Raw genomic sequence first — 72,089 nt, forward strand, 5'->3', positions numbered from 1 at the left:
TCATACAAATGGAAATTTAGGGACATTCATGACTTAATGAAGATCACACTTTTACCTTCCGGGATGGAGGTGGACATCATACAGATGGAAATTTAAGGAGACTCAAGAGAAAATGACTTAATTCTCTCTCTCTCTCTCTCACACACACACACACACACACACACACACACACAAACACACACACACACACACACACACACACACACACACAAACACAAACACACACACACACACACACACACACACACACTCTCACTCACACACACACGCACACACTCTCACTCACACACACACACACACTCTCTCTCTCTCTCTCTCTCTCTCTCTCACACACACACACACACACACGCATACGGTGGGAATCAAGCATATGTGCTAGTGTGCTACAGTATACTGAAAGGGACCCTTTTCAACTTATGCTCTTCCCAATATCATCAAATCATCACCATTAGCACTTTCAGCAGAAACAAATAACTTTACACAATTGCAAGCTGTAGAGGAAACAAATACTCACTGAACATCAACCCAAAAAAAAAAAAAAAGAAAAACAAACAAACAAGAAATAGCTTTCTCATTACCAATAGATAATGTTACAACAACACATAACAGAATGCCATCAACCCAACAACATCACTGATATATTTTTGCCATATGAACATATCTCTCATTTTAACCACTAATTACATCAATAGGGAACTTACTTTGAAGGTCACAGCAAGTCACATGAAAGGCAATTTGAATTGGGCTTGGCACTGCATCATTTTTCATCTCACAATCTGTGCATCTACCAACCTACATCCTATTCCATCTCATTATGTCAACCTTCCCTTCTTTGGTTTGCCCCTGGTCATGAAAATTTGTAAGTTATAGCAATATTAAAACAAGTAAATAAAGAGCTCTTGAGATAGATATTGTTCAACGCAAACAGATAAGTTGGCTTTCTAGGCAAATGGGAAACCACACTTACTGTCCATTTGTAGGTAAGCCTCCACCCTTTGATCGTCCAGAACCAATATCTGAAGTTTAAATTGAAAAAATAGAATGTCAACCCATTTGACCAACATCATATAAATTCTCTTTAAAGTATTAAAACTTGGTGGAAGCTCACCATCACGTCCACCTGCGTTCTCTTCAACCTGAACAAAAAGACAAAATGTAAACAAGATGCTTCTTCCGAACAACAAAAATAAACCAAAAAGGAATAAGGTTTGGACTTATTCTATATAAATTAATAAATGAAGAAAACAAATTTAGTTATATCTATGCTGATATGAGTGATATCCAGTTCACTCAATTTTTAAACCACAAACAAGCATATGATGTACTCCGAGCAGAATTTTTCCAGAGGACAAAAGGTAGTGCAAAGGTAGAACATAAGTTAATCCTCCATTTAAAAAGAAAGTTATATGTAAAACAAAAAGGAATGATATAAGATGAAAAGCAGTTATTACATAGATGTGGCAGGACATAATGGCGCGCAATGTCACATACTTCTTAAAGATTCCAATGGAATACCCCCAGTACAAGTGAGTGTGTGTGATTCAGATGGATAAATTTTGTGAAATAGGCAAGAAGCTAAATATGCAAATAAACATGAAAAGGAAAATCACTAAAATTCAAACATAGGCACTTGCAGTTGTAGATAAATTTGAATCATCTACAACCCTTTCATGGAGTCTGATTTTACACCTTACTGGTTCTACTAGCATCAACAGTTCTACTTGGAGCAACCTGCCGCCCATATTATTCCTATCTTAGACAATATTGCTGTTATCCAGAGATGAGGATTTTGGTCGGATATTAGTACACTAAAGCTACTAGTATCTAGTTGACCACTGATACTGATTGGCTTGGATGAGATAATCTTAGATACCACTTTCCATGAACTATATCTTTCTCAGGTATGCCCTCAAGAATAGAATTCCAAATAAGTTCCTGTCATCCTAGAGAGTAGAGTTACATCTTGTCTCTGAGTTCTAAACCCGTTATCCCTCCATTCCAGGAGATAGCTTGCATGTCTTAGAGGTTACCCATGTCTGGAAATATTTGTAAGTCCCTGTAACCTTTAAAGGGACAATCTGAAATTTTTGCTCAAAGTGAACACACACACACACACACACCTTTAACACCTCTGGATGTATAATGTGCTATTCTTGCCAAGGAAGTTAGATACTTTGGTTTCCTTCACCCTTAGACCAGTAATGAGTTCTTCAATGCAAAAATCACCCATTTTTCTCCTCCATGGCTCCATCAACCTCCTCCAATCGAAACCTCCACTTTCTGGATTAATATAATGAATTTTCACCTACAGGATCATTTGCTGGCATCGTAAATTCACAAGTTCTTCTATAAAGTATCCTAGGTAATAAAACTCATCAGCAGATGCTCAATGCTTACATAACAGAAGTTCTAACTACCAATGCAACCATACATTGAATTGAATCCCAAGACTTACATTCAAGCAGACTAAGAACAAGAATCTGAATCTGAATTCTGTATTCGAAGGGCAAGGGGTCGCCACAGAGAAAGAAATAGGAGCCTCCAGTTTGATGGGAGGGTAAGAAACATGAACATTGACTTGACTTACAAAGTATGCACAATAAAGGTATTTTGGAACCGTTGACCCCACCAGTGTTTAATCTGAGTCAGGCACACAAGAAGGAAATTAGACCGACAGGTAGAGCCCCTGTCTTCTGAGATCTTACATTGCTAGCTATTCATAGGTAATCAAGGCCTATACATGACTAAGGATATTATCACCCTCATGTAGGAGAAAAATAGACTACAGAGCAATCACTGACCCCACATAAGTTGTGGCACAAGCTCTCAGAAATTTCGTTGGTGAGAATGAAGACCTAAATGCTAAATAGATCAGCAAACAAAATTGGCAATTCCATAGGATTCACTAATTAGTTAGTAAGTTTGTAAAGTTATAATTACAATTTGATCCGCACATGTCTCAGAACGAAAATGACATGACCCACTTTAGTGACACTTTTCATCCAAATAGCGAAATTCAGTAAGCCCCTACTTGCATGATGACAAAGTGATGTTTACACATAGCTTAATCCCTTATTCGATACTTTAAAGCAGAATTATCAACAAAGATACTTTGGCCAGTAGGGAAATATTAATACTTCACTGTCAAATTGGCAGAATAAAATTTACATACAGCAGGTGAGGTGACTGAAGACAAGGAGAAGATTCTATCTTCGGGTTGAAACTTCCTGGGCCGCTTCAAGCTACAGACAAAATCAAAGAAGTGATTGTCACAAAATCCAGAACCACATTCTGAAGTATATGAACCCCACCCCCCATTTCTTTCTTTTTTTTTTTTTTTTTGTGGGGAAGGGGGGGGGGGGGGGGTTAGTAAAATTGGGCGTAGAACAATAATTCTGCCAGGCCCTGCATGTTAGTTTTTCCCAGAAACATGTTTTCTTCTACAGATTCTAAATTTGGGCATCATTGAATCAACTTACCCTACAAATAATAGGCAAGCTTCATGCATATTGTGTGTGTGTGTGTGTTGATAGTAAGTATGTTATTATCTAAGTGTACTGTTAAAGCAAAAATAATAGCTTTCTAGACAGCCTGCAATTACAATAGCTAAGAAGCCTCTCAAGGTTGGGATGCATCTCACTCTTTCTTCCACTCTCCCTATATGTGAGAGTATATGTGCACGCGCGCCCATGAATACACGAAAAAATCCTTTCAAGGGGTACTCTACGTCTGCACCTTTTAGACATCTAACTCCTATATCTTCTTTCTCCTCAGTCGGCTACCTATTTGTTTGCCTCATTTCATCTCCCATCTACTAAAAAGTTTAATCCACTTATTCCTTTTTTTTTAACCAATTAATTCAGATACAGAATATACTTCCTATAACACTACATGATCCTGCCCTTCTTTAATGCATTTTTTCCCTCAATACTTTGCATGAAAATAAGTGATACAACAATTTATGGTCAAGTGTAATAAAAAACTACGAGTTAATGCCCATACACGGGCACATGGCCTATTATTCTGAAAAAAAAAATTGGAAAATAGTTCATCATACAAGATACATAGCAAGATCTTAGCAAATTTTACTTGTATATGATCAAAGAAGTTAGTAGGCAACCCCCCCAAAGGCCCAAAAAAAATCAAAAAAAAAAAAAAACAGAAACATTAAAACATATTTAAATTCGTACTTCGTTGCAGACTTCGATGAACCTAAGAACCCTTCAAAACCTTTCAAAACATGCCCAAAATGGTTCGAATCTTGCAAATACGTGGTCTCCAACTCAAACACCTACCAACATATACGCAAGCAAAAAAGCTTCAAATTAAATGCACAGTACTGCAATGCACATTATTACAGAATTCAATTAGGAATGAGTACCTGTTTTTCAATATTCCGAAGTTCATCTTGAAGTTTTTCTCTCTTTGTCAAAAGGCTTGCAAGCCTAGCTCCGGGATTCGAAGCTTTTTGCCCTAAAAGAAGTTTCACCAAAACTTATTGTTTATCCATACTCTCATAATTCAAGAAAAACTCGAAGGTGCTTAAAGTTATTACCATTGGCTTCCATGGGCATAGATGCTCGTCACCAAAAACCTCCAAATCAAAGCACAATCGGCCTTTGTTTCACTGACTTTAATTTCCCAAAACAAAAAGTTGGTACTTCTAAAATCACCCATTCAAATAGATAATTAGTTCATTACAATACTACTGCCGCCATTTTATTATTACGGAGTATTATTGTAATTTCATTTAGCTTTTTGCAAAACATTCAATGTACATGTTTGCCTTATAATCTTCAAATACATACTACATAATTTAATATAGTACTCCGTATTTGAAACTAAGCAACATTAACAAGATATCACGTGAATGTTATTTTACTTATACTATGGTCAATGAATAACTTTGTACCAGGCAAAATTAACAAGAGGGGTATTCAGTATATCTATGAAAAACTATGGTCAAATTCCATAAAATTATTATTTATTTTCAAAAAAAAAAAAAAAATATAAAAAAGCGGGTAGTAATTGTTACAGTTATAATCAACAAACTGGCTTACCTAATTAACTTACTAATTCACCTAACATTTTTCCGCTAACTCCTTTAATTTTTTAGAAACAGAAATTAAGAACGAATTGAAACCCTAATTCCCAAACAAGTTCAAAGTTGAAACCCATCTACAACCGAACTCAACAATTGAGCAAATCAATTTAGCAATTAACTACTCGTAACAATCAAAACAATTATCTTATTTAATCTCACCCAATACGAATTCCAAAAAGAAAATTCTCACAAACAGTAATAATGAGCAAAATTCAGAATTCTGAAGCAAAGATTGAAGAAACAAAAAATAATCAATTAATTATAAAAACATCAAAAAAACAAGAAAAAGAGAGAATACTAACCAAAAAAAACTGGAAATTAGGTAGAGTATCGATGCTATAATCGTTGACTATTATACTGAAGTGAGGTTGTGGATATGGTTATGGTTAACGGCTCCCTGTTTAATTGTGGAGGGAGAGTTTCTGGAGAGGACAGAGAAAATCATAATCATTTTTTTTTTTTCACAAGTACGAGTACGTACGAACTACTACTTCGTTGTTTTTTTTTTTTTTTCTAAAAAAAAAAATTTTTAAATCAACTTTAATTTCTTGACCATAAAAAAGAAAGTTAGAAACCTTCTTGACCACTTTCAAGCTTCAATAGACAAGAAAAGGATAAGATGGTGGACTAGTGGGCTAGAGTCTTGAAAAAATCATGCACAATGCACAAAACAACAGATCAAGATTTTTTGGTTGGGTTTGAGTAAAATTATCTACTACGTACTATATATACTCGGATGTGAGGTGAATTCAATAGTATTTTCTGTTTATTAATATGTGGTAAACCCTATTTCCGTATGCATCCAGCCACCCAGATGTGTTCGAGTTTTAAAAATAAAAACACTTTTTAAAGTCAGATCTAATGAATTAATAATCTATCTTGCTACTAAAAAAAATGGGTCTTGGTTGTTTGTATTTTGTTGTACATAGTTTTTCTTTGCCTTATCTGGTAACTCATTTACCTTTGCCAAAAAAACTAGTTTTTGTTACTAGTCTTCGTTGTTAAAACCCACTTCACCTTAAAGAGTAAGCTAAGGGCCTGTTTAGATTGACTGAACTGAGTTGAACTGAAATGAACTGAACTTATTGGAGCTGAACTGAACTTATTAGAGCTGAATTGAATTGAACTTATTGGAGCTGAATATTTTACGAGAGAAAGAAATTAAGATAAGAACTGAACTGAACTGAACTTATTGGAACTGAAATTAACTGAAGAGAACAAACTTTAAATGAGTAACGCTTGATAATTTAATATATGAGATTATCTTTACAAAATAAGGTAGTTGTAATGCAAAAATTCATATCCATCTCAACTACCCATACATATCCTAAATGAGGTATTCGTAATGTAAAAATCCATACACATGAACCTCATTGTTATACTCCGTTTAATTTATAGTGATACTAGAAACTAGAAATCAATTATATGATAAGATCAAACAACTTTAGATTAGTACGTAATTTTAATTCCACATTAATTAATTTCAATTTGATTTCAAAAAATAAAAAAAAACAAACACCCCCTAAAATATACTTTACTCCTTATCAAATCAAATATCAACTATTGTGAAAAAAAAAAAAAAAAAAAGTTTCCCACAATTATATTTTGAAAAATCAAAATTAGAGTCATCCAATGTGTTTAACTCCAAAATTGAGAGTCTGAGACAGAATCAAATCCAAAATGACACTCGTCTGAAAGTAGTCCCCATCTCAAAGAATCATATTCTGCAATTTCAATCAAATTCTAACCGACCCACTTTATTTGTTGGGTGCCTACTTTTTTGCTCTTCTTTTACTTCTCACATTTTCCTCTCTCTTCCTTTTAAATTTTGAAACTTGTACAGTAATTCCCCCTTCTTCTCGCTGCAAAACTAAGCAACTATGGCTTTCAGAGGGGTAACCTTTCTTTTACCCATTTCATGCTTTCAATTATTTTTATTATTTGGGTTTTTATTAATTATTTAAATTACACCTTGCATGTTTGAAATTTATGGTCTTATCAAAGTGTGATCTTGTTATGAATCTGGTTTTAGCTTGTAGGGTTGTTGTTGGATCACTGTGATATTGGATCATACATCATTCAATTTGTTGTTTTGGACTTTTGGTTATCTATTATGCGGTTTTTATATGCGTAACCTTAAGGGCTATGTATAAACATTAAATATTCGGAGTACTAGGTATTAGTTTTAGGATTTTTGTAACAAAATCACATGTCAATTGGTGTTATTATTAATTAATTGTTTAATATACTCTTAATTTCTTATAGGGTTGCGTAATCATTTACTTTCTTTTATAAAGATTGATATTGAAAGTGAGTTTTTTATACAAGTATTATATTGAATCTTGATTTGCAATTTTGCATGACTTATTGTTGAATTGGGTTTTTGATTGTGGTTGAAAGATATAGTTTTTTTTGGGAAATTTTGTTATATAGAATATTATGAATTTAGTCTCTAATATGTAATGGAAAACATGAGATCGGATATTTCTGAAAATCATAATATGTCTGAAGTTGAGGTTGAATGGCCTACTTAAGAGACTATTTGAACTTTAATGTTGCTTTATGTGGATGTTATGCATGAAATGGAATAATGTATCATCTGTTTGGTTAACTAGTAAAATGGAGGAATGTATCACCTTTTAAGCACCCTTGCTGTTCAACAGTGATCGTATCGACTTTGCAGGAATGTTTACAGTCCTGGATAGTTCTTATTTATGTCGTTAAGTCGTTTAGATAATCTTTATAATGTCTAGAATTGTTAACTATTACTTGTATGTAAGATTGTTCAACATGAATAACTATGGAGGTTTTGTATGATGTATTGCCTTGATTTGAGAATATGAACACTGAATTAGTTTTGGCTTGCAGAGGAATGCTCAATCTGGAATAGGAGTTGCTGAGCACACCAAAAACACATTTACAGAACTGCAGAGGAAGAAGATGCACCGTTATGTGGTGTTCAAGATCGATGAGAAAAAGAAGGAAGTAGTTGTGGAAAAGACCGGAGGACCAGAAGAAAGTTATGATGATTTTCTTGCATCGTTGCCTGAGAATGATTGTCGCTATGCAGTTTATGATTATGACTTTGTGAACTCTGAGAACTGTCAAAAGAGCAAAATCTTTTTCGTAGCATGGTTAGTATTTTGTACCACGATGTTCTGATTGATTTTATTAAGCTTCCACCTTCTAATCTATGTTTTCCCTCCGTAATTGGAAGTTGCTGCAATTAGTTAAGTTTAAAGTTGGAGTTATGAATTGTATATCGCATATTGGTGCTGTTCAGATACTAAGATCTGATCTAAAAGCAACAATATATTTTTAATCAGAGTCTTAGCATTAATGTTGATGTTACAACAGGATTTAGCTATGATGTAGTTGCACTAATCTTTGGTAGCTTTGTATGTTATCCGATCAATGCACTCAAATTCGTATGTCTTAATATGCAAGAGATCTTTAGCTGGTTGAGTGTATCAGTGAGTTGTGTAGGTCTTTGCTGTTTCTGTAAGCTAATAGTATTACTGCTGCATTGCAAGGGCACAAATTACTTTGCTTAAAAGTTTCTTACCTTTTGGCTCTTGCAAATTTTCGCATGATTAATTCTAGTCACCTCCAGCTTACAATGAATTTCAAAAGGCTTGACATGAACACTGCACATGCAAATGTAACATTATTATCTTATCGTTCAGGTCCCCATCAGTGTCCCGCATTCGCTCCAAGATGCTCTACGCAACTTCTAAGGACAGCTTGAGGAGGGAACTGGAAGGAATCCACTATGAGATTCAAGCAACTGATCCATCTGAAGTGGATCTCGAGACTCTTCAGGACAGAGCTAAGTGATCAATTTCTCGATATAGCTAATGAAGGGACCTTTCTGTTCCTATAGTAACGCACACTAATTGCGTATGCTGTGAGACAAAGATGCATATACCTTACTAGCTTGGTCAATAAACAACTTGGTAACCCGGGGAGGCTGATTAGGAGTTCTTTCTATTGATGTCCTGACTCAAGGGGCTCTTTTGGTTCCTCAGTACCATGATGCTTCCCTAATCCATCAAAGTTGTAATCCCAACTTACTCCCTACATATCTGTATGTTATCGTTTTTGCATTTTTGTATGGTATCAACTGTATGGCTGTATGTCTGTGTGTATTGGTCTCTTTGATTTGATTTTCTTTGACGTTCTTCGGTGACATGTTGTGGAATGATTCAATTTCTTTATTTCATTGTATATTGATTGGTCATGAGAACTTATAAGGTTTGGAATCAGAAGATGAAAAGTGTTCCTTGAGTTTATTATGGAAACCCTGAAGGTTGCTTTGTAATCTACACTTCAACAAGTTATTTCAATGTTTTATTTTGTAATACTAGTAGTTGAATCAGGCTTGTTGAAAAAAGAGCACAAAATGGGGAATTGAAGCAGTATCATGAATAATAGCATAAGCTCTGTTAATAATTCCATACTAATAGGTTGGCAACAACCAATTATACTTATAGATTGGAACATTACAATTTATAACTAGAGGCGTCAAAACCACACACGATCTGATCCGAAATTGACTCATGTAGACACAATAATTTAGCATGACTTACATTTAAAATAGATCCAGCTTGACCGAACCGAACTAGATTTGGATGCACGAATTGCATAGTTTTCATTTGTACATATTTAAAATAATCCTTTGCTCTGTTTGAAAAGTTATTGAATTACAATAGTTTTTTAATTGCAACGTATTTCTATTTAGAAAGTTGCAAAATACAATTATTGCATCGCTCTGTATCACTCTCATCTCCTTAAATTTCGTGTGTGTATAATAATGCGATACACATGGGTTTTGTGCCCTCTTCATCCATCCGAAATACTTTTAATTTGATACTTCCTTCAGTAATTGTAATTGTAACATGTTCTCTTGATACACATTTTAAGAAACATATAAACATTGGTCTTTCAACCCTTCTCCACCAACCGACGTTCAAGTAAATTTAATTAGACTACTTATCCTAACCTCTTTTTTAATGAGTGCGAATGTGACATGAAACGCATTAGGAAGAGGGAAAAATAGGTAAGCTCCACCTACATGCGCTAGTAAAGAACTCAAATTTAAAAACTCAAAATTACGAACTTGAGACTTTTCTCAAACTTTCTCTTATAGGTTTGCATTTCACTAATAATTGTATTTATTTTTGGTGCTACTAATTAAGAAAAAAATTGTGCCTCACTGGCTCAATGTGACACTGTTGGCAACTTTTATGATGGTTGATGAAAATGCATGACCAGCTTGTTTTATAGACAACCTTTTTCCTGTGTTTTTTCTTTGTTCAATTGTCCCAACTGTTTTTTTCACAAAAAATAATTTTATATCCTCGCCCATTATTTATTTCATTATACGTGCAACAGCTTGTATTCATTATTATTATTATTATTATTATTGTTATTATTGAAAATTATTTGATGTGAACCGTGGTAGGGTTTGCTAAGTCGGCATTGTGAATTTGTGATATTGCTATTGATTGGTCTTGGCATATTTCAAGTTCAATTTACTGTACCAATTTTGATAAGATTATGTAGAATTGATTGCGGGCATATTGGACAAGTCTATACTATGTTTTCTTATTCCCCAAAAGAATATGTAGAATGACACTATATTAATCATATGTTTGGACCAATATCAGAATATGGCACAATAAGACAATACTCAATACCACATAACTGTATTTATATTTGACAAAAAAAAAAAAAAAAAAGTTAGGTAATTGAATTAATTGACAATAACTATTACTTTAAATTTTCGATATGCATGTGTGTAGTAACAAATTTTGTTTATACTACTATATAGAGAGACTATAATAATTTGGTAAGTTACTCCATGACTTTATCTATTATCAAATGATTTTATAATAAACGTTACTAAGCTTGTGTATGATCATGTGTTCATCATCGAGTAGCTCATTTTGAATGTTATCATACTTTCAGACTTTCTCCATTTTTTATTATGCACATTTGTCATTAATATCTACTTCGTATAAGAATAAGTATCGAAATATTTAGTCACTTTCTAAAGTCATAGTGATATTATTTACCCTTAAAATTCGTTAGATAGATCCGTACAAAGTGCAAGGATTCTGGAAAGATCTTTGATACTACGAGCACATCCAAATCTTGATGGGAGAACGTTCATGATATGAAATCATGGACAAATAAAGAACAAAAAAAATAGAGGTGGATTGGATAAGATAATTATTATTATTATTAAAATAGCTTAATAGTAAATAAATTGATTCACATGCATGAATATACGGACCACCCATGCTACCCATCATTATTGTATTAATATTATATTTATAACAATTTTAATATAATAACAAAAAATTGTCAATTTTCTTAATTGGGTATTACTTTTGTCATTACTTACTTCACAAAGATCCTGTACTCAGATCTCCAGTTTCTTCTTTTAGCTGCTCTCTATCTCTATTCTCTCTCCTACTCAAAGGTTTGCATTTAGTTAAGCTTCTAATTGGTTGTTTTTATGTCTGAATTTCATGGGTTTTGAGAGATTTTGATTAAGAATTAGTGGGTTTGTGTAAATTGATTGATTAGTTAACTAAGTTGATGGGTTTTTTGGGTTGATGTTTGATTCATGATTTTTGATGGGTTTGCTAAAGATTGGAAATTGAATTGATTTCAATCAAGGGTTTTTGGTATAATATTGAAATTTAGTCAGTTATAAGTCTTGTATGAGATAGTCTGACTTGATCAAGCTTTAATTTGATTATGGAAGCAATTATTTATTACAATAGTGTATAATTATTTAAGTCAAAGATGAATAGTTTTTAGCTTGTTTATTGTTATGCTAGCTTGTTGTATTCATCTTTAATTATTGTTCTGAATTGGACACATATGGGGTTGTTTGAGCTAACATTCTATTAATTGGGGTGTATAATTGGAGATTTGCTGGAATAATTTAATAATAGTGATGATAATTGTAGGAAATTATAAACTATAAAGCATTGTCTGAACTAGTTAGTACGTTGTATTAGATATGGGGAGCAGCTCTAAGACTATAGTTTGGTTTAGAAGGGATTTAAGGATTGAAGACAATCCTGCCTTGGCTGCAGCAGCCAGGGATGGTAGTGTATTGCCTGTGTACATATGGTGTCCAAAGGAAGAAGGGCAATTCTACCCTGGCCGAGTTTCGAGGTGGTGGTTGAAGGAATCCTTGATCCATTTGGATCAGTCATTGAGGTCACTTGGTGTTGAACTTGTGTTGATTAAGGCAGAGAGTACCCTTGATGCCATGTTGGAATGCATCAATGCCACTGGCGCGAATAAAGTGGTGTTTAATCGCCTTTATGGTGAGTTTCGATTCCTAATTCATGCTTGGTTATGCTTATTTTGCTAGTTTTTTGTGCTATACTTATTTTTGCTACTGTTATGTGCATTTGGGTTTATAGGATCAAGAAGTCTATTTTACTACGATTTTGTTTGTAGATCAAGAGCTATATTCTGAGTTGATGGCAATTATAGGAACAACCGAACAATAGTTTACGTTACCACTATGAGAAACTGACAGTGAGGCTTTGTGGTGTTCACTGTTCAGGCTGTGATTTTATCTATAATTGATAAAAAAAAAAAAAAAAAAAAAAGAGAATAAAAAAGAGGTTGATATGGTTTAAGAAATCTTCTTGCACAATGATTTGGCTATTAGGCGACCTTATTGTAGCTAAGTTTAGGCCAGTGAAGTCTTTCTTGTGTAAGAACAGCTAGTATATCTTGATGGTCTTTATTGAGCTCTTCTCTTTAAGAGTAGAAAAGCAGAAAGATCAATGTCTTATGGTAGGGAAATAGAGACAAGATGCAGGATTCCTCCCCATTGCATTGTATTTCAAAATTGGAGATATTTGTATTGGTGCCTTAACTGAAGATAATAATAGACTTAATATTTGTGTTGTGCCTTAATCAAAGGTAGTCATTTATATCCTTGATTTGTATGTGCAGCTCTTTTGTCTCATAAATTGACCCTGCTATTACACAATACTCTGTCCTTTGTAGCCGTGGCTTATACTTTATTCTTGAAATTGAATTGCAAATTCTTGCAGATCCTGTTTCACTTGTTCGTGATCATAACATCAAGCAAAAACTTGGAGAGTTGAACATTGCTGTACATAGCTACAATGGAGATTTGTTGTACGAGCCATGGGAAGTGTATGATGAAAAAGGACATGCTTTTACAAGATTCGCTCCTTTCTGGGACAAATGCCTGAACATGCATATGGATCCCGCTTCATTTCCTACTCCATGGCGTCTTGTGCCAGCTACAGGTGCATATTTCCATCATGAATTCCATTCATTCCATATCAATCTGACTTCATAAGTACCATTTTTACATAATAACATCTGACATTAGATTAAATAATGCATTGTTATCTGTCAATTTATGGCACCAGTGTGACATTACTTGTCAGCTTTTAATGCATATGCTACTACCTTCATAACCTTATAGTTCACTTATAAAAGAATGGAAGAACTATAAATTTCTACAGTAACTTATAGTGAGGAAATTTTATATTAATCAGTGACTGTTGTCTGACAGGATCATTTAAGAAGTGTTCAATTAGGGATTTGGGTCTTGAGAATGATTCAGAAAAATCGAGCAACGATCTGCTAAAAAGAGCTTGGTCCCCAGGTTGGACCAATGCTAATAAGGCACTCACGGAATTTGTTGAGCAGCATCTGCTTGAATACTCAAAATGCAGGGTTAAGGTTGGAGGGAATTCAACATCACTGTTGTCCCCTTATCTGCATTTTGGGGAGTTGAGTGTAAGAAAAGTTTTCCATAGTGTGCAAATGAAGTTGATGGTGTGGGCTAATGAAAGGAACAGTTGTGGTTTGGAAAGTGCAAATATGTTTCTAAGGGCTATTGGATTCAGAGAATATTCTCGATACCTTTGTTTTAACTTCCCTTTCACCCATGAAAGACCCTTGCTGAGCAACCTGAAGTATTTCCCTTGGAATTCAGATCAGACACTTTTCAAGGCTTGGAGACAAGGCCGAACAGGATATCCACTGGTTGATGCGGGAATGAGAGAGCTTTGGGCAACTGGGTGGACTCACAACAGGATGAGAGTGATAGTTGCAAGTTTCTGTGTGAAATTTCTTTTGCTTCCTTGGAGGTGGGGAATGAAATACTTTTGGGATACACTTCTGGATGCCGATTTAGAATGTGATATACTAGGTTGGCAGTATATCTCTGGGAGCTTACCAGATGGTCACGATCTACACCGTCTGGATGACCCAGAGGTACGTACATTAGCTGCTTCAGTTAATCCCTTGACCCTTCTGTTACATTACAGAACCTCCTTTTATCAGGAATTCAGCGTCAGTTACTATGATTAAAAGATGCATCCTTTGTTATTTATATCTTAATAGAATTAATAAATGATGCTGCTAATAGCTCTTTATTGAACTTATTTTAACTTGCCGGCCCTTATTTGCTTGTGACTGCAATTTTAGTTCGGAACTGAACTTGGGTAATGGGTATCACCAACCTTATCTTTCTGAACTTATTTTACCTGAAGCTAATACTATTTTAAAAAAAAAAAAATATTTAAAAGGCCTAACAAATCTCTAACATGACGCTTTTGACGTGCATACTAGCAAACTCATAGTTCTTTTATGCCCTATAGGCAGTGGTTTGATGACAAATCCTGTATCAACTATGCTTTCTTTTGTTTCTCTATCTCACAATTTTATCTTTCTATCCTTAATGTTTATGCCAGCTTCAAGGTTCTAAATATGATCCAGAAGGGGAATATATCCGGCAATGGCTACCAGAACTAGCAAGAATGCCGTCAGAGTGGATTCATCATCCATGGGATGCACCTGCTACAGTCCTAAAAGCTGCAGGAGTGGAGTTGGGATTCAATTATCCAAAACCAGTCATTGAGATGGACACAGCCAGAGAAAATCTGACCGAGGCTATATGTTTGATGCAAGGAAAGGCAGGAGCTGAAGAAACAAATGGCACAAATGAAGTTGTAGTCGACAGCTCTGAGAAGGGTGGAAACACAGGAGATATAAGGTTTGATAACTCTGAAAATTTCAGGAAATCATCTATCCCAGAGGTTGTCTTGAATGGAAAACCAAGTTGCATTACTGGCTCATCCCGTGATCAACGGGTTCCCTCTATGCAAAATATGACTAATAATCTCTTGCCAAATGGGAAGCGACCGAGAATTAATGTAGAAGATCGAGCACCTGAACCTAATGTGAATGCTTGCTATGGAAATGCTGAAGCACTAAGTGTCCAGGAAGAAGACTTGTGCTCTACAGCCGAATCTTCATCTGCTAAGAAACAGGCGACCAGCAGTTTTTCCTTCTGTGTCCCACATGGTTGTTCTGTATCATCAAAAGGAAAGGAATTATTAGATTGCGAATCTTCTGATGTGAAGCCACCCTGGAAAGAACATGTAGATGAAGAGTAGAGTTCAAGTTGGGAAGGTTTATACTGTAGTTTCTCTCAGAATAATCCCTTTCTTAAGAAGAATAGAGAGCACTAAGACAATCTTAGCAGCTGCATGAACATACAAGCCTTATTCGGATATGAAGTAGCCATACAAAAAGCAAAAGGACAGAGTTCCAAGTCAAGACGGTCAGTAATGTTGTTTCCTTTATATACTTGATGTGTTATGGTTTACACATTCTGATGTACGATAACTTTATTAAAAATATGTCCAACTTGTTGTTTCATTCAACTTATGTCAACTAGCACCATGACATGTTTATAAGGAATACAATTTCTGTTGTTTTCTTGACTTCTAATTTAACTTCTTATTGCAAGTTTTATGTATAAAGTTCAATTTTTCTCATAGGTTTGATGCTCAATATAATTTGATTTGCTAAAAACCAAACTAGGGTTCTTATTGATGACAGTCAGAGCTGTCAGACCGACCAATGTTCCTGCTGTCAGAGGATAGAAAGGAAATCAGTGTTCCCGGTGTCAGGGGATAGAAAGGATTTTAAGGATATCTTTGGTATTTCATTTTACGGAGTATATGCGAGTCCTTGTTAATCTTTTGCCACAGGATCATACAAGATAAGTATCATAGAAGTGGCAGGATCACTAGATGTGTAAGATTTTAGAAGTCAATGATCAAGGTTTTTGGTTGTTTTTAAGACCCTCTTTACACACAGCTCTCATATAGGAATTATTTCATGAGTTCAGTGAGTGGCTACAACTTAAGTGTTATTGGTAGTAACTATACATCAGAAGAGTAATAAGACTGTAAGAGATGTACAGATCGCCGAGACTATCCGAAAACGAACTGCATGACTCATCACTTGAGTATGATTAGAATTGAACTTGATGTGAATGACTTGCCACATCAATAATCACAAAAGTTATCAAATTCCTTCTTTGTAATATAGTGGGGTAAGTTAGGTGTTGTACTCTTATGAGTTTAGTTTTGGAAAATACTGGTCATTTGATGTTTGACATTCATTCTGGCAGAATCTATTTGATTATATAAGCCAGTATTAGAGAGGAAAGAAACATTTTTGAAAAAAATTTGAAACCTTGTTGCAGTTTCTTTTAATTGGTGCCAATTCTCCTTAAGTTTTCTGATAATGTTAGTTCGGTGTGGTTATATACTGGTTGTGCAGCATGTACTGCAGAACCATGGTTTACGGCTTTGTTTGGTGGTCTATAATCTATATGACTATACTTATATGTGACTGTTAATTACAGACGAAGGGTGTATATAGTTATTATATGATGTACTAGCAAGTACAACCGGAAAACTTTTTGATGGCAGGTAATTAGGTAGTTAAGACATCAGTTGGTCCTTTGCTGTACTCCAAGAGCTACATAAACGTACGTAAACAATTTGTCTTGGACATTAATGGATTCCATCAATGAATAGCATTTTTCTTCTTTTGTTAAATGCTCTCCTTTTGGATTTGTCTCTTTGTCTAAATATCTCGTGACAAAAGCTTGGGTGTGATCTACTGAGGTTACCGCCCTTCAAAGAGCACCAATCAAGAGTTAGTCTTCATAAAACCTTTCTGAAATCGTTGTCGTTTTCCATGTTTAACAGTTGAACACAAATTATATGTATGTTGAACTACTGAGCAGTGGTTTGCAGGATTATTCTATTTAGCTAGCTAGTTTTAGTGCAGAATCCATTTAAACTTACAAGAGTATTAATTTGAGAGTAATTGTACTGCTGAAATATATACAGGTATAAGACTTTAAAGTGTGTCTGAAGACAACATTCTCCTAACAGTACAGTCTGATTAACTATTGTAATGCAGGTGGGATTGGGTAGATTACCGAACATTTTGTCTCATTGATTTAGCCAGACATACTCCGTATTATGTTCGTTGTCATCGTATAACATAAACATTTACCTACAACATAGATAATTCTTCTGATATCATAATCTGAAATATTGGCATTAGGTATGCAGAAGGCAGAAGACAGTTTCCGCGAAACTCTGATGCATCTTTCTCAAAAACAAATTGTGTACTGATTTCTGAAACCGAAAAACATAGTCTGATAGTCAATGCAACCAAGTATGGAAACTTCGGTTAATAGAAAGTGGTTGATGTTGATCTGTTAATCAATTTCAGCCTCATTATGAATTAGGAACCTTCTGTTCTTGTTTTATCATAACAGGAAATAAATAATCATGTTCATTTCTATTTTTGCTGCTTCAAACTCTGATCTGCAATTGCATAAGTAGCAACTTTTATGTACGGACCACATATGATTTTTAGTGAATGAGACCTTTGGAGATAATATCTGTCAATGTCCGGTCGTTTACGTGTTGCTTCTTCCCGTGACAACTTCATGCAGTCACAAATAACCCCACGCGGTGTTCTACAAGGTCCTCCTTTTGCCACTCTGTGTCACCTTTTAACGTTTTCAGTGGTGACATTTTCTGAAGTTTCCATCAGTATTGATGCTTGAGGCTCATATGCATCAAGATTTGGAGTGGACATTAGGAATGTTGGAGTGAAAATATACATGTTGACTGTTGTGTAAATTTATCACTCAATTATACAAAAATGAAAGGTAATAAAGGTGTAAGGTAGCGCCAACTCCAAAAATTGGACGATGTATCACTTGTAGCATCATTGACGATCCACATAAATTCATTTAAGTGAATATATCAAGTTGAAAAGAACAAAGCCGTATATGTACTTTTAGCACGTATGATACTCTCATAATATTTAGCTAATTGGCTATATAAGATTATCATAGATGCCTAAGTTGGAGAATAGTGTTAATAGTCTACCATAATGCGATATTATTGTGGCTAAATTGGTCTCTTGACTTTCTCGAAAAGTCAGTGGAAGTTGATATTTCTAATTCTTAGGGGACAAACCCAAATCTTATATTGGCCCTTTTCTCTCATAACCTCACTTGGATCACATAGTTTAATAAAGCAAATCAAGTAGTACTCCATTTTTGTCATATTAAAAAGTCAATAATTGCAATAGCAATTTTTCATATGAGTCATTTAATTTAAAATACATTGGAGAATTCTAGTGTGAGACGGTCTCATGTTGTAAGCTGAAAATTAATACCTTATTTTTTTTAATCATGGAAGTCATCCTTATCCGAATAGGTGGGAAGGAAGGAGTTTCATGAGTATAATGATATTTGTATGAGGAAATAATTATTTTTAACCATATTTATATAAGATCATTATGCTAAAGGAATGATGATGAGTATATACCTAAGGATAAACTATGCATCTTTATAAGTAGGTTCCACATCAAAAGAATCCATGCACAAAAGAGGGGTTTACATCTAGTCTATACATTTTGCAAGATATAAAAACAGTAGATTAATTGTGTGTTTATTATTTGGAAAAGATTCTACTCCAAATTGTGTGGTGCTTTACTAGTAATCTAGTGTTACTTTTGAATTTTCTATAAGAATCTTCCCAAATATAATAGAAAAGCAAGGAATTTGAGAAGTGGATGAGAATCTGAATTTTTAATTATTTTATATTTCAAAATAGTTTCCCTAGGTTATTCATCTAAAATTAAGGAACATTGTTAGGTCTTACTTGTATAATATAGGCTTAGATTCGGCAACTATAATAAGCTAGCACAAAATGATCACCGGAATTGGAACTACACAATAACACAAACTACATGCACTACCTAGAAGATTATCCATTAAATTCAATAGTATCATAATTTATAATAAAACACACTTTCTTAATGAGAAAATGAAATATTTCTTAGTTATGATTCAGTATATCAATGAAGAAATTTTTTAAAATATGATTTATCCACCTTGTAATCTTGTATTGAAATAAAATTTGACGATAAAATGTGTTCATAAGAAGAAAAAAAAAAAAAAAAATCCATAACTAACCGGATTTTTTTTAAAGTTAGAGGGGATACTTATAGATATATTTTTAGCTCATAAAATCTCTTAAATATACTTAATTTGAATATATGCATTAGATTATTGTACCTATACAAACCTTAAGTTCACCCAAGATAATATTTAAAAATATATTTAAATGAGCAATATATTACCTTATGTGTACCGACTTCTATGTATATATACTCTTATGCATAATATATTTATACTTAATTTTAAGCAAATTTAATCACTTTAAGTTCAGGTGAATAACGAGTCAAGTGAATAACATTGGGTCAATTAGTTTTTTTTTTTTTTTTTTGACGGGTGGGTGAATTAGTATTGACTACAAAAGAAGACTATAGTACAGATTCTCCTATATTCTATTGGCATACAGGTCTAGTATACGGAATTACGGAATTTTAGTCCTACTAGACCACAACTACCACCAAAAATAAAAATAAAAAAATATCCCAAAAATTTCGTATAAACTCCAAATTACAGTTACAATACCTTATCCACCGTTGGATCACACCCCTCACCTGCTTTCTCTTATTATACTGATTATATTTATAATTTTATTTTTTCACGGTAAATCCATCAATATTCAATACATTAATTTTTTTAAATAAATATTGTAAAGCTTATACTGCATTTGGAATGTACGAAATTTCCTTAAACTTATACTCCATGTGAAATTTGAAGTACTCTTAACTTATATCCGTCTTACCATAATTCCGAACTCATATATAATAATAATTTCCCTATGAAATTTTGTTAAACTCACACTTAGAGCTGGGCATGGGCCGGGTCAGCACGCGGGCGGCCCGGGCACGGCCCGAGGATGGCCCGGCACGGCACGGCCCGCTGAGTGGCCCGGCCCGGCACGACGGCACGCCCCTCGTGCCTCGTGCGGGCTGCGTTTAAAAAAAAGCAAAAAATGGCACGGCCCGGCACGAGCCCGTGAAATGGCCCGCCGGCACGGCCCGCAGGCACGGCCCACGGTGGAGGCAATATGTTATATTGTTATTTAATTTTTGTCTAATACTTATATAGTTATATGAATAATATGATATATAGTAAATTATGAATGAACAATAAATATTAATATAATTTAAACAATATTTAATATAACTTAACTCCATAAAAAATTTAATAATTATTAAATTCAAATATTAAATTGTATAATTATTCAATTCAATTTTTTCTTTCATAAAAAAAATTCAAGTTTTTTTTAATTTTTTTTTTTAAAAAAAAAAAAGAAAAAAGGGTAAGCCGTGGGCCGGCACGGTGGCCGGCACGACGGGCGGCCCGGCACGGCACGACCGGCACGGTGGGCCGTGCCGTGCCGTGGACAGGGGAAGCTTGAAGGCCGGCACGGCACGGCACGGCCCGCCTCCACCGTGGGCCAGCACGGCCCGGCACGACACTGTTCATGGCCCGCCTAGGCACGGCCCACGGCAGGCCCGGCACGGCCCATGCCCACCACTACTCACACTCCATGTCAAATTTAAAATAGTCGTAAATTATATCCGTCTTACCGTAAATCCGAACTCACATAATACATGAGCACTTCCCCTTATTTAATGCCCCAGAATATTCCCTCCCCAACTTAAACTCTCACTCCCTCTCACTCTTACTCTCAACCAATACTCTTCACTTTTTCTCTCTCCATCATTAACAAACAATACAATGTTCAGCAGAGACTACGAAATCATCGAACAAATCGGCAGCGGTCGATTCGGCGTCGTTTCAAAGTGCAAATCCCGATTAACCGGAGAATTCTTCGCCGTCAAATCCATCGACAAATCCTCTGTTTCCGGCGACACCATTGATTCTCAATCCCTCATCAACGAACCCAAAGCTCTCCTCCTCCTTTCTCTCTCCTCCACGTCATCATCATCTTCCTCGTACATCACTCGTCTTCACTCCACTTACGACACTCCCTCTCACCTCCACCTCATCCTCGACTTCTTCCCTTTCCCCTCCCTTTACGACGTCGTTTCACTCCACCACCGAATCCCCGAACCCGAATCTCGCTCCATTACTTTCTCTCTCCTCCACGCCATCCTACATTGCCACCAAAACGGCGTCGTTCACCGCGATATCAAGCCCGACAACATCTTATTCGACCCGGTTACAAAACGGGTCAAACTCTGCGATTTCGGGTCGTCTGGGTTTGTCAACGAAGGTGGGAGGATGAATGAGGTGGTTGGGACGCCGTATTACGTGGCACCGGAGATTCTAGAAGGAAATGGGTATGATGAGAAGGTGGATGTGTGGAGTGTTGGTGTCGTTTTGTATGTAATTCTTGCTGGAATTCCGCCGTTTTATGGAGAGAGAGTAGAAGAGGTTTTTGAAAAAGTTTTGAGGGGTAATTTGAGGTTTCCTTCAAGGGTATTTGGGAATTTCTCACCTTCTGTTAAAGATCTTTTGAGGAAGATGATTTGTAAAGATGTTTCCAGAAGATTCTCTGCTCAAGAAGCTCTTCGTAAGTTCTCTCCTATTTTTCATTTATTTTTTGGGTAGTTTTAATTTTAATTAATTGCATGGCGTATTTTTTGACCTATTTTTGTTTAATTGTGGTTACTCTGTTTTATTGCATACGTTTAATTTTTGATGACCTACTTTAATTTTATTTTTAATGATGTTTTTTTTTTTTTTTTTGGTTTTCTCGTTAGAATTTCTATATTGGATTTGAATACATGTTCAATTGTTTAATTAGCTATTTTTGTGAAATTTTACATGATTTATGAAAAAAATAGAATGTGAAAATTGTTGAGGTAGTATGTGAGGTTAAATGAAGAGTATGTAATTCATCTAATTTTATTATTTATGTAGATTATTTAATAGTATAGTTTTGAAATTTTTAGGAGATATTGGTTGATATTAAATCCCAGATTGCATGCAATAGATTTGTTTGGGTATCATTTTGGATCAATTTTTTGGCTTTTTATTTTTATTTTTTATTATTTTTTTTTTCGATAAACATTTTGGATCAATTTTGATATAATGTTACCTTTTTTGGTGGATTATGTTATGATATTTTTTTCATGGTAATTTGGTGGATCAAAGTGTAATTTTTTTTTTTTTTTTTTTTTTTGCCCTTATTTTTAGATGGTAGTGTAAAATTATTTATATTTATAATTAGGAAAAATAAGTGCAATTTGAAAAATTATTATTCCCCTGTGTTTCTTAATGAGTACTAATATTGTTTGATCCAACAAAAAAGAAAATTACAAAATAAAGTTATATAGAGTGAAAATTATTGAAGGTGATACTCATAAAATTATTGAATATTCTTTTGTTTGACTGATAGTACATGCATTAGTACTATTGTTTTCTAGACTACTTTATATGCATAAATAATGTATTGTTATTGTTATGTGAAAGCTAAAGTTATATCTAGAGTCCTTTAGATACCGTTAATAGTTCTATTTCAATAATATTTTGAAGAAGATGATTGCTTACTATGATCTTTTTTAATTTGTAATCAACCATATCCATAGCGTTGCTTTATAATATTTTACTTAATCAATCAACCTCAATATACGAATGACAAAGATTAGGTGTACGTACCATGTACGTACACAATCTTATGCGTCAAAAGTTATGTAATCTATTCGCCTCAAATACCCGTATTAGATCATCGATAAATTGACAAGACAAGAGTGTAGAATTTTGTTATGTCGTTGTTCCAAACCAAGGATGTCGAATTTTTTGATGCGTCCGTACATAATATCGAGTTTATAAGTCCCAAGAGTAGGTCATGAATATGGTATGCATGTCAAGTAGGTCCTCTTTGCATCAAATAGTGCATTCTTAGTATGAATTTGGTATAAAAGAACTAATATGAATACGTTTGAATGATATGTAGGACACCCTTGGTTCATGGCAAATGGAGGGCAACCTACGACAGTGACCTGAATCAATATAAATTTAATACAAGAAGACAACATAAGAGTATATAATATGAATATGATGGTAACAAAGCTAAGTATGATTTCGTTTTTAGCTTTGTGAGGAAGTAATGTAAATGAAGTAAAAGTGTTTGGTAGTAGTTGTTGTAGTTTTCAAGCTATAAAAAGCCCGGTTTTCCTTCAACATAGTGGCTTATGCTTGGGTTTGTTTTTTAGTAGTATTTGCGGAAGGGTTACAAGTATGAGCAGCAGTATGGTGTAGGCAGCTCTAATTTGGAATATATTGTACAAAAATTAGTAATGGGATTTTTTTTTGCTTTCTATACTTGTGTATCTTGTTCTTGTCTCATTCTTTGATTTTGATGTCTCTATCACTCAGTACAAATGTGTACTTGTACGATACTTGTTTGTAAAAAAAATAAGTTATGAGGGTCTTTCCTCTCCGACCTCACGCAAATGATTTGATGCGTGTTGCGCTTGAAGTTGGCGCATATAGGACACAACCCAACCCTTAAACATTCTCGTGTTTTTTTCTGTATGAAATTTACCTAGAGTATGTATGATGGTTAATCAAGTGTAAGTTTCAATTTATCATAAATTAATTGATTTTATTTTGGTAATAAATTAATAATTAATAAAGTCAATAAGACCAATGAAAGAATAGTGACTAGTCAAGATACTAAGTTATTAACAGTATTAGTATTTGACCCGCAAACATTGAGTAGACTTAAAAAAAAAGGGTAACTAAACATGTGTTTAGTTAGTTCCTCAATTCTTATTTTCATTCGTCCCACAATATTTGACACGTTACTAAATATTAAATATAAAAATATTTTCCCACATTTTCTCTTTCCTCTTCTATTCCATTCCCACCCCATTTATTGTTTTCTTGCAATATAATACAAAAGATAATCTTTATACAAATATTTTAAATAGATCTACTTGTAATTTTTTAAACTACGTGTTCACCTCAACGTCCCACCATAGAGAGAGTATTTCAATTGACTCCCTCATGGTAAGCCTGTAACTTGGGGCTTTTAAAAATCATCAACGGATATCCATAACTGAATTTGGTTAATTTGGGCTAAAGTTTAGGCTTTTGTTTTAATTGGGCCAAATTTTAGGCTAGATTCATATGTTTACATGGGCATCTACGTAGGCCCAAATTGATTTGTATCTTGATAGATAGGCCAGTTGACATGGACCAGGATTCTCTGCTTCACAAATCACAATAATGAAATAGCCCACTAGGATGTGTAGCAAATTGGATTCAAATTTTAACCATGAGTTTTACGGTTGACTTCTAGTTTCCCAATTAGTCTAAGGTGCACCCACCTTAGATAGGTGCAACAACGTAAAAAAAAAATCAACACTACACTTTAGAAAATGAACATTTAGTAAACAAATATGATCATTTAGTAAAAAAAATATGAACATGACAAAAATATGAACATTTAATAATAAAAAATAAACACGTTTGAAAAATGAACATTTAATACTTATATGGATATGTTTCATAATCATATTATTTTTTTATTTCTTTAAATTTTTATGTTCATAATTAAATGCATTATATTCATAATAATATTTTATATGTTCATATATAATTTCAAATATTCATAATGTAAATATGTAGTGTTGTTCATAAAATATTAATTAAATATGTTTATGCATATGTTATCTTTCTTAAATGTTTATGTTCATATTTATTTTACGTATATGTTCACCTTTTGAATGTTTATATTCACTTTAAGAAAACCAATGCTTACGTTCATATTTTGAAATGTTAAGTTCACTTTTTGAAATGCATAAGTTCATATTTTTTATGCCTATGTTCACTTTATGAAAAGCTAATGTTCACATTTAAGGGAACCTATGCATATGTTCATATTTTGCATGATTATATTCATTGATTAAAAAAAATGCACAGATAAAATTCAATTCGTTAGAATTAAGAAAATCATATACTACCTCCGTTAACATTTAGTTACAACTTTGTAATATTTTATGTCTCTCAAATAATACCCTAAAGTTGCAACTAAATGTTAACGAAGGTAGTATAACCTAATCAATCGAAGTTAATCACAAAGTCACCACATAAGAAATCGAAAATCATACATTTTTATGCCTAAGTTCACTTTTTGAAAAGCTAATGTTCATATTTTTTATACCTATGTTCACTTTTCGAAAAGTTAATATTCATATTGTACTGTTGTTACACCTAGGTGCATGAGTGTGTACCTAAGAATATGCGCTCGTTTCCAAACTTAGGGCCTGTTTCCTTCAGATTATTTTCAGTTCAGCTTAGTTAAGTTCAGCTCTAATAAGTTAAGTTCAGCTCAGTTCAGTTCAGCTTAATTCAGTCAATCAGAACAGACTCTTATGGTTGTTATAGACTTGATAAGATATCCATTTGCAATTTATGTTATTGTTCTACGTTACCATAATTCAATGGTTATTTTATATTTCCTCCGTTTTTCTTTTATTGCACCATAAGGACTTTTACACTATTCACTTAATTTTCTTTGACCATCTTATGTTATTTATCCATTAGGAAAAACATAGTTATGTGAGATCTAGTTAGATTCGTCTTGAAATCTACTTTTCAAATATCAATTTTATACAATTTTTACAAAAGTATAATTAAAGATATTAATAGCCAAAGTAATGCATTAACAAGCGTGAAACCCCTTATGGTGCAATAAAAAAAAGAAAGGAGGAAGTATTATAGACTATCGAGCATTTTTTTTTTTTTTTTTTTTTTTTTTTTTTTTTTTTTTTTTTTTGCAAGAGCATGATGTGCATTATGATCCTAGTTAAAGTTCTTTTTATTATACTTGTGTCAATGTTTGTTTTGTAATTCCATGTTATTGTTATGAAAATGACATGTATACTTTACGAATTTATTGGTGTACACGTTCAATAAAGTCATGTGATAAAATGATTGGTTAATAATAAAGATAAGGCCACAAGGGAGAACTAGAGTTGAGTGAGAGTGACTGAGTGAATAATATAGTGAAGATAATGAGGGTGTTTGTAAAAGTCAAGGTGGCATGTATCAAGCCGAAAGAGCACAGTAAGAATTTAGGGCGAGCGTGGAGTAGAGTGCTTGTTTTGTTAGAATTATTTTTTTTTTTATAATTGTCAATGTATCACTACTAATAACTAGATTGTTCCAAAGTCAGTATTGTGCACATTGATCATTCATAAAAGTCCAACTTCGTGTGCCCTTTTATTACCTACGGAGTAGCATTTACATTTGAGTTTGGGGCTGTTCATATTTACAGAACTGAACTGAACTGATTGGAGCTGAACTGAACGAACTGAATTGAACTGAGCTCAAATGAATATTTTATGAGAGAGGGAAATTAAGAGCTAAACTGAACTGAACTGATTGGAGCTGAAGTGAACTGAAATTAAGTAATGTGAACAGGCCCTTCATAGCTTGTTTTTTAATCATCTCTACTTTAGGTAGTTAATTATAAGTTGAACATATGCATATGAAAGTAATTTAGCTTGTTACTTGATATAAGAATTTTCGAGCTCGTAAATTGTAAGTTCCTTAGTTTAATGCTCACATAATAATAAGGTAAAAACTTATGAACGCTCCGAAAGCGTTGGATAAGGGTTATCTAACGCCACTTGGGCGTTCATTAGCAAGATCCTTATGATAATAAGCAAATGGGAATCCGAAGATGAGAATAGGGTTTTAGTTTCAATATATCAAGTTTTCTAAATACATTGGAGTGCGCAATTGATTTAATTACTTTCAACTAATTGGAATATCTATTGATATGTCATAACATAAATTTTCAACATAATCAATGGGATAATTTGTTATTTTTCAATGAAAAGAAGTTTAATTTGAAATAAAGGCTTGAGGTACAATATAGTGATTTAATTTAGACCAAAACTCATTTCTAATTTACATCTATCATATCATTACTTACGTTTCTGAATAATGTATGTAGAGTTGTAGACTAGCTTACAGGCAACGGAATTGAATTTGGCTATATTTGCAGTGTTTGTTTCATATTTCCAAGAGCTAGAGTTTGCTTGCCTAATCAAAGAGCTTATTTTCTTCTCAAAGTTATTTTTGTTTGAGTTGCAATGTGTTTATGGTACGCTTGAACGAACTGTGGCTTGTACATACATGCACCTTGGAAACCACTTAGTGTCTCACCGTACCCTAAAGGAACACCTAATTGTATGATGATAGAATTTGCTGAATTATTGTATGTGATATCCGGCTAGCTTTATCTAATTGATGACAAAAACACACGGAGTACTTATTATCATAGTTTATTTTTGACACATAGGGGGTGTTTGGAAACCAGCTTTTCAGCTGGCTTTTGGCTTCTTCAAGTTGGTCAAACAGCCAAAAAACATGTTTGGTTAGTGGTTTTTTTAACTAGCTGAAAAACTGGCTTTTAAGCCAAAAGCCAAAAGCTAGTTGGAGCAGCTTTTGGCTTATGGCTTTTGGCTTGTTGACATAATTAATTTTTGATAATTAATAATTTATAATTAATAATTAATAATTAGTAATTAATAATTAATAATTAATAATTAATAATTAATAATTACTAATTAATAATTAATAATTAATAATTAATAATTAATAATTAATAATTAATAATTAATAATTAATAATTAATAATTAGTAATTAATAATTAATAATTAATAATTAATAATTAGTAATTAATAATTAATAATTAATAATTAATAATTAATAATTAATAATTAATAATTAGTAATTAGTAATTAATAATTAATAATTAATAATTAATAATTAATAATTAATAATTAGTAATTAATAATTAGTAATTAATAATTAATAACTAGTAATTAATAATTAATAATTAATATTTTTTTGAAACATAAATTATTAGTAATTATAATTAGTTTAATAATTACTATTTAATAATTAATTATTATCATTGAATAATTAGTCTTTAATAATTAGTATTAAAATGGAGTAATATACAATTATTAGTAATTTCTAACCAATAATTAATTAATTTAAATTATAATTAATTATTATTCAATTATGTAACCTTATTGTAAATAATTAATAATTAATTTACAATTATAATTACCAATAATTTATTATTTTAATTAATATTAAAGTACTATATTAGTTCATTAGTGTTAATATAGTTTAACAACAGCTAGCACCCAACAGCCAATTTACCAAACACTACAACTCTAGTCAAAAAGCCAACTCAAAAGCCAATCTAATATTCTAAACAGCCAGTCAAACCAGCCAACTAAAACAATCGACAGCCGACAGCCAACAGCCAATTGCCAAACAGGGCCATAATGTTTTGAAAGATTTGATTATAAAATAGACCCCATATTCATTGGTTATTTTAGATTTTAGGTGAAGGTTAGAGGTAAAGATATCATCCCAAATGATATTATCCTTTAGATTAGCATTTTTTGAAAGTTGTACATCTTGCTCTCGAAAGAACATATAAATCTTAAATTTAATGAATTTATGGTTTAAAATAATGAACAGAAAGAAAAGAGCGTGTCCAAAATCGTGTTAAAGGAACATGTAACATACATATGAGCAATTGAGCATGAACATAAGTATGAGATATGTTCTTTTGGTTTTTGTTTTTTAATCGTTTAGTTTGAATTATAAGTAGAGTTTGCATCATGCATATGCACGTAGGATATAATTTGAGCACATAAAAGCTAATAGAGATATCATCTTAAATCTTAATAAAGGGGCTTGCCAATAGCATATAAACAAGAACATGAGCACAAATCAGAAGCTAGTGGTTGTCATATTCTGTTGGTACCAAATAAGAGTTTTATTCATCGAAAAATCAAAGTTTTACAAGTCAATGTAGTCGTCGCCAAAAAAAGTTGTGAAGGACGTAAAGGTACAGAGTTACAAACTTGCAATCCACAAGGTTATGTGACTATCCATATTTGTTGTCACGCTTATTAAATCTTTTCGTATTTTCGTTTCCTTCCACTTTTTTCTTCGCATACGTCATCATAAGATTTATTTTAAAATAAAAATCATTTGGGCCAATGTTTAAAAATCATTTTTTGGCCAAAGAAAAAAAAAACAAGGTATTAGTGTTCAAAAGGCGTAAATGGTGCAAGCCTTAAACAGAGTGAGTCTCGAACCCATGTCTCTAACAAGGATTTCTTTCCATTTTGCATCAAAATTTTCCTCATAGAAAGAATACAAGTCCAATAATACAAGAACCAATATGACCCCATTGATGGACCGGACCAACTTTCAAAAATTTTTGAGTTAAGAAAAGTCAACATTTCTTCACTAGTTCTAACCTATCTTTAGACATAAAGACACTAAAAATAAATCAACAATGGTAGTCATATTCTTAAGGTCCCAAATTAGTTGATTCTTTGAATATTCAGTTCTACAAGTCAAGGTCGTCGCATACATAACTCCTCAATTATTCAGAAACTGCAGAATTGCAATCAATTCAATACATAGGGTATGTATATGTATGGCCTTACCCTCTTAGACATATTATCCCTTTCAATTCTCTTATCTTCCCCCCTTTCTTAATTTTCAAGATAGAGACTATGTGCGACGTCTTCTAGATAACCATTTAGGTGGTTACTAACAAATACGATACATATATATGGACACACACACACACACAGAACACACAATTAAATACCATGATCACGAAAGCCATACCACGAAAGTCGAAAGAGAGCTAGGTAATTAAATAAAGAAGCTTTACCACTTAGCCCAAACCAATTCAGAAAATTGAACTGCACAATAGTAGAATTAGCATTACATTGGTTAAATTACTCAAAGGAGTAATCTAAAATCTCTTCAATTAATTGCAAAATACAAAATTTTTAAACTTAGCAATCGCGGTAGCCAATTGCTAGCACCAGCAACAACACGTAAAAGTGCTTATTTTTGATGCAAATGCACCTCAGTGTGCAGCCATTTTCCTAGCATTAGAACCTCAAAAAGAAGAACAAAGACATGTATATTATACCAAGTAATTAAAACCAAAAATAAAAATAAAAAAATCTTAAACAGGTACAGTTCTGTTATCAATGCTAGCAGGCTGATACTCATCTTCAGACTGATCTTCATTTTCACCAGACATTTCTTCTAATGATTTTCCATTAGCTTCAGGAACAAGGAATGTAAAGAAGAACCCTAGTGCACAAATTCCACCTAATATCATCAGTGAGTTCTTAACTCCAATGCCTGGTGGATACCCTGCATCAGTCTTGGTTTTATCCGGGGACTGAGCTAAGTATAAGAACCCGAATGCTCCTATGATTGCCCCGGCTTTCCCTGCTGCAGCTGAAATCCCATGGCATGTAGACCTTAACCGTGCAGGGAAGATCTCGGCTGGTACAACAAAAGTGGTGGCATTAGGCCCAAAGTTGGCGAAAAAGAAGGTAAAAGCATACATGACCACAAACCCAATGTGGTTCCCATGTTTAGTCCAATGTTCGTAAGGGATGGCTAGGCCAAACATAAAGCCGGTCATGAAGAGGAATCCCATCAATTGAATGAAGAACCGGCCTAAGATGTCAATGAAGGCTACTGTGAACCAGTACCCTGGGACGGTTCCACATAAGGACACTAAGGTTTGAGCTCTAGCCACCATGTAGACCTCTTGTAGAGCACTCATTGTTTGTGCTTTTGGTAGCCAGCCAACCGCGGTAAAGATGTCCTTTTGGAAGAGATTGTTGCTGTAAAAGGCGATGTCTAGTAAGAACCAGCAGGAGGCTGTTCCTAGCAAGTGAAGACCGTGTCGTTTCATGAATTGCTTGGAGAATAAACCAAATTGTGTCTTCCTCTTTTCTACTAGTTCTGCTGCCTTTTCTTGATCTTCTTGGATTTCCACTTGTAACACCTTTTACACAAAAACAAAACCAATACAAAAAAGTGTTAGGACTCTAGGAAGCAAATACAATAAACTTGTTTTGTTGTTCATATAAAACTCTATTATGTTTATAACATAAGAATGAATAAGCTATGTCTTGTATTACATACCTTAGACATGTCAGTGGCAGCCTGTTTAGCATTGTTGGCAACAAGGGCGGTGTAACGAGCAGTTTCAGGCATCTTCATACGCCAGTAGTAAGTCATAAGAGCAGGAATAGCACCAAACATGAGGATAATCCTCCACACATAATCAGCTTGTGGGACTAATGAGGCGGTTGCATCAGTCGCATAGGAAGGTGCAGGGAATGCTTTTTTAAAGGCAGCCGCAACAATAAGAGCAAAAATTCCACCAGTCAAGTTTCCAAACCCTTGCATAGCAAAAACAGCAGCAATAAAAGCTCCACGAGTCTTCTTATTCGAGTACTCAGACATGATTGTGGCTGAAAGAGGGTAGTCTCCTCCAATCCCAAACCCGAGCCAAAACCGAAAGAAGCAAAGGGTTGCCATGACTCCCTTAGGATCACTACTAAAGGAGAGTCCTGAAGCTAATGAACATAAAACCATCATCATAAGTGTCATACCATAGACCTTTTTCCGTCCCATTTTATCTCCGAGCCACCCGAAGAAGAGCTGTCCTGAGAGTGTCCCACAGAAGGCGACACCATTGACAGCAGCCGAGACATTAGGAGGTAAGGAGCCTGGTTTAGCTGCACCAGGTATGGTGTAGTAAATACGACCGAGAAGTTTTGTGACTAAGGAAATGCTAAAGAGATCATATGCATCAGTGAAAAATCCCATGCCAGCAATCACAATTGCAGTGAAGTGATACCATTGCGTCTTCGCAACATCAAGTGCATTCAGCACTTTTAGCTGATCTTGTGCCATTTTTTTTACCTGAAACAGAGGAAAAAACAGGGGAGACCCTTATCAATAACATGTACAATTTAGATATAGATTATGATTCCGTATATATGGGTACTATGGTCATTTCACATGGGTTCGAGCGCCTTATTATTCAAATGATAACCTTAATTCTACATCTTACATTAATTATTAATCTGAAAAAACCAACCAAGTACTATGATGCAACATGCTGCTTTGAATTTTTTGTTGTTATTAAAGTAATTGTTGATAAAAAGAGAGGCAAAATTAATCAAGGCTAAATTATTCAACAAGTCGACTTCTAGAAAGATATTCAAACAAGTTGAAACCTAGGGTCATGGGTTGAAAATTCAAAGATGGTGAACTTTTTTTGTTGTTAATGAATGAGTAGTGACAATATCATGTGAACTGCTTTTTTATATTTCATGAAACATGTACATGTACTGATGTACATGCTCGGTTACGATTTAATAGTTACAGTACATACAAACATATGTCCGGATTAAATTGTCACATTTTAGCATAATAATGGTAAGTGGTTATTACTCTTTCTCAAATGTCAAATGGACTAATATGCAAACAAAAGTGTCATTATTTTAACATGTCATATCCGTAACCCTGATAAATAGAGAAATAAAATGACGGTATTAATACTTCCTCCGTTTCTCTTTACTTGCAACACAGCCTTGTGGCACGTGTTTTGAGGTTGAGTTTATGTAATGTAAACGGATAAACTATTCATTATAATTTTTACAAATGGTACTTAACCCTATTCTAATCTTCGTGTAAAAATTATATTGATAAAATCGCTCGTTTATCCTCACTAATCATCTCCTAAAACTGCGTGCCTTAAAGGTGTGTTGCAAGTAAAAGAAAACGGAGGAAGTAGCTTGTTTCAAGCAAAGATAATATATAGTATCATCAAATAATAGAAAATTAGCAAATTTATGCTCTGCATATGTTTAGCAAAGAGTAGCAGGGTGCTTTAATGATATGGTCAGAAACAAAGCCACTAGTGAAACATTATTCTCATATAGTATCAATTTTTTTCACTAAAGAGCAAGTTCATCATACATTTATGCCAAAACATGGGTTTATTATCAATGCATGAGTTACTATACTACTTACAGTATTATTTCAGCCATCACAAAATATTAAATAACTTCAATAAAATTACATTATTCACTCGAACTTTCCTAATTTGTTTTCTTAAATGCATAAAACGCTCCAAACATAATGATGCAAATGAAATTCGGTCTCATCCCCACAAATAGTCAAATACCACCCATCACTCAAGAAATTCTTGAGACATTAGCAATTGAAATTATACTTGTATAGTTGTGCAAATACATATGAAATATAACTTTACAAATTAAAAATACGAGTAAAAGACAAAATTAAAAAGAGAATCTTGGAAAAAAGGTAATCATACCCCACTTACTAACTTCCACAAATAATGGAATGGAAGTCCGAGGAAACCTCACAAAATAAATTTAACGCTTTCTAATCCCATGTAATTAATCACTCACTCAAAACAACCAGATTTTGTTTTTTTCTTTTTCTTATTTTCATTGCTCATAAATTAATTTACCTGAAATTTGCTAAACCACTTAAAACAGCAAAATTAAAAATAGGGTTTTTACGTCATTTATCTGGGATTCTGAGCACCCAATAATTATCCGATAATTTTTTTTTGAGTTAGGTTAACTACTTCGTATAAATTTCACACATTCCCATCTCATAAAATAATTATAAAAAGTAAAAAAACAAAATTTAATAAAAAAGATTATTTAAGATCAGATTATATAATTATATAACAGAAAAATTCAACGAAGCATGTGATGAATGATGCAAATCCTAATTAACAACAATAATACAATGAATTTCCAACGACACTTTGGACTTCCAAGACTGAATCCACAATTATAAATCCAAAATTCAAAATTAATATCACATACATAAAAAACAACCAAATTGCATTTATAAAATCATAAACATAAATCTTGATTCTTGATCATATTATATAACATATCTGTTGACGAGAATGACGACTACCCAATCTATGGTTAATGCACCCGACTCGATAATACAATACGATTAAGGCTTTGACATTGTTGTTGTATAAGAACGTACCTTTACACAATCGTTACAACCTCGCACTTGTTAAACCTCCACTAATTAAGAAATTCAACAGATAATATTTCTAAAAAAGAGATTCTAATTTTTTTTTTTATTTTCTAATTTTTATGTAATTCAGGGGAATGTAGGAGAGAGAAAGAAGAAGAAGGAAGAAGGAAAGAGTGAGGAAGAGAAGAGAACAGAGGTGCCGTATTTAACTGCAAACCTAAAGGAAGAGATGAAAATGAACTGTGTGTATGAGTGGGCCCCTTTTTATGTGGGTCCCGTTATTTTTATTTTTTATTTTTTATAATCTTTGACTTCACACGTTTACACTAATAATATAGCTGATTAATTAGCTAATTATTTAGCTAATTACTGCTGTTAAAATTTCCTAATTTTGAAAAAATAATTAATATAAAGAGTAGTTTGGTTGAAAGGGAGAAGGTATCTTTTACTAGATATAAGTATATGCTTAATATTGTTCTTTTTGTTTTGTTTCTATCTTGATTTGCTATCTTTTTTTTCTGTTAAATGTATCTTTTTTCTTGTTTCCACCTCATTTTTTTAATATTATGTGTAGTCAACGCCTTCTTCAATGATTTTATTTTTTTAAAATATTTTTTTTAGAGATTTTATAAGAGGTATTATTGCCTTAATGGAGTAATAATAATAGAGGTGACAATTAGCTAGTTAAGCGTAGACATCTAACTTTTTTTTTTACTTGTATGAGTTTTTATCCCTCAATTAAAGAGATGGGTAATCAATTGATTCAGCGTTTATATAGAATTCTTTTTTTAAAAAAAAAAAAACACGTTTATATAGAATAGATTATAAGATGAGTCGATTTAAATCGTCTCATATATATATATATATAGGCCATGTTTAGTAAATAGTGGTTAGTTGATTGTATTAGCTGGTTGCATTAGCTGTTTTTCACTAGCTAGCTGATTAGTAAGAGCTTATTATATAAAGTTGTTTGGTAAAATTAGCTTTATTAGTTTTAGCTGTCCATTAGTTGAACATATGAAATGACAATTTAGAACACTGGCAATTTATTTTTACTTGACTAGGGTAAGAAATTGGGAAGGCAAGAATGTGATTTAGAGTAACTTTTAGGATAAAATTGTCGTCATTTAATATCCATTACTCAATAAGCTAAGGGGTCGTTTGGTTGGGGGTAATCAGGAAAGGGAATGAGAATCAACTGACTCGATTCCCTTTGTTGATGTTTGTTTTACATTTTTAATCATTCCCTTTACCCTCCTCGTTACCCCAAATCCTTCCAACTCCATTCCCCACCCCCCTAGACTTTCCCATTTTCCTTTCCCTACCCACCTTCACACCACCACATCACCACCTTCACACTACCAACACCACCGGAAAACCAGCCCAGACCACCGTCGCCCCTACCCTGACTACTGCCGAGCCTCCCCCGACCATCGCTGCACCCCCCTCCCCGCAAAAACCACCCCTAGCCCCGCAAAAACAAGCCCTAACCCCGCAAAACCCTAGCCCCGATCTCCCTCTCCCCCGAAACCGTCATCTCACATTCCACTTCCTCGATCTTCATCACCGTTTTCTAGGGTTTCAATTTCAATTTCCGACGCCATTGAAGACCACAACCTAAAGCTTCAATTCGAATTCAATTTCAATTTAAATTTCAAATTCATCCGCATCTCATCGATTCTGAAGCTGTAATTTGCCGACATTGTTCTCGTTTTCCGTTGATAAATTGACGTCCGATGAATCGGCGGCGATGAGGTGGAAGAGGAGAGAGAAATGGAGGTTAGACCGGACGGTTTACAGGCGGTGAGGTATGATAAGGTTCCGGCGAGGGGAGGGGGAGGTGTAGGGAAGGGCGGCGAGTGGTGGAGGAGGTGCGGCGGTGGCTGGAAATGGTGGGAAGTGAAAAATTGATGAAATTTGTGGTGGTTGTGGTGGTGGTGGTTGTGGTGGGGGAATGATTCTCTTTGTTTTAAAAACAAACAACAAAGCAAAAATAGGGTATTTTCATTCCATTCTTCTTCTTTCCCTTTGTTCATTCCATTCCAATTCCCTTGTGCGAACCAAATGGCCCCTAATTTTAAACGCTCTATAATTTGCCTCAATCAACTCATTTAATAAGTTTTTTTACCAAACAATCAAATAAGATGATTTATGTACTCAAACCTCTAACTTGGTCAAATATGGGTTTTTTTTATGATGATGAATATATTTTGCTAAGAAGCCTATAAGCTAAGATAATTAGCAATGTGATGAATTATATTACAGAGTAATTTTCATAATTTCAGATTAATTGATTATTTGAATAATTATGTCAATTTGATTCTGGTCATGTGTATTTTAGTGAAATTTTACAGGTCGAGGTGTATATTTCAGGTTGGTTTGACTAGTTTGATAGCATTTTTGATTTTCTTAGGTTACTTTGATTATTTTAGTATAAAAAAAATTGTTGGCTAATAATTGTTTAACTGGGATGTTGTGAGAGATCCCAACATGATAACAACTTAATTATTTAATTACTTTAGATCTATATATTGTTAAATGGTTGATAGCGCATCTCAACCTTTATTAAGGGGTCAAACCACTAAAACCTAACTATGTTAATTAATGTATTATTATTAAACTAGAAGGAAGAACTAACAAGTAAGAACATTGTTGTGTTCTTATGTAAGCATCATAAGAATTATTATTGGTGACTCTTACGTTAAAATTAATCGACCTTTTTCACTTTTTGGATTTCACAAAGTATTAGTATATTTTCCTTTTTTTTTTTTTTTTTTTTGACAAGGTATTAGTATATTTTCCTAGAATAGTAGTTTGTGTCAAAAAAAAATATATATATATATTTTCCTAGTTAAGCTCATTTAACATGGCTGCCAAATGAGCTATTTTCAGTATTATTTTAATCTGGCCTAATATTATTGGAAGAATTAATGATATGAATATGGTAGCTTGATAAAAGAAAGAAAAAATAAACAAACAAACAAACAAAACAAAAAAATAATCCAAATTATGTGATAGAGAATATCCATAGAATATTCTCATCTTAGGTTTAGGATATATTTTGTATAAGATTATCTTTGATATCTGTACATATCTTATAGTTACCTAATATGATTAGGTTTCTCATTGTAACCCTATAAATATTGATCAATGGTAATCACTCTGATTGAGGAGTTTATATTTTTTTTTTTTAAAAAAATTATACAAAATATATCCTAAACACCTAGGATGAGAATATTTTAGGGATATTCTCTATCACACCCCCGCAGTTGGAGCGGGAGAAAAATCGAATGCTCAAACTGGATCTGAATCTTGCATCGAACAGTAAAGGATATTATGGTAACCCACGATCAAAAGAGAAGCAGCCAAATAGTGTCGATGATGACGAGGAGAAGCAATAGCCACAATCTACGCATAAGAGAAAAGAATGTTGCTGGGCCAAGTAGAGATTGAAGGGCCGCGCACCGGCGCACGGGTTGCAAGTTTAGGCCATATTGCAGATCCAGAGAAAAGGAGAAGATCGTACCACCGTCGAAAGAGAGAGCACTAATGCTGCGGGAAATCACAATTGAATAAAAGCAAATAAAATTGCTCGGGAATATACTAAATTCCCACCACTAAACCACTTGGAAACATCTACCTCTTAAAAAAAATGACCACACGAAGAGATAAATCCCACCAAAACTAATACAAAGTAGTGGGTGCATTTAGAGAATGACAAAGCCCACAGTATATATGCATTAGTAAGAAAATTAAAATTAATTGAAAAGGTCAAAATTTATTGGCAATTTGAGCAAAATTAATCTAACAACTCCCCTCTCTTTATATTGTACGTGAACATGACTCCAAACAGGAAAGATAGCCAGTGTTTAAATACCTCCGCTTGGAAGGGTGGCTTGGAGTGTGACGACAATAAATTAGGAAGTGGAGGAAGATTATGCCTTTGCAGCTAGCGCTGCCAATAACGTCAAGATGGAAAAAAAAAATTTAAAAAATGAAGGGTGGTTCATCTTGTGGGTCTAGTTCATCTCACACTAGTGATACCTATGCAAGATTGCAAGTCACTCACAGAATAGGTTAAAGAAGGAGGACTATGAGTGAGGTAGGTGGTGTATTAAGTGGAGAGCCAAGAGATAGAGGTGGTGCACAAAGCTCCCGTGTGGTGGGAAGTTGGAGCACAAGAAGGGTTTCCCGTGATGGTAAACCATCGTACCCCATACTTAAATTGCGGAAGTGAAAAAAAATGTGTTTTGTGTAATTGTTTGTGAATCCCGCCGGTGGGTTTAATTTTCTAACCCACCGGCAGGGGAAGAGAAAATTTTAGATCTAAACAATCCCAAGATCTAACCTAAGCTGTGATACCATGTCAGATAATATAAACTCCTTGATTCGAGTGATTTCCATTGATCAATATTTATAGGGTTACAATGAGAAACCTAATCATATTAGGTAACTATAAGATATGTACAGATATCAAAGATAATCTAATACAAAATATATCCTAAACCTAAGATGAGAATATTCTATGGATATTCTCTATCATTATGGATTTTACATAGTGATAATTACATAATAGTATTATTGGTCTACTTCATCACTTTAAAGTTTTCGGTGATCAAATTAAGGTTTTCAAAGTAAATTGTCAATACAGAAACTCCCATATTTATGCCTTCCTCGGCCCTTTCAATAATTAATAATTTCATTGATCATGGCAATCACCGGTCCACAACAAACCCTAGAGCCTCCCCATTCTAGCTTTTCTCTTGAAATCTCCATACATGATCATTGCAAACTGTTGTAAGATTTTCAATCAATTCCAAGCATTCAAATCACAATCAATAATGTCATTGGAGAATGGACGTATAATGAAATCATCTTAACACGTACGATTAATTGGGAAAGACGAAATCAGATAGATTAATTAAGATAAGAAAAATATAACAACATTAACAGTGGCATGAAGCAGATCATTGTGTTTGGAACAAGAACTTGTAAACACGACAAGTGAAAACAATGGTAAAAAACCTATATGCTTCTGTATATAATAATAGAGGGAATACATGCATTATTGTCTTATTATTGGCATGCTCTAACTTTTATTAAATATACTTATATATATTGTAGTATATTACTTGAAGACGGAGTCATTGAAGCAATTAATATAATTTAAGTATGATTTAAGTTCTTAATTATATTATTCTTATTATATTATTCTAAGTTAAAAAATAAAATGTAATCCGATAATTTTAATTTAAAATTTTCTAAAGGATTCTAGGATGCCCGCAAATGCAAAATTATTTTTTTTTTTTTAAACTTCCTTTCTCTTCGTAAGTTCTTTCTATGTATCATCACGAAAAAAATCATCAAATTTTAAATCTTGATATGTTTTTAAAAAAATCATCAAATTTTATATTTTCACTAATTTGTCTCGATATGTTTGAAGAACTTAGTCAATACGTCAATGATAACTTGCATTGATACTACTTCCTTAAAAAATCTTTTGGAACCCATCATCCACATGTAAACTAAATAAAATCATGCCCAAATTTATGGTGTTATCAACTCAAACAAGATAGAAAAATTAACAAAAAAGTCTTAAATAATAAAGAATAACATTTTACAATAATTATAAAGTCTTTCGTACAATAAAGTATATTAATCGCAATGTTTTGTCGTATGATGGACAAGTGTTCCAATGGCAAAATTTGTTGACTGCAAATACGGCGCCAGTTCTTTTTAAAATACATGGCGTGCATGGACGCATGTAGCTTAGGTTACTCATAAGCTTAAAATTTGACTACTATTTTTTAAAGGTAAGCAAAATGATTGCAAAAACTGTTAAATACACTCCGTATCCAGTAATTTTACTATACATTGTTCATTTATTGGATTATATCATTTCATAAGTTTGAGACAAGGTTATTTTTTTGGTGGTCTAATAACTACTTGTATAACCTATTATGATTCTCTAAAAATTTTATTGCTTCAAAAAAAAGGAAAAAAAATCCAAAAGTTTTATAATTCATTTTATATGCATACTAAAGTCATTTTTTTTTTAATTATTAAGTTAGTAAAAGGTAGGAAGTATAGGATGTTTCAAAAAAAAAAAGGTAGGAATGAAAACTAAAAACATAAAACAGTAACAAATGAGCCCTTAGTAAGTAAGCCCATAAGAAATACCAAGATGTGGAAAATGGGACAAAACCCAACACATTTGGCACAAATTTGGTTCCTTTACTATTTGTAAAGTTGTTAAAGTTAAATGATCTAGTGTTTAATGGCCCATATAAAGACCATTGAGCTAATATAAGTCTTTAAAAGTTAGTAGATCTAGTGTTTCTAATGGCCCACCTTAAAGTCCAGTTACCTAAAACTCAGAGATGAAGGTTAGATTTGGCAACAACGACATATAAAAATATTTATTTTGAAAACAAGGGGAAATTGATAAGTTAATTGATTTTTTTTTTTTTTTTTGAATAGAAGTTAATTGATTATTTGAAATTAATAAGATAGTATTTGAATAAATGAAAATGATAAGGTGCTGAATTAAAAAGATTATTGATCTTATATTCTTATATGATGTTTAGTAATTCCGTGATAGATTATTTAGATAAATAACTATGATAGTTTCAACATTTTATTTTATGGTGATACTCACATTAACCTATCAACTTAATTGATCCCTTTTTATATTCAAAGTGTGTGTTAAACCATGCTAATTAATTAGGATGCTTTGAATTATTAGAATCTTATCATTTAAGGTGTCTAAAATAAATTGTCAAACACATATAGCCAAAATATTATAATTCCTCTTCCAATACTTCCTAGTCGATTAGCGCGGATAAGTTTGCTACACTTGAAACAAATATATCAAAGTTTCAATTTAATAGAGCTGTGTTCCTTTGCAAACAAAAAATTTAAAAAGATTAAAAAAAAAAAAAGAATAATTATTAAGTAAAATATAATCAATTTCTGAATTTTACATAGAAGGATATAAATGTTGTTATCCATACAAAGATATAATAACACGGGACATTACCCAAGATCAAAACTAATTTATACAATATAATAAAGCAAAAAACATGTCACATAAATTTGTGCTTATAAACAATCCAAAAGTTAAAGACACAATAAAAACTTCAAGTTAATGGCAAATCAAAAACCATAATTAACATTGAGCTTATGATTTAAGCTCAATTAAGAGCTTTTAATTTAAGCTCAATGAAATCATACTGAAGAAACATTAGCACGACTGTTCCCCTCAACCGTTTCCTCATCTTCTTGGTTCTCATTAGCTGCCTCTTCTAATGACAAACCCTTAGCTTCTGGCACCAAGAAAGTAAACAACATACCAATAAAGTTAATCACACCAAGAACAATCAATGAGTTCTTCTTTCCGATACCGGCCGGGTAACCGGCATCCCTCCTAGCCGGGTCCTTCTCTTGGGAAGCATACACGAATCCGAATGCTCCTACTATAGCCCCGGCTTTACCAGCCGCGGCTGATATACCATGACAAGTAGACCTCAACCTAGCCGGGAAGACCTCGGCGGGTACCACAAACGTAGTAGCATTAGGCCCAAAGTTGGCAAAGAAGAAAGTAAGCCCGTACATAATAATGAACCCAATACGATGCTCCTTTTCCCTCCAATAATTGTAAGGGAAGGCAATGGCAAACATGAAAATCGTCATCATTAGGAATCCCATAAGTTGGATGATCCATCGCCCTATGACATCGATTAGGGCGACAGTGAACCAGTATCCAGGGACGGTTCCACAAAGAGCGATCAAGGTTTGGGCTCGCGCCACCTTGTAGACCTCCCTAATAGCACTCATTTTGGTTGCATCAGGGATCCAACCAATGGAGGTGAAGATATCCTTTTGGAAGAGATTTTGGCTGTAAAATGCAATGTCGAGTAAGAACCAAGTAGTAGTTGTTCCAATCAAACGTAGACCGTAAATTCTTGCAAATTCCTTTGAGAATAAACCGAATTGTTGCTTCTTGTCTGTCACTATGTCTTGTAACCTATCTTCATCGGCACCAATTTCTGTCTGTAGAACTTTAGACATGTCTGCTGCAGCTAGCTTAGCATTTTGTGCGACCAAGGCCGTGTACCTTTAGGACAAAAAAATAGATATTGTTAGATTCGTCTCAATATAAAATTATTAATTTTAAATTTTTATAGTTTTTGTTTATTGATGAATTAAAAAATAATAATTTTTATAGTTATACATTGACAATTATATATTTAAAATACACGTTAAAAACAAATACTACCTCCGTTACAGGTTATGTGCAACGATTTGACATAAATCAGGGAGGGAGAATGTCTAATCGTTGCACATAACCTGTAACGGAGGTAATATATGTAACGAATATGTTACCTAGCGGTCTCAGGCATCTGCATACGGTAATAGTATGTGGCACCAGCCGGGAAAGCACCAAACATCAAGATGACTCTCCAAATGTAATCGGCTTCTGGTGTAAGTGAACCAGCAGGATCTTCTTCAAAGGTAGGTGGCTTAAACCGGGCTTCAAAACCCGAAGACACAATAAGGGAAACAACACCACTTACAAGAATCCCAACACCTTGCATAGCAAAGACAGCCGCGATGAAGGCACCTCTAGTCTTTTTGTTAGCGTACTCAGACATGATGGTGGCGGACAAAGGGTAGTCCCCTCCAATACCAAACCCAAGCCAAAATCGGAAGAAGCAAAGAGTAGTCATGACACTCTTAGCAGTGTGCCCAAAGGAGAGACCGGAGGCCAAAGAAGCGAAAACCATCATAACCAAAGTAAGACCGTAGACTTTTTTCCTTCCTAATTTGTCACCTAACCAACCAAAGAAGAGTTGGCCGGCTAAGGTACCACACAAGGCCACACCATTAACCGCGGCAGAGACATTGATAGGGAGGGTACCGGGGTGTGTAGGGTTCGGGTGAGTGTAATAGAGACGGCCTAACAATTTGGTGACCAGTGAAATCGAGAAAAGATCATAGGCATCCGTGAAGAAGCCCATACCGGCGATGATGATGGCCGTGAAATGGTACCATTGTGTCTTTGCTACATCAAGTGCATTTAGCACTTCCAATTGTTTTGCCTTCACCATAACTTCTTATTTTTGTATTTTATCTGCAAGTAAAAAAAAATAAATCATGTCAACCAATAATACGTAGTAATATTTAAAATTCTTAGCACTCCTAACATAATTAATAATAGGCTAGATATTTGAGAACAAATTGATATATATACAAAGTATACTATAAGGTATTTTTCATATATAAATTATATATACATTATGATATAGAGTACTTTGTAAATATAATGACAAGCTTAAAATACTAATTAAGAATTTAAAAATTAAGACCAACCTGATTATTAGTGAAAAGATGGAAAATTGGAGCTAGAGAAGCTCCTAATTAATTAAAGTTGGAGAAAGCTAAGAAAGATGATTGAATTGTGGGAAATAACGGTGGAAGATGCTGTGTATATATATGCATGATATATGCCAGCACAAGTTCATATTATGGAATTAATTAATTATTAGTTGTAGTATTTATTTTTCAATTTGTTATAGCTTAATTAATTAATGTGATAATAATATGCTGTCGTTTCTGAAAAGTCTTTTGCATGTCCTTTTCTTATAATGCGGGCAAAGCTTCTTTAGGCCGATCCACATTTTTATATGGAGTATTATTACTATTATCATTATTTTTGTGTGATATGTGGAAGTCAACAATAGTTATTTATTGTGTTTTGAGGAATTATTGATTTAATCAATATACTCCAATTAACTTCATATTTCTTTTTAGGGAAAAAAAAGTTTGAATTAGTAACTATTATTAAAATTAGGCTAAGGGTATGCATGAAATGACCATTTAAAAACTTGGTTAGCTGTGTTCTTCAAAAAAAAAAAAAAAAAAAAAAAAATACTTGGTTAGCTGTGTAAAATAAATATCGAAATGAGCACAAAATAAGGGATGAAGAGAGTATATAAAATCGCAACTCTCAAATTGGGAGCTAGCTTACCTAGGTACATCTCATAACTTTTTGTTGGTTCTCTTATCAACTAAGGACTACAAGGTTTTATTAATTAAATTTCAAAGTGGTTAACTTCTACAAGTATTTTACAATAGGAAAATTTGAATGCCAATTGCTTATCGTACTCTAAAAGTTCCTTTTTCTTTTTAAGGTCTTTTTCGTACCCTTTTAATTAATAAATGCTCCATATTCATAATTTCTGTATTCAACAATATAAACTATACTCTGTATATAAATAAGAATGGTAGATTTGAATGTGTAACCTATCATACACAAACATGCTTATTATGACTTATATTTTGTGTAGGCTAAAAATCAAGGATCAGTTTAATTGATATGATTTTGGCATACGATGAGTTTTGTCAATCCTTAATCTTATTTTATTCTTTGTAGATAGTAGATAGTTAAGTACAATACTTGTACTTATCACCTCCCTTAAATTTTGTCGATCATAATTGGGGTTTCGTTCTCGACGTTGACTTTTTTTGGCGAGTTGGGTGGGTATCTGTATAGAAATTAAAGTCAAAAGGGCTACGTATCAAACTATCAATACCAAATTGTCTAAAAGCGGATGATGTAACCAAAAATAGAAACTTAATCATCATATTAATCACCAAAGGACAAATTAATTAATATAATAATTATATATATATAATGAGTATTCTCTTATTCGTTGATAAGTAATTGTTAATAGAAGTTTAGTAAGACTACTTATTAGTTCCGAGTAGTAGGTATTTAAATTAAATTATCAATATTTAGCTTGTTCATTATGTCACCAATTAACTCAACGATCCGAATTGATATTTTGCAATCAACTCATATAGTCTTTCTTAACCGCAATTTTAATACAAGTGTAACATTTTTTTGTTAATTCATAAGGGGAAAATAACCATTTTGATTTGAAATTTAAGAACAAAAAGAAAGGATATACAAGTGCAAATAGGGGTGTCCGTTCGGTTTTCGGTTTGGATTAAGGCCATATCCAATCCGATCCGAAATATAATTCGGTTTTTCATTTTTCAATCCGATCCGATCCAAATTACTTTTTCAATCCAATCCGATTCAATCCGAATTAAAATTCGGTTATTTGGATCCGATCCGAAAATCCGAATTAAAATACGTTAATTATCTTCTTTAATAAATATACTAATACGGAAATATAAATGCAATTATAAAAATAATATTTTGTCCAATACAATTCTAAAAATAATCTGATTAACATAAATTGTAGTACAACTAAAAGGAAACATCATTTCCATTACAATAATTACTAAGCTACATGCACTAAATATCAATAACGTTAGCATATAAGCAGCAACTTTCAGCTATATAAGGCTTAAGGCAGTAGTAGCAACTATCAGCAAATTTAGAGAAGCCATTGGGCTAAATGTTTAAAGCCTAATTGTAAAACACAACAGTCCGTAAAATATTTGCTTAATTCAAAATTTCGGTGTTCGGTTTAGTTTGGATTCGATTAGGGTCAATCCGATCCAATCCGAAAATCCAAATTTTCAAAAAATCTCAATCCGATCCGATCCGATTTAAAGTTCGGATCCGATCCGAATTGATAATTCGGTTTGGATTGGATTGGATTTCGGTTTTAATCCGAATTATGGACACCCCTAAGTGCAAAGCACAACATATGTAGGAAAATCGACATATAAATACTCCCTCCGTCCCTAAATTACATTCCTACTTATCTCTATTATGTGATAATTAAATACTAGAAATAGAAATGTAATTAAGGGATGGAGGGAGTACAAATTATGATCGATGTTCAAATTAAAATACTTCGTAATCCGATCCGTATAAGTTACAGAGTACTCCATAAGTCTCTGAATTGCATGGCTGTAATATTAATTATGCCATGATGAACTTAATTGACGTGATTTGCCTCCAAAGTCAATACTTATTACACTTTAATATCGCCGATATTTTTAGTAGTCTAACGCAACATGTAAGCCAAGTAGGCAGATAGAATATGATCAAATTTTCTACATTTCATAATTTTTCATGTCATTTATTTTAATGCAACCAATTAATTGCAAGCTTAATTATATGTTGTTGTAGCATGTTGTATGTAGATGTTAGCATATATGCACGTTAACTAAACAATTGGGACAGCATCTGAGCATACATAGTATGCTACTATTCTTATTATAATTTTCGGATAGTTTTACTATAACGTACAATACTTATTCTGTAGCTACGACTATAATCTTTGATCCGAAATTTCATATTTAGTACTCCCTCCGTCCCAAAAAGAACGACCCATTTGGATTGATTACATGGGTATTAAGGAAGTTAAGTAAAAAGAAGTAAAAATATATTGGAAAAATAAATTTACATGGTGTTTGTAAAAAAATAGAGAGAGAAAGTAATAAAATAACATGGAAAATCAAATTTTTATATGGGGAAGCTAATTTTGCACAAATATTGTAGCAAATTGGTGGGTGTTTTAATGCAAATGGGTCATTCTTTTTGGGACAAAGTTTTGACCAAATGGGTCGTTCTTTTTGGGACGGAGGGAGTACTAAACTACTAATGTACCCAAGATTATTTTTTTTTCTCAAATTTCCTTATGCTCGATGTGCTCGATCATTGATGAAATCATTTCTTAGTAAAAATCACTCATCACGAAATCACTCTCTAATTTATGTGGGAAAGGATAGTTATTACGAAGCATATTACTCCGTGTATATATATAAATTGAATAATAGTATTATAACTCATATTTTGAAATCTTCTTAGCTTGGACTAGATGAGGGAGTTGTAGAGAGTAGTACGTAGCTAGTAATAATTAAGCTAATACTATTGTAGAATAAATTCACAAAAATTTTACTTGTTCTGCAATAAGATCATTTTAATTATAATTAGTCGCCCCATTATTTCATACATATGGAGTACAAAATAACTTTGTAAAGGAGGTACTCTTTGACTTGAAGGGGGACTAATCCTTATATAATTGTACTGATATTATAATATACACTTCCAAATCCAACATAGAAGTCAAATTTGCTGCAATGAATACAATTGTTACGTCTGAAACCCTGATACATGAACTCAAGCAACATGCCTATATTAAAGTAATTTATTCCCTTGTTTCTCAAAAAAAAAAAAAAAAAAAAAAGTAATTTATTTCCTTCAAAAGAATTTAGAATTTTTATTTCTAAATTATATATTAAACTAATCCCAAGGTGATCTTATGTATGCATGATGTGCGATCACGTTGCTGATGAAATAGATAAACTTGATTTATAATATTTTTTTATAAAATTAATTTTCTTTAGGAGCATCTAAAAACAATGCGCGTACTTGCTAAGAAAAATCTTTAAAAATTCATATAAAGATGTAGTATATTGTTATAAAGATTGTTATTAGCATGAGTGCATGACATCAAACTATATCCAAGTACAAAGTATATAGAAATATAATAGACCAATTTCCCAACGCTTAATACTCTACCACGATTACAATTATGTTGTAGTTGGCTTGATGCTACAATGATCGATACAAGAATCTATTGAAAAAACTCAATCTCACTTGAAAAAAAAAAACATAATGTAAAATTAAGCCATCTGATCCCTTATCTCCAATTTGCAATAAGATTTTTTTTTTTTTTTTTTTCAATTATTCGGGTTACTAACAAAGTAACAAGGTAAATTATTTTCAAATTCAGGTCTAGCCAAACTTGTCATGGGGGATACTCATCGATGTAATTTAAAAGACCATGCTTCAACAAAATGACACTTGATTAATTTCTTATTAGGATACATTCATGTTTATGTCAGCTTAGCGCATTTGCAATAATAATGCATTATAGTGTTATTTTGTTTAGGACAAGATGATGCTGATTGATTGTGTAGTGGATTATCGGAAAATGAGCTCTTGGACAATTCAGAGGGATTTTCACACTCTCGTCACATGTGAGTTTCCAAGAACACACGACAAAAATAGCACACAATTATAATCTTGATTAGGAATGAACAACATCCAAGATAAACCCCTTAACGAACTAATGACTTAATTGATATAAATACCTAATTATGAATTGAATGGCACAACAAATCTAATAGGCACTGATGCCAATGGGCTTGGACAAGCTAATTCAAGAAAGTTGAGAAGATTTTCAACCATTTATAAGCTCATATAGTTTGTTCTATGTCAAAATTTATTTAATTGATGATATGCAGATTGCAGAAAAACGACTGTTATGGTTTTAAAGTGGCTTAGAACAACTCACGTGTGGATAGCAATTGGTTTCAACAATTTTCTCCTGAAATCTAGTTATTTTGGCATGATTAGTTTTGTCTCTCACCATTAATGTTACATTTTATAATTTTATTTGTATATTTTGTAGAAATGCACCTGTATGTTTTGCTATGAGGCCATGTTTATCGAGATGAATCCATGCTCTATGATCTTATTAACTGCATCCAGCCCATGTCATATCTTAGTATGACATTTCAACATGAGCGATACAAGCATTATAATGGTGCCTCTAAGTAACCGGCCGTAGCATCCCAATGGCATTGCGCACACACATACATAGCCAAGCTAAGCATTCGCGGTCATTATTACGTACTGTCACGGCTAACACTAATTTCTTCAACCTAAAAAAAAAATAACGTAGCGTCATATATTAACGTTCAACATATTTCACTACACTTACCATAAGCTTAATAAGCTTTTGCTTTATAATTGTTAAATTTCGAAACAATATGAAATGGGTCTGAGCAACCCGAACAAGGAGGAGGAGAGTTTGGCCACAAACAAGGCTTTGGAGCTTTCATACTAAAACCAATTGGCAATAGTAGGAGGTACTCCTCTACCTTATAAAGTGAAACCTTCTCTCCTCTTTCTCCAATGTGGGACACTCATAAGTGGGCTACAATGAGATTCAACAATAATAGAATATAAAATCATCATTCCATATAACCTTTTGGTTAGAGTCACAGAAGTTAATGATTTTATAAAATCTATCATAAACAACTAAATAACTTTACTTTGAAACATTATTTTAAAAATCGCGGTTTCTAATTAAATAATAGATAAAAGTACAGGTTACTAAAAAAGGAAATAAAATACCCTAACATAAGGAGAGACAGAAAAAAAAGTTGCTTACCTGTCTAAACTCTAAAGCTTAGAGTTGCACTCTAAATTAGAGGTAGTCTAAAACTGGTGAAGGTTTTAAAGGACAGCAATGAAACACAAGTACGTATTAATTAGACATTCTGCCGGAATTTTCGCCGGCATCTAATTAGCATATGCTCTTATAATTTATGCATGAATCTTTTCCGGCATCTTTGTAGCATATACTTCAGTCTAACAGTCAACTACAATTGTTTTATGAGTTTACTTTACATTGCTTGATTATCATTTACGACATTTACTAGTTAATAATGTTTTATAATGAATGTTTCCACGATTTGGAACTGTCACTTACATGAGTACATGTAACTTACTTGTAAACTTAACTGTCAATAAATTATTTGTTTGAACTAATCAAGTACTCTTATGGGATAATCTTTTTTTTTTTAAGAAAATAAAGTGTACCAAGTTTGTACATAGTAGTTGACTTTGTAAGACATGATTTAAACTACATGTCTAGCTGTTTGATTGAGAATATGTATGAGGAGAATAGACATGGAGGGAGAGTTGGTGTGGGATTAATTAGGCGGAAAACTTTACCTAGTTTGGTCTCATGATTTGATCTAGTATAATCAGAATATAAGTACGAAGGAATAAGTTTTTGAAATTACTAAGCATGCATGTTTGGTTGAGGTGGTGGAGAACTTACCGTTTGAGAACCATCACCTACCTTTGCTTGGGAGTTGATGATTCCCTTACTGTCTTAACCTTAGCCTCCCTACTCTCAAGCGTTGGCTTACGTAGCTGAATACTCATAAACTTAACAAGCAAAATAAATTTTTTACACCAAAAGTCACCCCATTCTAACCAAAAAAAAAAAAAAAGGTTACATTTCCTAAATTGAATTCCACTAATTTGCATGCCTTGGGTGAATTTATTCATGAGATTCCATACTCTCAATTCTCAAATGCTCCACACAAAAAAAGAAAAAAAAAAAAAAGAAAAAAAAAAAAAGAAGAAAGAAAGAGGGTTTACAATTAAGTATCTTTGGGTCAAGATACTTCAATCAATAAAAGCGTTTGCATTTATTTCAACGATCCTGGCCCATCTCAATTCGTTTGGCTTGGGCCTTTAACGGTACAAATTTCGTGGATGCTCAAAGTTTATATATAAACTATAAATTAAGAAAGAACAAGATAGTAAATACAAGTACACAAACTTTTAATTAAAACGGATGTTCAGTAATTACTGAACATCCGTTATAAAGTTACAATAAAATGTGCAAAAGTTACACTAACTCAAAAGTTACCCTCACATATATAAGAGTTATTTATGCTTTATTGATAAATTTGACAAAAGTGACACTAAATTTGACAACAGTGACACTAAATCTGACAAAAGTGTACCCGATGTACACTAAATTACTGAAAACCGGGTGTATACAAAAGTTTTCCAAACAAGTAATAGGAAATTCCTTGGAGTTTTGATGTTGAACAGGCCCACTAAAGTAGGATATAAATTTTTTTTTGGGTGCTCTAGTAGAATATAAATTAAATGGCTGATTAAGCTTATTTTCAATATATATTATATAATGACCCGGGACATCACCCGGGTCAAAAACAGTTTATAACTAATTTTTCCATAGCAAATAAACCTAATAATCTAGGCTCTAGCTCTCCCTACCAAAAAAATGAAACATAGTTGTAGACATGGAAAATTTACTATGTGTCGTTGCATATTGTTTGGGTCAAAGTTTTGCAGACTCAAAGTTTGTGGTTACAATAACAATTTGAAAAAAAAGGCCGATAAGGAATAACCCTTACAAAAATATAGAAGTATATTGCTGGATAAAATGATTACTCGTATTGTTACTTATTATAAATGATTTTTTCCTCATACATAAAGTAATTGACTTTGATAATTATACAATATATAGCAAATTTCACTGATTATAGTTGATTTTAGCTTATTAGAATAGATTTCCATTAATCAAAACTTATCCATATTGCGGTTTTGTAAAATTATCTGAATATGGCCGATTTTTCATTAAACATTCTCTAGTGATATGAATTGCCAAATTCTTTTTTATTAAAAGTTGAGTTAAGATATTAGTTGAAACTTGAAACTCCTCAAGAAATTATAAGAAAAGTAGATCAGAGGAATGAAGTACATACGATATTAAAGAGTAGCTGATCACTTGATATAACAATTTACTAAAAATTTTGTGGTCTTCCAAAAAAAAATTTGTGAAAATATACAGGTTACAAAGAAATAAAAGGCGTTTTGATTTTCCCAAACACCTTATTTATCAAATTGAGCCTAATACACAACGCAAACAACAAAACCAAGCTAAGATGTACAACAAATTGAATCAATTTTTAGAGAGAAAAAGGCTCCAAAATGAAGCAAATGAATTTTGAGCTGTATAATTTGTATGTTAAGAAATTACAAAACAGTAGCTTAGTTGATCATTCAGTTTTACTAGTTTTCAAACTATCACTTTGTAGTAATTTTCAGCATTGTCAACATCAACTTCTCCAGCCAATTCTTCAAGAGATTTACCCATTGGTTCAGGAATCAAGAAAGTGCATAGCATACCCATGAAGTTGATCACACCAAGAATGATAAGGGACTTCTTCTTGCCTATACCAGACGGATAGTTATGACTTCTCTTACTCGGGTCCTCCTCTTGGGAGGCGTATAGGAACCCGAAGGCTCCAATTATAGCCCCGGCCTTCCCTGCTGCAGCTGATATACCGTGGCACGTGGACCTGAGCCTAGCAGGGAATATCTCAGCTGGTACAACGAAGGTGGTGGCATTCGGACCAAAGTTGGCAAAGAAGAAGGTTAGACCGTATAAAATGAGGAAGTCAATACGGTGGTCCTTTGAGTTCCAATGGTCATAGGGAAAGGCAATGGCGAACATGAAAATTGTCATGAAAAAGAATCCTATCATCTGAATCCACCATCGTCCAATTACATCTATGAAAGCGACAGTGAACCAGTATCCAGGGACGGTTCCACAAAGAGCGATCAAGGTTGAAAATCTCGCTATTAGGTAAACCTCCCTTATAGCACTCATCTCATCCGTTGGTGGGATCCAACCCACGGAGAAGTAAAGATCCTTTTGAAAAAGGTTTTGACTATAAAATGCAATGTCGAGTAAGAACCAAGTACTGGTGGTTCCTAGGAGGCGAATACCATACCGGCTAGCAAATTCACGTGAGAATAGCCCGAACTTATGCCTCTCACTTCGTACTAGCCTCTCAACCCTCTCTTCCTCCGCGTCTAGATGAACATTGAGGACTTTCGACATATCCTCAGCAGCTTGTCTAGGGTTCTTTGCTACAAGAGCGGTGTACCTAGCAGTCTCAGGCATTTGCATACGCCAATAGTATGTAAGGGCAGCAGGAAAGGCTCCGAACATCAAGACAATCCGCCAAATATAGTCTGTGTTAGATTATGTAAATAATCTTATGTATATATTAGCTTGTAATTTACTAATATGTCCTTAGTTGTTAACCCTAGACTAGGCTTGTATATATATTGATGTTTGATCAATGAGAAGCCTACGGCAAATATTCACTATCTCTTATATGGTATCACGAGCTTAGGTTAATTTTCTCCCTAAAATTCTCCTACTGCCTCTCTTCCGCAACCTCTGTTTCTTTTCTTCTTCTTCCATGGCTGATTCAAGCAAGCTTCATCCAGCCACCATGGTCCCCAACATCAAGGCGTGCATCCCTGTTACTCTTGACTACAAAGGAACTCTGTACAACAGCTGGTCGACCCTATTTCAATTGCATTGCCGTGCTAATTTGGTCATCGACCATATCCTTCCTCCAGCCGTTGATTCCTCTAACAAGTCACCCGAGCCTACGGATGCCGAGAAAGCTTTTTGGCAACGATTAGAGTGGAAATCGTGGGAATAATTCCCGGAATCAAGGCCGGAAAAATAGCAAGACAAAGGGCACCGGAAAAGGAAAGGGCTCCGGCGGGTCAGGTGGTGGTTCTGGCGGTAATGCCGGCGGCAGGAGCAACCACCAGCACCCACAACAGCAGCAACGTGCTCCTGCGCCACACCAGCAGCAGCAGATGCAACAGCAGCAGGCAGGGTGGATGCTTCCTCCTCCGTGGGCCTATTGGGGTCAAAACCCATGGCCCACTCCACCCTGCCCGTACCCCTCCCAGGCTCCGGGTCCAGCTCAGTTCAATTGGGCGCCTCCTCGTTCCGGGCAGCAGCAGGGGGTCCTAGGCCCTCGTCCCTCACAGGCCTACTTTGTGACCAACTCTCCTTCCAATTCGGGGTATGTTCCGACCAACATCGAGCAAGCTATGCACACTATGTCCCTTGCCGATCCGAACTACTACATGGATACAGGAGCAACATCACATATGTCACACTCACAAGGTAATTTGGCTTCATATATTCCTTTGAGCAAAAATGATAATAATTCTATTATTGTTGGTGATGGTAGCAAAGTTCCAATTCATGGTTATGGTCACAAATCTCTAATCCCAAACACACTTCACCTAAACAATGTCCTACACGTGCCCAAACTTGTCAAAAATCTTATTTCCGTTAGAAAGTTCACTTCTGATAATAATGTGTCAATTGAATTTGATCCGTTTGGGTTTTCTGTGAAGGATTTGCAGACGGGGAGCAAAATAGTGAGATGTAATAGCCGTGGCGATCTATATCCCTTCTTCAATGATCGTCACCTCATTTCCTGTTCAAATCCGTCAGCTTATGCAGTTTTGTCTCCTAGTGTGTGGCATTCCCGTTTAGGTCATCCGGGCAATGTAATTCTTAGCTCTTTGCGTAGTAGTAATCTCATAATTTGTAATAAGGCTCCAAAACATATTTGTCATTCTTGTCCGTTGGGAAAATTAATGAAATTGCCTTTTTATGATTCTATGTCTCATACTACTATGCCATTTGATATCGTTCACAGTGATTTATGGACATCTCCCGTCCTTAGCTCTCTCGGTCATAGATATTATGTTCTTTTTCTTGACAATTACACGAATTTCTTATGGACTTTTCCTATCTCATCAAAGTCTCAAGTTTATAACTTATTTCTTCGTGTACGAACATATATTAAGACTCAATTTGAACGGGAAGTAAAAGCCTTCCAATGTGACAATGGAACGGAATTTACTAACACTCCTTTTCAAAAATTTTGTGACCAACATGGCATGACCTTTCGCTTCTCTTGTCCATATTCCTCACCTCAAAATGGCAAAGCTGAGAGAAAAATTAAAACGATCAACAATGTTGTTCGTACTCTTCTTAGTCATGCTTCTATGCCTCCCACCTTTTGGCATCATGCTTTGGAAATGGCAACATACCTTCATAACATCCTACCTACAAAAATTCTAGGCTACAAATCTCCGACTCAAATTCTATATCAAAAGCATCCCGATTATTCTCACCTTAGAGTATTTGGTTGTCTATGTTACCCTCTTTTCCCATCCTCTAAAATTCACAAACTTCAATCTCGTTCCTCTCCTTGTGTTTTTATTGGTTATCCGTCTAATCATAGGGGTTACAAGTGTTTTGATATATCGAGTCGCAAAATTATAATAGCTAGACATGTTTGGTTCGATGAGTCGGTTTTTCCATTTTCCAAGATTCATACTCCGACTAAACACACCTATGATTTTTTAGGTGATGTTTCGGATGCTATGCATCACCCTATAGTGCAGCAACTTCCTATTTCTTCTACTGAGCACGAGCATCACCGTGCGGCCTCGCCCACACGGGATCCAGCAGGGGCTGGAGTGGGAAGGGTAGCACCTGATGCTCCGTCGTCTGTCCAGCCCGATGGATACCCAGCAGGCGCTGGGTCGGGCAGTCCTGGACAGCACGATATGCTCCAGTCTGCTCAGCACCTGGCAGCTCACTCCCCTCCCTCTCCTCCCACAGCAGCTCCTTCCCCTCCCCACTCTCCTATAGCACCGAGTCCTACCTCCCCTGCCTCATCTCAGCCTTCTCTTTCCCCTAACACCGCACCTCAACCACACCATCACATGGCTACTCGTAGCCAACATGGAATCTACAAACCCAATCCAAAATACCAAGATCATGCTCTACATATTTCTACCTCCATCTCACCTATTCCAAAGAACCCGGTTCATGCCCTTCGTGACCATAATTGGAAAATTGCTATGCAGGAAGAATATGATGCTCTTATTGCTAATGGTACTTGGGATTTGGTTCCAAGACCGTCTAATGTCAATGTTATTCGCTCTTTGTGGATATTTCGACATAAGACAAATTCTGATGGTTCATTTGAAAGACATAAGGCTCGTCTTGTTGGTGACGGTAAAACTCAACGGGAAGGTATTGATTGTGGTGAAACTTTCAGTCCGGTTGTCAAACCGGCTTCTATTCGAGTGGTTCTTAGCATTGCATTGTCTCGCTCTTGGCCAATTCATCAATTGGATGTTAAAAATGCATTTTTACATGGTAATTTGAATGAAACAGTTTATATGTATCAACCATTGGGTTTCAAGGATCCTGATCGTCCTGATCATGTCTGTTTAGTCCGGAAGTCCATATATGGTCTCAAACAGGCACCTAGAGCTTGGTATCAACGATTTGCTGATTTTGTGAGTACTATTGGTTTTACTAACAGCAAATGTGACACTTCTTTGTTCATTTATCACCATGGTCGTGACATTGCATATTTATTATTATATGTTGATGACATTGTGCTCACCGCTTCCTCCTACTCTCTTCGTCGTCATATCATTTCTCGGCTCAGCTCCGAATTTGCTATGAAGGATTTAGGCAATCTGAGTTATTTCTTAGGTATTGCCGTGACTCTTACCAAGAATGGATTATTTTTGTCTCAGAAAAAGTATGCAAGTGAAATTCTTGAAAAGGCAGGCATGGCTAATTGTAATCCTTCTCCGACTCCGGTTGATTCTAAAGGGAAAATGAGCACAGACTCAGGTGATCTATTTTCGGATCCTACATTGTATCGTCGCTTATGTGGAGCTCTGCAGTACCTCACTTTCACTCGACCTGAAATTGCCTATGCAGTTCAACAGGTCTGCTTATTTATGCATTCTCCCAGAGTTGCTCATATGGATGCTCTGAAACGCATTCTACGTTACATAAAAGGTACGACTGATTTCGGCTTGCAATTGTACAAATCATCTATCACCTCTATCTTGTCTTACACCGATGCAGACTGGGCCGGTTGTCCTGATACTCGTCGCTCTACATCCGGCTACTGTGTTTTTCTTGGTGATAATTTGATTTCTTGGTCTTCGAAACGACAACCTACATTGTCGAAGTCTAGCTCTGAAGCGGAGTACAGGGGGGTTGCTAATGTTGTTTCTGAGTCCTGTTGGATTCGGAATTTATTACTCGAGCTACATGGTTGCTCAAGCTACATTGGTTTATTGTGACAATGTAAGTGCTATATATCTTTCCGGCAACCCTGTTCAGCATCAACGAACGAAGCACATTGAACTTGATATTCATTTTGTTCGTGAGAAAGTACAACGGGGTGAGGTCCGTGTACTACATGTTCTGTCCCGGTACCAGATTGCAGACATTTTCACCAAAGGTCTGCCGCGGGTTTTATTTGATGATTTTAGGGACAGTCTCAGCGTCCGCAGATCTCCCGTTTCGACTGCGGGGGTGTGTTAGATTATGTAAATAATCTTATGTATATATTAGCTTGTAATTTACTAATATGTCCTTAGTTGTTAACCCTAGACTAGGCTTGTATATATATTGATGTTTGATCAATGAGAAGCCTACGGCAAATATTCACTATCTCTTATAGTCTGCCTCCCGAGGGATAGACGCCACAGGGTCTACATTAAAAGGGGGAGGTTTAAACTTCCTTTCAAAGGCCGCTGAAACAATTAAGGCCACAATCCCACCGGCTAAGATACCCATGCCTTGCATAGCAAAAACCGCGGCAATAAATGTCCCACGAGTCTTCTTGTTAGCATACTCAGACATGATAGTAGCCGAAAGAGGGTATTCCCCTCCAACACCAAACCCAAGCCAAAATCGAAAAAAACAAAGACCAGCCATTACACCCTTGGCAGTTTTCCCAAAGGAAAGCCCCGAAGCAAAAGACGAAAAAATCATCAAAATCAATGTTACACCATAAACCTTTTTTCTTCCCATATGATCTCCAAGCCAACCAAAGAAAAGCTGCCCAAATAATGTACCAAAAAGCGCGGCCCCATTTACAGCAACTGCAACATTAATAGGCAAGTTCCCTGGGTGCTCCGCGCCAGGGACAGTGTAGTACAAACGTCCAAGCAGCCTCGCTACCATGGAGATACAGAACAAGTCATATGCATCCGTAAAGAATCCCATACCAGCAATCGCAATAGCCTTGAAATGGTACCATTGTGTTCGGGCCACATCAAGCGCGTTAAGCACTTGCAACTGCCCTTCTAACATGACTCAATTTACTACTAATTAATAAATTTTTGTTTTCAGTAGCCTCCTAATATAATTTTGATCTTTACATAACACTTGCCCTGCAATATAATCTTGCAAAAGAATTTTACATTCCTAGACAAAGTAGATAATGAAATGTGAGAAATTAAAATACAAACTTAGCTAGAATTGAGGCTTCAATTTTTTTTTGTTTTGACCTTCAAGCATATAATTTCTGTAATGTGGGAAAATCGGCGAAAGAAGAGAAAGATCTAACCTGATTGATGTAGCAGGATTGTAATTACTTGCCACACTCGCTACGAAAAAATAGAAGAAGAAGAAGCTATGATTCAGGTCAATACATGGTACAACAATGGTTGCTCTGCTTTGTTTCAGGTCAATGCTACATAGAACAAGGCCAATAGTTAAATGAAACAAGAATTATTTAATAAATAAATTATTAAAATATATATTTTATTATTGTTATTTTTTTGTATGTGTAGAATTATAAAGACAACAATGTAATTAGAATTTTATTTTATCTCAACTTTATTATTATTATTATTATTATTATTATTATTATTATTATTATTATTATTATTATTATTATTATTATTATTATTATTATTATTATTTTTTGGTTAAAAGTTAGTTTTGCCGCCCTCAAAAATTAGTATTTGTTTAGCTAAGTTAATTTTAACAAAGCTATGATTCGATTTGTACGGTTAGATTATTTTTCACATTTTTGTAAAATTAAATAAAGGATTTTGTAATAAACTACTTACTATATTTAGTATTTGTTTAGCTAAACTAATTTGTAGCCTTGACTCAAATCTAAAGTCATGCTAACACGTTCTTACGAATCCTTTAACAACTCAATCAAATGTTGTTGGAGTTAAATTCTTCGTAGTTGCCAGCACGTTTGTAACGTATAATTGCATTCCTGTGCTTCATTCAAATTAAATGGCCTTCTATTTTGGGCCTATTGACTGGCCCAGTGGGGCATACTAAGGATTAAAAGTCCAATGGCAGCACAATTGGTATTACATGCACCATGGTGCACCTAGAAATAGGTGCACCAGGCCCAAATTGTTGCCCAGCCCTAATATATTTGCTCCCAACAGAAGCCAGTGCCCAATAGAAAGAAGCCCAACCATTTTGTTTTCATAATTGAATTTTGATATTCTCTTTATTATTTGAAAATCTAAATTAAAACTTTAAACAACCTTTTCGATTTAAATCTCTCCTTTTTTTTGGATATTATTTTTTGTTTCCCTCATTAACAATTTTGATTCTCTCTCTCTCTCTTTTTTTTTTTTTTTTTTTTTTTTTTTTTTTTTTTTTTTTTACTGGAAGCTCCATTCAAAAAAAAATGGGAAAAACTTTACTTTCTATGAATTATCCTGGATTTTGTTAAAAAAAAAAAAAATGGAAATTTGCTTCTTTTTTCTCTTTTGAGCTTTTTGACCAATTTTGGTGGATTGTGCAATAAAATTAGCAAATCTGATGTTACTTGTTCCATATCCCTCATATTTTTGTTCATATATTTCCTGTTTGATGTTCATATAAGTTGTCTTTTATGTCCATATATATGTGATGTATGAAGCAATAATTTGTGTATTAATTTTATAAAGTATTTTGGTATGAATAATAATTTATTTGGATGTTGTGTATTTCCTCTTTTGTTGTTTAATATTTATTTATAGACGAACTACTGAACACCTTAAAGAAACTTTTGAATATCCCCCAAAAGCCCCCATAAATTTATGATAAGCTTCCAAAATTTTTTGATAAGCCACTAGAAAACACTGAACCAACCTAAAAAAACCTCTTAATTCCCTAGAAAAATTTCTGAACACCCTTCAAAAACATTTAACCACCTTAAAAAACCTCTGAACTCCCACCACAAACCACTGAACACCTTACCAAAACCTATGAACCCCCTACAAAAACTTTTGAACCCCAAACACAAACAACTGAACAACCTACAAAAATTTCTGAACCCCAACTAAAAACCACTGAACACCCTACAAAAACCACTAAACCCCCTACAAACATTTTTGAGCCCCAACCACGAACCACTGAATACCCTACAAAAACTTCTGAACCCCAACCACAAACTACTGAACACCCTATAAAAACTTCTGAACCCTAACCACAAACCACTGAACACCCTGTAAAACCTTTAAACCCCCTATAAAAACTTCTGAATCTCAATCACAAACCACTGAACACCCTACAAAGACCTCTGAACCCCGTATAAAAACTTCTGAACCTCAACCATAAGCCATTGAATACCCTACAAAAATCTTTGAACCCCCCTAAAAAAACTTTTGAACGCCAACCACAAATCACTGAACATCCTTCAAAAACTTCTGCACGTGAAAACACTACTCAGAATGCTGCTCGGCCTTTAGACTTTCCTTATAAACAACTTCATATGTCATAACTGCAATAAACAAACACAATTCATAATAACTATTAGTGGAGTTCAAAAATAAAACAACAAAGTTCAAATATAGGAAAAAAAATGTTCATAATTACGTTTACAATTATTTCTAAAAAGCATATATACATACTCAGATATTTGTGTAAAACGGAAAGGTTCATTAATGTAACCTAAATGTTCATAAAAATAGAAACAATGTTCATAATATGATACTGCTAATAACAATTTTGATAATAAGTACAATGGAAAGTGAGTTACTCGAATTATATGAACAAAATGTTCAAAAACATGATATGAACAAATTATATTCATAAAATACAAACTAAAACATCAATTCAACAATTAAAAAATAAATGAAACTGAAAATCATCAAAAAAAAAAAAAAGCAATTAAAATCAACAATTAAATTCAACACACACTTTCAGTAGCTTAATTAACATTAGATCTCAAATTAATCAATAATTAATAAATATCAACTAAAATATATGATTACCTTTCAAATTGATCACATAATTTCTGCAGTAAGTAATCATATGAACCGAATTAATTATAAAATATGCAAAATTAATAAAACATGTACAATATCAATATTAATTGATGCAAAAGCAATAAAAACAGAAAAATTAAACTTATTATTATAAAGTATGAAAAAAAAGAGGAGAAAAAAAAATAATACATATAATTCAAAACATATTAACAATTAATCAACATAATAAAATCAAATTTAATTGCAAAATCAACATCAATTAATCAAAACATAATATAATCAATTTCAGTTGCAAAATCAATCACAAGAGAAGATTTAAATATAAGAAGAACGAAAATTAACCTAATTTCAAAGCAAAAATAATAAAGAAAATCAATAATCTAACCTGAAATATCAAGTTCATCATTTAATTCAATAATCTCCATTGATGATGACCAAAACAGAGTGAAAAAAATCAAAAACACAGAGAAGAGGAGAGAGAAAAAGAGGAGAGAGAAATAAATGAAAGAGAAAAGGAGGAGAGAGAAATTAAGGAAATACTTTGATCAAAGAATAAGGAAAAAAGGAGAGTGGAAATATCTCCTGCAAGAAATAGTATAGTGACGTTAAAAAAGAAATTAAAAACAGATGAAACACCGTCGTTTTGGGAGTGGTGCATGTATCTTCTATGCACAATGGTGCATCTAATAAATTGCGATGGCAGCAATAAAGATTGGACCTATTAAATGGGTTTAAAGCCCAAACATAATCCAAGCCCATGCGCCATATCTCTAAGTGCGTTTAAATTGGCCTTTCAATTCATCAGTACCTAAAGTATTTTATACGTAATGAAAAATATAGTCATGTGCATCTTGTTAGATTATCACAATATATATTTTCAAAATAACAACTTTTCATAATTTTTGCTTATCGGGTAATCAAAGATCAAATATAAATAGTTGAATTCATGCATTGATAAACGTGACTAAAGAAACGTGTTAGCTAAAAAAAAAAAACGCAGGAAGTATAACATAAATTGTATTATAAATCACAATTACATAAAGTGGATACCAACTAAAGAGAACTAGATAGAAAATGAAAATGATATCATCTAATGCTCTGGCAAATTAGTGGCTATATTTAAGAAATAAATTACTTGTTTAACAGATAAAAGATGCCATGCTTGAACTCATCAAACAATGCAAGTATGCATGGTTAGGCAATACAAGTTGAGGAATTGTATAAAAAAAAAACATACATTATTTATACTTTTAATTTTGATATATTTGACTAATTGAAGTAGAGTATATACTTATGAGATTACGGAGAGGATTCCGGAAGAATGTGTAAACATGATTTTCATTTAAATACATGCAATTCTTCCCTCCTTTTCTTTCACAATTAAATCAAATTTTCTCTTCTACTTTGGCTAGTTTCTTTTTCTCCTTCCAACGCTGGTTAGTAGTTGTCTATCTTTTTATAGTGGATGTTACAATTCATTATTTAGTGTTGTGAAAACATAAGGGTGAACTTCTACATGTAAACTTCCTTCATTTTTTAAAGTTCGAATTGCTTTTTATTTAGTTTTCGTTTAAAATAGTTCAACTATGTCCTATTTTATTTATTTTTCGGAAAACCCCCATTCTAGCATAATGACACATACACACACATTCTTCTTATCCTTCATTTAAGATTAGTTCAATTCTCATTAAGTCCCTTCTTGGTATGTATAAGTATATGCTATGCATTTAAATTTTGATCTCATATTACTAAATGTAGTAATTTTATCTTGCAGGTCTTGTAAGTTATAAGATCAAAAACGTTTTAAAAGACTGGAGAAGGAAAAGAGGCATTTCAATGGTGAAGGGACAACAGTTAGAAGTGCTAAATGCACTTGATGTTGCGAAGACGCAATGGTACCATTTCACAGCAATTGTGATTGCTGGTATGGGATTCTTTACAGATGCATATGACCTGTTTTGCATCTCTTTGTTGACCAAGCTTCTCGGTCGTATTTACTATGACACGCCTGGATCTGGTAAGCCAGGAGCATTGCCTATCAATGTCTCAGCTGCTGTAAGTGGAGTTGCTCTTTGTGGTACTCTAGCTGGCCAACTCTTCTTCGGTTGGCTCGGAGACAAGATGGGGCGGAAGAAGGTGTATGGTATCACCTTGGTTATGATGGTTGCAATGTCTATTGCCTCTGGTCTCTCCTTTGGGAGCAGTGCTAAGGGTGTTATGACAACACTTTGCTTCTTTCGTTTCTGGCTTGGATTTGGTGTTGGAGGAGATTATCCACTATCCGCCACGATCATGTCTGAGTATGCTAATAAGAAGACTCGTGGAAGTTTCATCGCTGCTGTCTTCGCTATGCAAGGCATGGGTATCTTAGCTGGTGGAATTGTCTCCCTAATTGTTTCAGCCGCATTTGAGGCCAAATTCAAGCCCCCTGCTTTCAAAGATAACCCTATTGCCTCCCTACCACCAGAGAGCGACTACATTTGGCGTATTGTCTTGATGTTTGGGGCCATACCTGCTGCCACAACATACTATTGGCGTATGCAGATGCCTGAGACTGCTAGATACACCGCTCTTGTGGCTAAGGATGCTAAGCAAGCTGCTTCAGACATGTCCAAAGTCCTAAAGGTTCAGATTGACGCCGAGGAGGAAAAGATTGACAAAATAGCAAAGAGTGAAAGAAATCAATTTGGGTTGTTTACTAAAGAATTTGCTAGACAATACGGTGTTCGCCTTCTGGGAACTAACCACCAGTACATGGTTCTTACTCGACATTGCATTTTACAGTCAAAACCTTTTCCAAAAAGATCTTTTTAGCTCCATTGGGTGGATCCCACCAGCAGCAGATATGAACGCTATTAGGGAGGTGTATATGGTAGCAAGAGCTCAAACCTTGATTGCTCTTTGTGGAACTGTCCCCGGCTATTGGTTCACTGTCGCTTTTATAGACATAATTGGACGTTGGTGGATTCAGATGATGGGATTCTTTTTCATGACTGTTTTCATGTTTGCCATTGCCTTCCCCTACAAATATTGGCAACAAAAGGAGAACCGTATTGGGTTTATTATTATGTACGGGCTCACCTTTTTCTTTGCCAACTTTGGTCCTAATGCCACCACCTTTGTGGTTCCTGCAGAAGTCTTCCCAGCTAGATTAAGGTCTACCTGCCATGGTATATCTGCAGCAACTGGAAAAGCAGGGGCTATAGTAGGAGCCTTTGGATTTGTGTACGCCTCACAAGAGAAGGATCCGGCTAAGAGAGATCATGGTTATCCCGCTGGTATTGGGAAGAGTAAGTCCCTTATCGTGCTTGGTGTCATCAACTTTATCGGGATGCTTTGCACTTTAATGGTTCCCGAATCAAAGGGTAAGTCACTTGAAGAATTAGCTGGTGAAGTTGAGGTTGATGAAGTTGATAATGACCGCAGGAGTTCCGCTTGATTTATTCTGGTTCATTTTTAGACATGTCAAAATTTTTTGTTTTTTTGAATTACTTGTTTTTGTTATTTATATTGAATGCCAATGATTAGTTTGGATTTGTTCTCACTTGTTATTTGTATTTAAGCTGCTACTAAAAGTAGCTTATAAATCATGAATGCAATGAAAATTATAATAAATTAAAAAGTATTCTTTATTTTTTTTTGGTGCAAAAAAGTATTTTTTATCAGTATAGCTTTGTTTTTCTTTTGTATTTCCTTAAATTGTTTTCTATAATAGTAATTCCATTAAAAAAAATATATGCTTTGTTTTAATTTGGAACTGGGATTTCATTTTAAAGATCTAGAATTGGCCCTATTAGATCCTTTATACTTGTATATAACTTCCTCATCATAATAACACTTGAATTTTTTGACAAATACAATATTTCAGGATATTAAATCGATGATGGTAGTTGGGTAAAATTTCGTGTAATGAGTGTATTTTCTTAATGAAATACTCCACCAATTACCAAAATCAAGCTTTGTTGATTATCAATTCATGGATTTATTCATAAGACTAAAACAAGAGCTTGAGATAATATGCATGTTATAAACAATAGAAGAATTAAGAGATGTATATTATAAAATTGTGTGTAGTGATTCGAACTACGTACTGGGACAAAGAATTCAAGAAGTATCAATTTTGAAAGAAAAAGAAATCAATTACTCATTTGTTCCAATTTTAATGTCACACACCTTGACATACGTTTTTAAGCGAGAAGTTGTTGTCGATTATCTATTACTAGTCTTGCTCCGTGCAATATAATGTATTGATTCATATTTCATAATAATGAGATTTATTAATAAATAGTCAATTTTTTTTTTTTTTTTGACAAGATTAATAAATAGTCAATTAAAATGGCGTTAATTAAAATAAATGACTTATGTAACACATTTTTTTTTTAAATAAGATCAAATTTAGGCCTTGTTCACTCCACCTTAAAAAAAAATAATCTTGTCAAACAAAATAAATAAATAAAATTGTAAAATAATTTTAGTTTAGTAAAAATCGGTAACTTAAAAAAAATAGTAGAAAACCAGTAAAAATATATAATTTCAGTCAGGAAAAAAAAGTTTTAGTTAAATAAAAATAATGTCATTTTAGTAAAAATAACTTAAGTTATGCAAAAATAATTTCAATATATATACACATATATATATACATATATACATATATATATATATATATATATATATATATATATATATATATATATATGTACATATATATATATATGTGTGTGTGTGTGTGTGTATATATATATACTCCCTCCGTCCCCGAATGATAGTCACTTTTGCCATTTTTAGTGACCCAAAATGTTAGCCACATTTGCTTTTTTCAAGTACCATTAATATTATTTTTTTTTATCAAAATTCTCTAACTTTTGCAAAAATGTTTGTGCAAATTTAACTTTTCCATGTAAATTTTACTTCCCATGTAGTTAAATTACTTTCTCTCTCTACTTTTTTGCATACCCAATGTAAATTTACTTTTTCGATGTACTTTCTTTAATTCTCCTTAATTCCCGTGATTTTTCTTCAAAAGTGACTATCATTTGGGGATGGAGGGAGTATTTTGGAGGGAAAATTTATCACAAAACTATGTCAAGTGTCCTAATAGATGATTACTTTAGTATATAGTATAGAAGCCACAAGATTTAGGTGATAGATTGTTGGAGTTGTCACTTGTTAATAATTATTCTAAAGGAATGCGTATATGAAGAGAAAAGATGGAAAATGATTTAATTAATCGGAAAAAAAAAGTGTAATAAGATAGTGGTGTATTATGATATTGAACGAGAGAGAATAGGTGGTCTAACTTTTTTAGCAGTATAAAATATGAATTATTACAAAATATAAAAGAAGTTTTTTTACCAATTTTGGTTAGAAGATAGATTTTACCTAGTATATATTAATTTTCTACCTTTTAAAAAGTTTAGGATGATTCTTAAGAATAGAGTTTAGACAATTATATTTATGTTTATACGCTTTTTTGCCCTTATGCGTTAATTGCCTTTTTTAAAACACTCGAGAATAGTGTGTGGACATTTATACCCTTAACAATATTTATTTACATATTTTTTCTTATTAAATTTGCCAACTAAAGTTGTGACATAAAGTTAAACCGAAAAAGCTTCTAGACATGACTAGATAGCTATGACGTGAGATGCGCACGTTAGCCGCCCTAGTGATGAGAAAGTTTTTAATTGAAAAAAGGGAGTGGCATCATGGCAATACTTTTACAAAGTAGCATGGTTTGTCATGAGAAAATAGAAATTATCCAATATTAATGGTTTCGTGATAAATAAAGGAGTGACAATGAATTAGAAAGAGAAATATTTTATTAAATTTGAAACATGGAGTACAAAGTTATACTTTGTAATGGAATATTCATTAGCTACTTTTAGTAGCAAATTAAATAATTTTAATAACATAAAAAGCAAGCGGGTTTTGAACCCAACTAATCATTGGTGCTCAATACAAATAACAAAAAAACAAGAGGTTAAGAAATCTGGTATGTCTTGAATTAACCAAGGGTAACATCTTCAAGTCACCATAGCATAAATCAAGCAGATTCTTTGCGTTCATCATCAACTTCATCGATCTCAACCTCACCAGCTAATTCTTCAAGAGACTTACCCTTAGATTCAGGAACCATTAGGGTGCACACCATACCTAAGAAGTTGATAACACCAAGCACAATAAGGGACTTACTCTTCCCAATACCGGCGGGATAACCATGATCTCTCTTAGCTGGGTCCTTCTCTTGTGAGGCATACACAAATCCAAAAGCTCCAATAATGGCACCAGCTTTTCCAGTTGCTGCAGATATACCATGGCAAGTAGACCTCAATCTAGCTGGGAAGACCTCAGCAGGCACAACAAAGGTAGTGGCATTAGGACCAAAGTTGGCAAAAAAGAAGGTTAGTCCATACATGATAATGAACCCAATACGGTTCTCCTTCTTTTGCCAATACGTGTATGGAAAGGCAATAGCAAACATAAAAACGGTCATGAAGAAGAATCCCATCATCTGAATCCACCAACGTCCAATCACGTCAATGAAAGCTACAGTGAACCAATATCCAGGAACAGTTCCACAAAGAGCGATCAAGGTTTGAGCTCTTGCAACCATATACACCTCTCTGATCGCATTCATATCTGCTGCTGGTGGGATCCACCCTATGGAGCTAAAAAGATCTTTTTGGAAAAGGTTTTGACTATAAAATGCAATGTCGAGTAAGAACCATGTACTGGTAGTTCCCAAAAGACGAAGACCATATTGGCGAGCAAATTGTTTTGTGAAAAGTCCAAATTGATTCCTTTCACTCTTCGCTATTTGGTCAACCTTTTCCTCTTCAGCGTCAATTTGAACTTTGAGGACTTTAGACATATCTGAAGCAGCTTGCTTAGCATCCTTAGCCACAAGAGCAGTGTACCTAGCAGTCTCAGGCATTTGCATACGCCAATAGTATGTTGTGGCTGCAGGTATAGCTCCGAACATCAAGACAATACGCCAAATATAATCACACTCCGGTGGTAGTGAGGCAGCTGCGTTTACTTTGAAAGGGGGAGGCTTGAATTTGGCCTCAAATGCGGAAGATACAATTAAGGAAACAATCCCACCAGCTAAGATACCCATGCCTTGCATAGCAAAGACAGCGGCAATGAAACTTCCACGAGTCTTCTTGTTAGCATACTCAGACATGATTGTGGCAGATAGAGGGTAATCTCCTCCAACACCAAATCCAAGCCAGAACCGGAAGAAACAAAGTGTTGTCATGACACTCTTGGCGGTGCTCCCAAAGGAGAGACCAGAGGCAATGGACATTGCAACCATCATAACCAATGTGATACCATACACCTTCTTCCTCCCCATTTTGTCTCCGAGCCAACCGAAGAAGAGTTGTCCAGCTAGTGTCCCACATAGGGCAACTCCACTTACAGCAGCTGAGACGTTGATAGGCAATGCTCCAGGCTTACTTGCTCCGGGTACATCATAGTAAATGCGACCTAGAAGCTTTGTCAACAAAGAGATGCAAAACAAGTCGTATGCATCTGTAAAAAATCCCATACCAGCAATCACAATTGCTGTAAAATGGTACCATTGCGTTTTCGCAACATCAAGTGCATTAAGCACTTCTAGTTGTTGTCCTTTCACCATTAAATTGTCTCTTTTTGTTCTCCAGTTTTCCAACTCGTTATCGACCTTATATCGTTCAAAACCTGCAAGAAGGATTATTACATTATTTAGGGTTAGATAGTGTAATATATAGCTCGAACACTAATTATTCGAAGTTACTATATATATTAAGTAATGTATAAATTAGATATATTTTGTAGCACATATTTGTATAATTATATACTACGTATATCAACACAAGACTGTAAACGGGTATACCATTAACAAGAGAAAAAAAAATATTGAGAATGAGATGCATTACTAACCCTTTCAACGAGGAGGAAGAAGCCGAAGTAGAAGAGAGAATTTGATTTGTGAAGGAATTGGAGGGAAAAAACACAAGTATTTAAAAGGAAATTATGTCGAAACATTCTTCCGGTATCTACTCCCATGATCCGTAATCTTATAAGCATATGCTCATCCACGTTTTATCAAATAGTATTTAATGGAGTTTACATGCAAATATATATGTTTATTATGAATGAAAATTTCCGCAACTGAAAATTCTCATGTTTCTTACATGACAATAAGAAAACAACTGTCTAACCATACATGTATAATTGATATATTCAATATTATTTTTTGGTATCTTTTGTTAAATTACTATTATAATTTTTAGTCAACTAGTAAACAGACAGTGCATCAAAAAAATATCTCTCATTCTCTAGCTCCTTTATTATCAGAAAATATCTCTTATTTTTAATTTCTTTATCTAAATGTTTGATAAGTTTTTTTTTTTTTTTTTTTTTTTTGAGACAATAAATGTTTGATAAGTTCTTATTAGGCATGAAAGGGTTATTCGTCTCATCTAATATAAATCCGTCGCATTAGTTAATTACTTGTATTTTGTTTTTCCTTTTGACAGAAATTTACTTATATTATTTTTAGGAAGATATTTACTTACATACAGTCTCTAATTACATGGTATGATTTTAATTAATACTTCTTTCTTTCGTATTTTATTACTTGCTTTATTGCAACTTTTTGCTATATCTATTTAACTTACATTGACTAATCTTTATGATTTATACATATGAAAAATCGTCTCAAAAAGATTTATGATTTATACATATGAAAAAAATATAATTTTATGGTACTTGCTGAAATCGTCTCAATAAATAGATTATTAATTTTCAATTGTTAAAATGAATACTTTTTACTGATAACTAGTTAAAAAGTTGCATCGACATAAGTGTCCAAAGAAAATGGAACAATTATTAAAATACAGAGGGTGTACAAAATTAAGGTGTATTTTATTTTATTTTTTTATTTTACAAAATGAGAGATTTTCATAGATAGCACTAGATTAAGGTAGCTTAAACACTAATTGCGTTTTTGCAGATTTAATTATTGATTTGCTGATATGGTTAGCAATTCATGGTTAATGCCCTTAATGGTGAAAAGTTAGTATATATTACCATATGACCGAAATAAAAGGAGAAATTTGTTGATGGAATTTAAAACTTGGAGCTTAAATTAGTTAATATTCCGAACTTGAAACTTTAAATATCGCTTAGCGAGCCACTTCATCATATTTGATCTTTAAAATGGCATATGGTAGTATAAGTAGAGGTGATAAAAAATTCGGATCGGACGAGCCTTGACATCAGATCTCATGGCCAAACCTGCAAAAAGAGATGGGCTTATTAAGCTAAAGTGGGCTTTTGGGCTTTTATCGGGTCGGATTTGGGTTTTAACTTAAAAACTTATTTTTTACTTGACCAAACTCGCCCTTTTCGGCTCGGATTGAGTCAGGTTAACCGCTAGTTAATCTACTCTAGCTATAAGATAGAAGTATAGAACAATGTCAGGTGCCTTCAATTTTTAGGCCTTGTGCAGGCGCACTGGTTACTGTAGGTAAGGGTTGGCCGGGTCTTCGTTCAATCATTCCCCTATAAAAACTTTATTTATTTATATATATTTTTTGAAACCTGTAAAAACTTTATTTAGCACTAATCCTGCATTCCTGCTTATTCAATGAACACTCAAGTAGATAGCCAGCTTGTTGTTGCAGCGATGAACAATGAAGAAGTTTATAGAGGCCAAGGCTATCACATTATTCGACATTGCAAGAGGCTCATCGAGGAAGCTAATTGGCAAATTCAAATTACTCATGTTTACAGAGAAGCAAATCGAGCTGCAGACTGGTTAGCTAATCAAGGGGTCACCCAGAACAACAATATCGAGTTGATTCAATTCCCTCCTCTCGAGTTAGGACGTTTTCTTCACAATGATATTGTTGGTGTGGCTTGGCCACGTTTAATTTCTGCTTAGTTTTATTTTTGTAATTTCTTTTCCGGGGCCTAGCCCCTCGTTTGCATCAAAAAAAAAAAAGAACAATCAAGTGACAAAGTCAAAGAGTGTAACATTTTATTTATTTATTTTTTTTTTTTTGGCTGGAATGGTAGTAAGCTTGATTTTGAAATATATTTCCTTTTTTTTGAAAATAAATATGAGCTCCAAAAAGGGAAAATATGGTTAACAAAATTAATAATAAGGAACACAAGGAAAGTTGGGGGAACATTCCTAAAGATGAGAAAAGATTGGAAAAAATAGGGGGGTGGATGTTCAGAAATTGTCAAATTGGAGCTGGAAATAGGGTGATTGGGTGCTATTTGTGTTATCGGTGATGAAGGGATTAAGGCCCTGTTCTTTTCACCTTAAAAAAATAATATTATGTAAAAATAATTTCAGTTCAGTAAAAATAAGTTCAGTTCAGTAAAATTAATTTCAGTTCAGTAAAAATAATTTCAGTTTAGTAAAATTCAGTTTTCTTAAAGAAGAATTATAATAGAAAATCAGTAAAAAATAATTTCAGTTCAGTAAAAATAATTTAATTTCAATAAAAATTAATTTCAGTTCAGTAAAATTAAGTTCAGTTCAATAAAAATAAGTTCAGTTCAGTAAAAATAATCTCAGTTCAGCAAAATTAAGGTGAATCAAACAGGGCCTAAGTGATTATGCTATTTACATAAACAATAACTTTTGCATACACACGACTCGCAATAATATATATTAGTATACATTGAATAGTTTTAGGATAACTTTTAGCCTTCTTTGTAATAACTTTAACATGATATAATTTTAATGTGAATAGGTTATAAGAATAGTTTAATAAAATTATACTTTTACTCATTGAGAATTGATGTTTACCCATTTGACTAGAGTACTTTTATCAATAAATCATAGTAGGTAACTGTTATTTTTATAAATGTAGCTTTTATTCATATCAAGGTGACTTTTACTTACTTCATGGTGAGGATCATTTTAAGATAATTTTACAAAAGTTATACAATAATATTGTGGGAAAAACTTGTATGGACCCGATTCACAGTAATATTATTGTGGATTTGAGATCCATACATGCGCAACTGAAGACGATATATTGAACATAGTGACCATAATTTTAACATAGTTACTTTTATCAAAACTTGTGTGACGTTAATGTGGACCTAAAAACACACATGTCATCTGAAGTAATGTTAGACATAGTTATCCTAATTTAAATATAGTGGTCTTTATTATTCATATTAACCAATACATTAAACTTTCATTAAAAAAAATATAATAATAACCTCTTATGACCTTTGAAATAACACAATGACTTTAGTTTTAGCATAA

General features: G+C 33.7%; 5 protein-coding genes and 4 pseudogenes across 6 annotated transcripts; 4 read left to right on the forward strand and 5 right to left on the reverse strand.

Moving 5' to 3' along the window:
• Positions 1 to 548: 548 nt before the first annotated feature.
• On the reverse strand, positions 549 to 5,585 carry LOC145606717 (uncharacterized). Of its 2 annotated transcripts, none has more exons than XM_081662544.1 (8): positions 5,407 to 5,585; positions 4,556 to 4,631; positions 4,382 to 4,473; positions 4,191 to 4,291; positions 3,173 to 3,242; positions 1,109 to 1,136; positions 968 to 1,016; positions 549 to 843 (listed from the first exon to the last, which is right to left on the reverse strand). In XM_081662544.1, the coding sequence occupies exons 2-8, from the start codon at positions 4,572 to 4,574 to the stop codon at positions 813 to 815; spliced, it is 390 nt and encodes a 129-aa protein (XP_081518670.1). In that variant the 5' UTR covers positions 4,575 to 4,631; positions 5,407 to 5,585; the 3' UTR covers positions 549 to 812. The 2 variants fall into 2 exon arrangements, with proteins under 2 accessions (XP_081518670.1, XP_081518669.1); XM_081662543.1 differs by having other exon boundaries at positions 4,556 to 4,663; positions 5,407 to 5,584.
• Positions 5,586 to 6,818: 1,233 nt separating this feature from the next.
• Positions 6,819 to 9,293, forward strand: LOC145607821 (actin-depolymerizing factor-like). The gene is made up of 3 exons (XM_081663420.1): positions 6,819 to 6,999; positions 7,973 to 8,238; positions 8,791 to 9,293. Exons 1-3 carry the CDS (start codon positions 6,985 to 6,987, stop codon positions 8,939 to 8,941), a joined length of 432 nt encoding a protein of 143 aa, XP_081519546.1. The 5' UTR covers positions 6,819 to 6,984; the 3' UTR covers positions 8,942 to 9,293.
• Positions 9,294 to 11,452: 2,159 nt separating this feature from the next.
• On the forward strand, positions 11,453 to 15,966 carry LOC145607636 (cryptochrome-1-like). The gene is made up of 5 exons (XM_081663225.1): positions 11,453 to 11,591; positions 12,139 to 12,453; positions 13,198 to 13,419; positions 13,692 to 14,398; positions 14,878 to 15,966. Exons 2-5 carry the CDS (start codon positions 12,141 to 12,143, stop codon positions 15,580 to 15,582), a joined length of 1,947 nt encoding a protein of 648 aa, XP_081519351.1. The 5' UTR covers positions 11,453 to 11,591; positions 12,139 to 12,140; the 3' UTR covers positions 15,583 to 15,966.
• Positions 15,967 to 21,136: 5,170 nt separating this feature from the next.
• On the forward strand, positions 21,137 to 22,746 carry LOC145609286 (phosphoenolpyruvate carboxylase kinase 1 pseudogene; annotated as a pseudogene).
• Positions 22,747 to 30,162: 7,416 nt separating this feature from the next.
• On the reverse strand, positions 30,163 to 34,491 carry LOC145606650 (putative inorganic phosphate transporter 1-4). Its single transcript, XM_081662456.1, has 3 exons — positions 34,327 to 34,491; positions 31,420 to 32,205; positions 30,163 to 31,279 (listed from the first exon to the last, which is right to left on the reverse strand). The coding sequence occupies exons 2-3, from the start codon at positions 32,194 to 32,196 to the stop codon at positions 30,440 to 30,442; spliced, it is 1,617 nt and encodes a 538-aa protein (XP_081518582.1). The 5' UTR covers positions 32,197 to 32,205; positions 34,327 to 34,491; the 3' UTR covers positions 30,163 to 30,439.
• A 6,653-nt stretch (positions 34,492 to 41,144) lies between these two features.
• LOC145606705 (putative inorganic phosphate transporter 1-3) lies at positions 41,145 to 43,430 on the reverse strand. The gene is made up of 2 exons (XM_081662530.1): positions 42,706 to 43,430; positions 41,145 to 42,436 (listed from the first exon to the last, which is right to left on the reverse strand). Exons 1-2 carry the CDS (start codon positions 43,428 to 43,430, stop codon positions 41,548 to 41,550), a joined length of 1,614 nt encoding a protein of 537 aa, XP_081518656.1. The 3' UTR covers positions 41,145 to 41,547.
• An 8,511-nt stretch (positions 43,431 to 51,941) lies between these two features.
• Positions 51,942 to 57,893, reverse strand: LOC145607401 (putative inorganic phosphate transporter 1-3 pseudogene; annotated as a pseudogene).
• Positions 57,894 to 62,644: 4,751 nt separating this feature from the next.
• LOC145608065 (putative inorganic phosphate transporter 1-3 pseudogene) lies at positions 62,645 to 64,507 on the forward strand (annotated as a pseudogene).
• Positions 64,508 to 66,851: 2,344 nt separating this feature from the next.
• On the reverse strand, positions 66,852 to 68,450 carry LOC145608066 (putative inorganic phosphate transporter 1-3 pseudogene; annotated as a pseudogene).
• Positions 68,451 to 72,089: the final 3,639 nt, after the last annotated feature.

The sequence above is a fragment of the Chenopodium album genome, chromosome 23 (assembly GCF_948465745.1).
Source record: "Chenopodium album chromosome 23, dcCheAlbu1.1, whole genome shotgun sequence".
Taxonomy (NCBI): domain Eukaryota; kingdom Viridiplantae; phylum Streptophyta; class Magnoliopsida; order Caryophyllales; family Amaranthaceae; genus Chenopodium; species Chenopodium album.

Bases quoted from the DNA above. Each gene is read 5' to 3' on its own strand.
- LOC145606650 (XM_081662456.1), bottom strand. From the start codon at position 32,196: ATGGCACAAGATCAGCTAAAAGTGCTGAATGCACTTGATGTTGCGAAG. The intron at 31,280-31,419 runs GTATGTAATACA...TTTGTGTAAAAG, and splicing joins CTGCCACTGACATGTCTAAG to GTGTTACAAGTGGAAATCCA.
- LOC145607821 (XM_081663420.1), top strand. The intron at 8,239-8,790 runs GTTAGTATTTTG...CTTATCGTTCAG, and splicing joins AAAATCTTTTTCGTAGCATG to GTCCCCATCAGTGTCCCGCA.
- LOC145606717 (XM_081662544.1), bottom strand. The intron at 4,292-4,381 runs GTACTCATTCCT...ATATGTTGGTAG, and splicing joins TTCGGAATATTGAAAAACAG to GTGTTTGAGTTGGAGACCAC. The intron at 3,243-4,190 runs GTACGAATTTAA...TTTTGTCTGTAG, and splicing joins TCATCGAAGTCTGCAACGAA to CTTGAAGCGGCCCAGGAAGT.
- LOC145607636 (XM_081663225.1), top strand. From the start codon at position 12,141: ATGGGGAGCAGCTCTAAGACTATAGTTTGGTTTAGAAGGGATTTAAGG. The intron at 13,420-13,691 runs GTGCATATTTCC...GTTGTCTGACAG, and splicing joins GCGTCTTGTGCCAGCTACAG to GATCATTTAAGAAGTGTTCA. The intron at 14,399-14,877 runs GTACGTACATTA...TGTTTATGCCAG, and splicing joins ACCGTCTGGATGACCCAGAG to CTTCAAGGTTCTAAATATGA.
- LOC145606705 (XM_081662530.1), bottom strand. From the start codon at position 43,430: ATGGTGAAGGCAAAACAATTGGAAGTGCTAAATGCACTTGATGTAGCA. The intron at 42,437-42,705 runs GTAACATATTCG...TTTGTCCTAAAG, and splicing joins CAGATGCCTGAGACCGCTAG to GTACACGGCCTTGGTCGCAC.